Below are 72,089 nucleotides of genomic sequence, written 5' to 3'. Positions count from 1 at the left end.
TAATTTTTAAAATACAAAAGATACACTTACTTTACGGAGTTCGGCTGTTTTCACACAAGGCCTCCAGCCGAGGTAGGACACATCCTCTAACCTTAAGCTCGCATTTCCATTGAACCATTCCACATTTCCGTCTAGATAGCACGAGTTTCTCAAAATACAGCCGGATGCAACTTTACTAAACTGGGTACAGTAAGTGCATATTTTGTATTAGAATAGATTTTTCTCGCTTATAGAAAAATGACAAATGTTTCCAAAACTGTATAGCGTTGCGAGGCATATTTGCGTTTGCGACAGAGTATTTGGTTAGAGTCGTACACCGTCGAGCATTTGCCTCAGGCAGCATATAGCTATGTGGAATGACCCAATGTAATGCAATGGAACTGGAGTCATGATAAGGGGTAGGGAGAGGCCAGAGGGGGAGCAACGTCTGGAGCTAAGAAAATAACGCATATCTCTGCTAAACATAAGATCTGATAATAGCAACACTGAGTAATTTTAAGGCTGTCCAATCACCTGACACGTCTTTCACTTAGTGTGAATAAAATGTTATAATTTCCCAAGGTGTATGCATCAACAACCATTAAAGACAATGAGTGCCAGTCTAAACTAAGCTATGTGAACCGGAGGCTCCGTACAGAAGGTGTGACGCAATTGCGTCACCACCAAAGGGCGAGCTCTGTACCACATTGCCGTGCTCCTCAAATGTTCTAACAATGCGGAGGGCTCCGTACAGCTCCGCATTGACATGATTGGTTGACAGTTGGTGGGGGTGGGAGGCCCTGTATAAACACAAACTCACAACTTCCTTCACAACAGCTCTTCAATGTGAAGCGCAAGAAGTATGAATTCCCTTAATTCCGCATCACAATAAATGCAGACATCAGATTGACAATGCAGTGGCCATACAACCTCTTCTGAATCATGATGTAGCCTGTCTCTGCATTATATTTCTGAACAGCTGAAATAAAAACCCCAAGGCGATTTGAACGAACATTCCAAAATATATATATATATTATTTTTCAGCAACTGCAATATACATGACGACAGACAGACCGAGAAGGTTGTAGCCTTCAGCCTACAACCTTCTCGGTCTGTCTGTCATGTATATTGCAGTTGCTGAAAAATAACACTACTTGACTGCCTGTCCTGCACAGCTTAGCCAATGTTTGCAATGATGATGAAAAAAAATAACATTCAATTGCTAATTGTCTTGCTGCGTTCCAACTCTGCAGCCGAACGTTCTAGGCAGCCGGGCATGTATCCAGATAGATTTAAAAAATAATAATCTGACAATGGGCAAGTTAGTTTTGAGTCAACCGGTGACTTTTTATTTTTATTTTAAAAACATTCCACCAGGTAGGCCAGTTGAGAACAAGTTCTAATTTACAACTGTGACCTGGCCAAGACAAAGCAAAGCAGTGGGACAAAAACCACAGAGTTACACAAACAAACTACAGTCAATAACACAATAGAAGAAAAAAATAGAAAAAACTATGTACAGTGTGTGCAAATGTAGAAGAGTAGGGAGGTAGGCAATAAATATGGTGGTAAGTAATAATATGGGGATGAGGTAGTTGGGTGTGCTTTTAAAGACAGGTGGGTGTTGCTATGGTGACCAGTGAGCTGAGATAAGGCAGGGCTTTACCTAGCAAAGACTTATAGATGACCTGGAGCCAGTGGGTTTGGCAACGAATATGTAGTGAGGGCCAACCAACGAGAGCGTACAGGTCGCAGTGGTGGGTAGTATACGGGGCTTTGGTGACGAAACGGATGGCACTGTGATAGACTACATCTAGTTTGCTGAGTAGAGTGTTGGAGGCTATTTTGTAATTTACATCGGCGAAGTCAAAGATAGGTAGAATAGTCAGTTTTACGAGGGTATACTGATATCGTGGAGAGAGTTAATAGCTGCATATACCTCAGCAGCGAAGAATAACATGAAATCGGCTAGATTACCTGTTTGTGTCCTGCTTATGTTTCAAATACTGACAAAGTTTGTACGATCAAGTTGATAATGCATATTGTGTAAAACATGTAAATAGCTGGATGTAGCCTACTCCGCTCCTGAAAAAAGGACATGAAATCACACTGACAGGCTTTAGATCACATTGCAAAGGCAAAGTGTTCTGTACTTCCTCCGTCCAAACAGATTCTTGTGCGGTTATGAAACAAGCTGGAGAGCACCGAAAGTAACCCGGTGGCCTGACCGGGAGAAGAGAGGAAAGGGGGGGGGGTTATTGGCAGTCCTCTCTCCTCTGTCTCCCCAAACCCCTCTTTCCCTCCCCTCTCAAGCGAACACTGCCAAAGATCCTGAATGTCAGCTTAACGCACACAAACATTCCACCCCAGTCCAGCGGCCATTGCCCCAGTGACTAAGCCTTCTCAACAGCTGTGTTATTGCTGGACCCCTGCCAGGGGTGATTGTAGCCAGGGTAGAGTGGGGTGGGAAGAAAGGGGGCCAATTCTTCTCAGGGACCAGCTTTATAACACCAAGTGGGCAAGGTGCTGTTGGTGGGGCTTCTTTACGCATTCCGCAATAGTCATATGACTGAGGAGTAGAATCCCCTTACCTTTGGCGTGGTACTGTCTAACCCTTTGGCGTGGTACATTCTAAAGAAAGTGGTTCTGGTTGAGTTATAGACAGAGGCCATTTTGTCAGACAGAGCTCTGCTTCTTTGCTTCCCAGTCAGCCAGAGAGATTTAGATGCCGTGAGAAAGTAATAACCTAGAGCGCTGTCAATAGACTGCTGGAACTCCTCAACCTAGAGCGCTGTCAATAGACTGCTGGAACTCTTCAACCTAGAGCTCTGTCAATAGACTGCTAGAACTCCTCAACCTAGAGCGCTGTCAATAGACTGCTAGAACTCCTCAACCTAGAGCGCTGTCAATAGACTGCTGGAACTCTTCAACCTAGAGCGCTGTCAATAGACTGCTGCAACTCCTCAACCTAGAGCGCTGTCAATAGACTGCTGCAACTCCTCAACCTAGAGCTCTGTCAATAGACTGCTGGAACTCCTCAACCTAGAGCTCTGTCAATAGACTGCTGGAACTCCTCAACCTAGAGCTCTGTCAATAGACTGCTGGAACTCCTCAACCTAGAACTCTGTCAATAGACTGCTGGAACTCCTCAACCTAGAGCTCTGTCAATAGACTGCTGGAACTCCTCAACCTAGAACTCTGTCAATAGACTGCTGGAACTCCTCAACCTAGAGCTCTGTCAATAGACTGCTGGAACTCTTCAACCTAGAGCGCTGTCAATAGACTGCTGGAACTCCTCAACCTAGAACTCTGTCAATAGACTGCTGGAACTCTTCAACCTAGAGCGCTGTCAATAGACTGCTGGAACTCCTCAACCTAGAACTCTGTCAATAGACTGCTGGAACTCCTCAACCTAGAGCGCTGTCAATAGACTGCTGGAACTCCTCAACCTAGAGCTCTGTCAATAGACTGCTGGAACTCCTCAACCTAGAGCGCTGTCAATAGACTGCTGGAACTCCTCAACCTAGAGCGCTGTCAATAGACTGCTGAAACTCATTTTCCTTGATCAAATTAGCACTCCACACCTTATTAATGTAACATAGGTTGTTTGCAGAGCTACTGTAACCGATGTGGTGAAATGGCTAGCGGGGTACCCACTAATAGCGTTTCAATCGGTGACGTCACTCGCTCCGAGACCTTGAAGTAGTTGTTTACCTTGCTCTGCAAGGGCCACGGCTTTTGTGGAGTGATGTGTAATGATGCTTCAAGGGTGACTGTTGTCTATGTGTGCAGAGGGTCCCTGGTTCGAGCCCAGGTAGGGGCAAGGAGAGGGACGGAAGCTATACTGTTAACACTACCCTTGCATGAAGAGTATTCCTGGCTGAGACTATCTGACCTCTGTTTAGACCAAAAAGAGACCTAGAGCTCAGTGAGCTAATATGATCTTGAGTTGCAAAGACAACCTGGATTGGATTTGCGATCAGTGACACTACAGCTACACGTTTCAGCACTGAAGTTGAATACGTCGATTGATATGCAGCTGCTTGACATTTCCATGCCGGTTGTCTAGCTCTTCTCTGCAGCTCGGTCATAGACAGCTGTTGACATCAGGGTGATCATTAGGCCCTTGCCTCAGGGCCCGGGGCCAGGCACATTAACACTGCTGGCAGATGATCAGAGGTAGTCTACCCAGCCCCAGTGTCTCAGAGTGGGGTGGATAACAGTCCCATTCCACAGCATCTGGTTGGGTGGAATTGTGGGACGGGGTGGTGAATCAGACTAATCTGGCAGCGCAAGCTGTAAACAACAACAATAATTTCATGCTTGGGACATTAACTTATTTTTATTATGAAGACACATTGATGAGTACACACTGAAACATGACCATAGTTTATATGAGAAAAAAACGGTATAAACCTTACTCAGAATTTAAGTTTTATTGTCGTAAAATGCAGCTTCACTAATCTCCCCATCTGAGATATCTACTGCAGCCCTCATCCTCCACATACAAACACCCGTTCTGCCAGTCACATTCTGTTAAAGGTCCCCAAAGCACACACATCCCTGGGTCGCTCGTCTTTTCAGGTCGCTGCAGCTAGCGACTGGAACAAGCAGCAACAAACACTCAAACTGAACAGTTTTATCTCAATCGCTTTATTCAAAGACTCAATCATGGACACTCTTAATGAGAGTTGTGGCTGCTTCGCGTGATGAATTGTTGTCTCTACCTTCTTTCCCTTTGTGCTGTTGTCTGTGCCCAATCATGTTTATACCATGTTTTGTGCTGTTACCATGTTGTTTTCTTAGGTTTCTCTTTATGTAGTGGTGTCTCTTGTTGTGATGTGTGTTTTGTCCTATATAATCCCAGCCCCCGTCCCCGCAGGAGGCCTTTTGGAAGGCCATCATTATAAATAAGAATGTTCTTAACTGACTTGCCTAGTTTAATAACGGTTAAATAAAATAAAATCAAGCGTACTTTCACAACATATCTTTGGTGAGAGGAGGATGTTACAGAGTGCCTCGTGCCCTGCTGTACAACAGGGTTCCCCAACTGAAGACCCGCAGGCTGAATTTGGCCCGCAGGTGATTTCATTTGGCATCCCCATGTTCTCTGAACAAAAAATATATATTTTTTTTTTTTATTGTTGGACATAACGCCAGCAAATCAGCTCTGTTTGATTTTAATTTTGAAAATCTGTTCCAAAGTATTCGCACGCATAAGAGATATTTGTGATCGTATACAAATGTAAGCAAGGTTTGAAATTATTATGTTTTAGTCAAATATTATATCTGTTTGGGCTTCTTGCAGTCAATAAATGATTTGTAATTATGTTCCAGCCCCCTGACCACCCACTCAAGAAAAATAAAATGGCCCGCGGCTGAACGTAGTTGATGTACAACCGCTGCTAGGCCAGATAGAAATCTGTTACACAACATAATAAGAAGTTGGGCTCTGCCTCCCTCCATCCCAAGGCCTCCTGGAGCTTAAAAGAGTCTGTGTTCTGATCACTTTCCCAGGCCGGCCCGGCCCACCGATCCCCCTTCATTAGTCCTCTTTGTTATCCCTCTAATCCCTTCTTTCACAGCCCCAGACCTGGCACAGTGCCAAGCGCCGATCTGCCCAGTCAGTGTCGCCCCTTCCTTTCCAACCACACACTAAGAGATATAGTGTTAAGAAGTCAAAGGGAGAAGCAAGCCCAAATCCATATTACCTTTCCCTTAATCCCAGGCCAGAAGAGGGTTGCCATGTTTGAATCATTTTCTGAATGTGAGAACTATGCACACTTCCAAATCAAACCCTCATCCCTACACCTAGGATTTTCAGGTAGATCTGTGAGAACAGACTGGATTGATGTAAGAACGATGGTGACCTTTTCCCATGTGTATAGTACCATATTGTAATAGGCATACAGGAAGTGCATTGGGTTCCAGTTGGAATTGGGCACAGATCTGACTGATACCATGTTCGGATAAGGATGTGGTCAAACATTCCTGGTCTGAACGTAAAGGAAGGTTAAGAGGATACAGGAAGGAGCAGGATGTCTGCTATGATGAGTAAAGGGATGGGGAAAAACTAGCCTTCATCAGATCAGGGCGGCGCACAATTGGCCCAGCGTCGGTAGGGGAGGGTTTGGCCGGGGTAGGCCATCATTGTAAAATAAGAATTTGTTGCCTAGTTAAATAAAGGTTAAATAAAAAAATCTAACACCTGCTGCTGAAAATGACTCAATATTTCAGGGCTTTTGTGTTTGTTTTCTAATTTTACATTGACCTCTACAATGGAGAGTGAGACACTCTTCCCCAACCCTCACTGAGGGACGTGCCGTATACTATGTTACAATTCGTCTTGGGGATATCCAGGAGAAAATGTGACAAATTTGCCCAGCAGAGTGTTATTCCACTTCATATTAGGGAATTGCAAAGCTATCAGCTTCCAAATTGAGACAGCCCACCACAGTTTTAGTTTCCCCAACTACCTGTTCTATAGAGACTATAAGCCTCTGACATGGATCCCTGAGGCTTGTATCACTAGGGAGAACCAGCAGCACATCAGTCATTGTCAGGCCTTCCTCTCAGCGTGAGATAAATCCAATCCACTAAGAGGAGAGAAACATTCCTCAGGGGCCTCATGCGTTCAACACAATAGGCAGGACAAAAGCAGCCAACAGCCCGAGGTGACGTAGAGGGACACTAATATCAACAGCATCTATAGACACATGAATACTTTAGAATTGGATCCACAGAGAGTGTAGAAGACAAAGGACACATACTTCAGTGGTCATAGAGCTGCTTGGACTGGTGAGTCCTCATGAGTCATGATACAACAGACAAACCAAACGGAAAGATAGACAACAGACAGACGGACAACAAAAACACACAAGATGGAGACATGACATCACACAAAAAAAGACAGACAAAGATCAACAAGGTAAAAATGTCACAGACTCCTGAAATAACACAATCGACACACAATGAACGGCAGCCATATTGAAATCTAACAAGAAGTGTTGCTCACCTATCTGGTTGTACATCTTGAAGACAATGTCAAACTGTAGGATGACCAGCATAAACTGGAACCAGGGGCTCATCTCTTTGTTGGGCAGGGGGATATGGACGGCAAATACAATGTTGTTGGCCTCGATCTTCTTGGCCATGGCCTCGTCAAAGTCCCGGATCTTGTCACACTGGTTAGGGCCCCAGGGCATGAACCATTTGGTGCTCTGGTGATGTTTGTCCGTGTCCACACATTTGGTAGCCAGGTAGTGGACTGCTGTGGTGGGGCTGGGAGCTACAGGGAGAGGAAAACAGACTTTAGCCTGGGTAACTGCTTGCTAGGTTACTGCCCAGTTACCTTGGTAGATACTCTAGGTACATAAGTAGTCCTATTCATCTGTCACCTTCCGTGTAGAAAAAAAAAAAAATCTATATTTGATGAAATTAGCAGTAAATAGTATTTGGGGGATTTAAATGGTAATTTTTGGTTGCTGACCACATCGTTCCACAATTTTGTTGCGGTTCTTATTTCAATGCTCTATGTGTAACCTTATATTATTATGCTGAATCATGTGGAATTTTCACGTCCATTGGTTCCCGAGTGGCGCAGCGGTCTAAGGCACTGCATCTCAGTGCAATGGGCGTCACTACAGTCCCTGGTTTGAATCCAGACGATCACATCCGGCCATGATCGGGAGTCCCATAGGGCGGCGCACAACTGGCCCAGCGTCGTCCGTCATTGTAAATAAGAATTTGTTCTTAACTGGCTTGCCTATTTAAATAAAGGTTAAATTTAAAAAATATATAACGTGTATGTGACACACAAAGTGTGTATATTTTCAGTGAATTCATAGTTAGGCTAAGTTGAAAACAATCAATTTCCAAACTCATAATCAAAGCTTTGTTCTGGAGTTTAAGATGTGTCAGACAGCTATCAAGCTCAACAAAGTAGACATACATGAAGACATTTTTCTATGGTTTTTGTTTATTGTCAAAAACAGTCAAATAGAATATCACCCAAAAAATGAAGAAGTTGCGTTTTAGATCAAACCTAGCCAAATCCTGCTTTAACAAAGTGCCAATTATTTCTAACCATGTTGACAGAACACCCTGTAGCAAGGCCCAATCGCTTTGAAGCTAGCTGTCGGGAAATGCCCCAGCACACAATACTGTAATGTATTGGTAATATGTAAGAACAAGGTCCATGCCCTCAGGGCTAGAGAAAGACGACAGCCACGGCCAAAAAAGCATGAGTGACTTTTCCCTTCATCAATATATCCTCCTAAATTCAGGGATAATTAACAACTCCCTGCTAGGAATACATCATGCCACTATAATCAATGATTAGCTCAAATGGAAGTCATTTGAGACACCTACAACAATCCAATCTTTCACATTAGTTACTTACGTGCTCAAATATCATACACCTTTAATGATTTGTCCACAGACGAAAACAGCTAAAACAAGGAAACATGTCCCATTGCGAGGCCCTGGTCTGTGCCATTACCAGCTGATGTCGAGCCAATTTATTTACTCTCAATAGAGTAACTGAAAAAACATACCACAGCATAAAAGCACCCTTGAGGCTAGGCCTTTGGCACCCACTTCATAAAACTAATCAGGCCATCAACTATCTCTGTGTGTGTGTGTGTGTGTATGTGTATGTGTGTGTGTGTGTGTGTATGTGTGTCTTCTTAACTAGGTGTGCCAGTGTCACCTCACAAAGGACTACTCACACACACACCAAATTGAATTAAACCAGCTCTACGGAACCCCTCAGAGTTCAATTATCCTGGGACCCTAAGATTCCGGGCACACCACTCCTCCAGTTTCTACCCCAGTGTGTCCGCCTTTCTGCCCAGTGACCTCATGCCGTGTCAGAGACGAACGCCTTTCTACTCAATTACCCTGGCTGGCCCCGGCCACCGAGCAAATACAAAAGCATCAGGCTTCATTAAAACTATCTAAGGCAGGAGCGTCCCAAACAAGCTCATTTTATATCAGTAGCCATCCAGCTCTGGAGAAGAGACTGACTGAATGGAGAAAGTTAGTTTGGGGGGAAACTAGAGATAGGAATCTGTAACAGGCCTCAACTAGTGTGACACTGAGCTTGTGTAGGAGTATCTGTGTGAGTGTGTAGGCACATGGGAAAAAAGCTGACAGCAACTCTGATGTAGTACTTGAGGCAGAACACAGTTTTGACAGCTGTGTGTGTGTCAGTGGGGAGTAGAGCCATGCAAATGGAACCAGCAGGAGAGGAGGAAATATGCAACGCTAAGAGAGGTTTGGGATTTGAGAGGGATGCAAGGGGGGAAAAGAAAGAGATGGTGCCTGCCTGGGGCCACGGAGACAGACTTAAATGAGGGGAAGGAGGAGAGCAAACATTCTGTACTGAATCAAAGTGAAGTTAAAGATACACACCAATTCCTATGGTGTTTTACAGGAATAGAGGTTATTCTTATTGGAAAAACAAACTCATATGCCAATTAAGTGGATTAACTTATTATAAAGTAACGAGTTTTCTGAAATAGGAAAGTTGTGTGTATTAATGGCAAAAGTTTCAAGACCACATTAAACCTTGCAACGTCAATAAAGAGGAAACGATTGAGTTAGAGGCCAATACTTTCTATTTTTCTTAACTTTGAAGAGTTCAAAACTTCGTTAAAGGCTACATTGTTAAAGTTACATAGGCAAAACTTAAAGGCAAGCCCTACAGTCGCCATTCTGTTCCATTTTATAACAAAACATAGCAGTGATTTAAAATATTACCATGTTCTGTAAAATTATATTGTCTAAAGAACTAAGTTGTTTTCATTATTTGATACATAAAATATTCGATCTATAAATCGTGGTTATTCAACCGCGTATATCGCATAACAAAGCCAAAGGTTGCAACATAAAGGAATACAATTGGAAAAACCATGCTTACCAATCAAGCCTCCGACCATAAAAGCAAACGCTTGGAATAAAAGCAGAATCACTCCTACGATCACCAACTTTTTGGTGCTCATGTTTTCAATAATTGCTCCGGCCATCTTAAAAAGTTGAAGAAAAATCACGAGTGAGAAATCGAGAAGAAAGTCACCGCATCTAGCTAGTACTCCAGCAACCAAGATTGAGGAAGGCTAGCCCCGCACTGACTTGCTTGCCTTTCAACTTCGAAGGACTAAAGCAGAATCACATGACGGAACAGCACCCCTGCCTATCGCTGCCGAACACTACACTGAAGGATCTGTGGAGCGCCGCCGCATTGCAATAGAGGTTCATAATACAGGTTACCGAGTCACTAAATGCCCGAATAATTATAGCCCCCATTGTGCCAGGGCTATGCAAAGGAATGTTTTCAGTAAAGCTTGAAAAGTGTTCTGATCTTAACTTGATTCTTCCCTTCTTTGGAAATGTTAAAAACTATATTAGTTCATAAATATCAATAGCCTTAATGTGTGACGTTTAAGCTTATATAAAATGTTTCCTAAATGAAATGTATTAATACATACTGTAGGATGAAGATATTTCATGCAATTTAATTGAATGCAAAGTAAGCCCTTTATGCAAATATTAAAGTCTATGCACACTATACAGTTTTGTAGTGTGATCCCATCTCTGTATGTGCCTAAGACAGTCTATGCATTTTTTATACAGTACTGGAGGGAGACGAGCTGCAGCGCGCGCGCTATGAGTGGGTGTATCTGGCACGGGCGCAGGCGGTAAGGCAGAATAATTTACTGTGTCCCCGTGCCACTTTACTTGGTGAAAAGAGAAGCCTAGTCAAGTAAAAATATAGGCTACAGTGAGAGCCCCGCTCACAGTGACAAGGGTGCACAACCTGGTCTCAGAGCATTTCGTATTATTCTGTACATAAATCCAAGATACTCCTGGGTGCAAGGATAGCAATGTTTTTTTGGTGTGCTATGGAGTTTTGTGAGGTCAGAAGGAGTCCTAGCTACTGTAGTAGGAAACCTAGGATAGATGTCATTCTGATATATTATGGTGACGTACCCAGGGCTTAATTTGATCCTGCCAGAACAGGACTGGCACCTCTCCATTTTGGACTGTTTTGTTCCGGAACCTATTTGGCCGGATCCGGTACCTCTCCTGGCATAAAAAAATATTTTCACCTTTTGCTATGTAAAAATTTTAACAAAAGCGATCAAAGTAACTAACATCAAGGTGGTGACCCGATCCTGTAGGTTCATGCTATACAACATTCGCAGAGTACGTCCCTGCCTTACACAGGAAGCGGCGCAGGTCCTAATCCAGGCACTTGTCATCTCCTGTCTGGATTACTGCAACTCCCTGTTGGTGGGGCTCCCAGCCTGTGCCATTAAACCCCTACAACTCATCCAGAACGCCGCAGCCCGTCTGGTGTTCAACCTTCCCAAGTTCTCTCATGTCACCCCGCTCCTCCGCACACTCCACTGGCTTCCAGTTGAAGCTCGCATCTGCTACAAGACCATGGTGCTTGCCTACGGAGCTGTGAGGGGAACGGCACCTCCGTACCTTCAGGCTCTGATCAGTCCCTACACCCAAACAAGGGCACTGCGTTCATCCACCTCTGGCCTGCTGGCCACCCTACCTCTGCGGAAGCACAATTCCCGCTCAGCCCAGTCAAAACTGTTCGCTGCTCTGGCACCCCAATGGTGGAACAAGCTCCCTCACGACGCCAGGACAACGCGGTCAATCACCACCTTCCGTAGACACCTGAAACCCCACCTCTTTAAGGAATACCTGGGATAGGATAAACACCCCCCCCCCCCCCCAAAAAAAAGATATAGATGTACTATTGTAAAGTGGTTGTTACACTGGATATCACAAGGTGAATGCACCAATTTGTAAGTCTGCTAAATGATGTAAATGTAAAGTTTATTTGAGTTCCCTCTTCGTTCGTTAATTATCCTGCCTACACAAAAAAACGTGAAAAAGTAGATTTTCAACGCGGGCTTAATCACCTCTTTAGGCCCATGCTGAAAATCTACTTTTTCACAAAGGTTTTTTGATTCCGGGTTGGGCCAGCCCGGGTTCATGATTTACAAAACATTGTAACCTATGTTTGAAACCAACATGTGGCCGTCGCTGTGTGAGAAGCGTGCCAGTATCTATCACATAACTAGAATGAAATTACCTTTATATGATCTCTCTCCCTCTCTGCTCTAATAGACATGAGCCTGCAACACTCATCTCTCCAGCGTTGCACTTCATCATTTATTTCCTTCTAGAATCGTGCGAAGGGTTCTGAAGGAACTGCAGCACCACAGATACATTTAAATACATTTGCAAAATGTATATAATTACTGCTGTCTGTTCAGAAATAAATTAAATTATTCAGAATAGCCTACAACACCATAAGGCATATAATTTAGCCACAGAGGATAAATGGCTTATTTTTACAAATAGGCTAGCTGGGGATTGTAGCCCAATAACAAGGAATAGCCCACAGTCTGGGAACGCGAGGCAAATCTGTCAGTGAAAAAACAGCATGCAGACAGACAAAACAGGCCTTTAGCAATATTTCAAATACAATCGAGGGAAAACACAGGTTGGAAAGCAAATGGCTCCTGGTGAAAAGAGAAGATTCTATGCTGTAGGCTACCAAAATATTTGATCAACTTCCAAAAATTGAGATAAGCTTTTGGCATGAGCCCATCAACCATCACCAGTGAGTGAGCTGAGTGTCATTGGGTGAGTCATCGAAACTGGAAAGCTTTATAATTTCCTCCTCATATTGTAGCCTACAATATAATTGTCTCCACACACCTACACCTAGGCTATTGATGGATTCAAGACAAGGTCGTTTTTATTGAACTCAGTGTCAAAGTAGCCTGCCATTGAGATCATTTATTTGTGCGGTATTAAAAAAGATTCTGCCGGTCTCAAATCATGTAAAATTATGTAGAATTGCATGAAATGTATTTAGAAAAAAGTTTCATTTTTCCGGGACCTTAGGATACTAAAAATATTCCCCATGTGTACAACTTCTGTAAGTGCCTCTACTCTATGGCTCTATTCCACTTTTCTCTCATGCGTTCCTGGACCTCAAAACCTCAGAACTCTCCAGGTCACCTGCAGGTCACCTCCTCTCACGGCTCACTTTTTGTTCCGGCACCTCCCGATTTACAAATCAACCACTGGACGTACCTAAGATTAAAAGCCTACAATAACACATACTTTGGTGTAGGTGGCCTAACCAGAAGCTTTCAGCCTATTTAAAGGCCCTCCTGAATGTCTTGCCTACATGGGCCTGCCATGGGTCAATCACTCACATAGGCCTAGTAATCTCCTGCAGAAATACAGAAAGCTTTCATCTCTTGTTTCTCTATAAAAACCTTTCTCAGTTTCTGTTAAAGTCCCTGCGGGCCTGTCCATCGGTGAAAGCTAATGTATAGCCTGAGAAGCTGTCATGACATTTTTTTTGAGCCAAGAGGAAAAAACCACCCAGTTTGACCTCCGAAGATTGGCAGTCAGAAATTCGCTGATGGCAGGACCAGCAAACATTTAAGTGGGCCAAAATTTGGGCACTCAAATCATCATAAAGTTATCATATAAGCATAGCCTACCCTATGCCCTACTGTAATTTATTGCACACAACAAATCATCTAACATATGATTTCACATTACAGACCAAATTGTCTTGTAGGCCTAGGTAAATCCATGACTCTTACATTTAACATGCGACTCACATAGACTTACATATAATAAACCATAGGCCTGTAATTAATAGACTATGAGACTAGAATACAATGCCCTGATATAACAGTAATAATCACAATAGGCTTGGCAACCTCTCACTGGCTCAGTGACCAGGAGATAGTAGGATAGGCTCAGTAACCAGGAGATAGTAGGCTAGGCTCAACGACCAGGAGATAGTAGGCTAGGCTCAGTAACCAGGAGATAGTAGGCTAGGCTCAACGACCAGGAGATAGTAGGCTAGGCTCAGTGACCAGGAGATAGTAGGCTAGGCTCAGTGATCAGGAGATAGTAGGCTAGGCTCAACGACCAGGAGATAGTAAGCTAGGCTCAGTGACCAGGAGATAGTAGGCTAGACAGCCACAAATGTAACCATAGGAGAGCCAAGAGCGTCATATTGAGTTAAAACACATGTACTTTTTAAATTACTCTGCCATTTTAAAAGTTATGTCCCCCCGTCCTTGACTTTTCATAAATAAATCTAACACACTATCATTGTTAGAATCTTAATATCACAAACAGAATGTGTTATAAGCAGTTATTTTCTTTTCTCTACGTCAGGCCTGTGCAGCTAATGGCCCATCTAAACAACACCTAAACTATATCAAAACTCATTTCACACATACATTAGCCTAAAGACAAGATTACCTTGACAATAGTCTGATTAGTAAGAATATTATCAGTTGTGAAATTGTATATGAAGAATCTAATGAACAGTGCAGATTGTCCTGTGTGGCTCAGTTGGTAGAGCATGACACTTGCAATGCCAGAGTTGTGGATTCGATTCCCAAAGGGGACCAGTATGAAAAATGTATGCACTCACTACGGTAAGTTGCTCTGCATAAGAGTGTCTGCTAAAATGTACTGTAATTTACACAGAGGCAAAGAAACAGAGTGGTGTGCATCTTGGAAAGCACAACTTGTTTGTCCTTGTCATCAATGGGCTGTTGCAGCAGATGACTTACACTCCTATCAGTTAAGAAGAATCAGCGCTAGTGCGCAAGCAATCAGCAACACTGGACAATTGAGGAGTGGACAAACATCGCTTGGTCCAACGAATCCCAGTTGCTGATGGCAGAGTCAGGATTTTACATTAGTCCATGGCCCCAACCTGCCTGGTTTCATCGGTACAGGCTGGTGGTGTACCAATGTCCAATCTGCAGAAACTACATGATGCCATTACGTCAGCACGGACCAACATCCAACAACGTTTTCCGACTTGTAAAATCCATGCCCCAAATAATTCAGATTGTTCTGGAGGGAAAGAGGGGTCCGATCCGGAACAAGATGGCTGAACCTAATAAACTGTGTGTATCCCTTTCATTTTCCCACCCCCTCCCTACTGCTTTCTATGAATTATATCTGATGGTGTATGCATGTTTAGACCAGTGCTTGACTTGGACTGAAATAGGTGCCGGTACTCATTTTGGGTGCCGGTACCGTTTATATTTAGGTGCAGGAACTCCTTAATAATACTTTTGTGGTAATAATCTATAGGAGGCGCAGGAACTCAAGCAGAAGAACATTTGAGGTGCCGATAGTCAGTTCCGGTGAACTCCTGCCCAAGTCAAGTACTGTGCTTAGGTAAAAATACAAATAATGTCCCATTTGGAACACTGACAAGTAGAGCATTAAAAAAACTATTTTGGTGGGCCTGGCTCCCCAGTGGGTGGGCCTGCGCCCACCCAGGCCCATCGTGCCCACCCGTGCCTATGCCCCTGGTGGCTGGAAAGAGCTGTCCATCAAAGCTCCCACAAGACTGTCTGATGAGCAGTTTGTTGAAGGGCACATGTCAATCACACCATGCGGCACTGCCATCAATGATTTATATATACACTAGATGACCAACAGAGGGCGCTGTTTTGAAGCCACCGCACCTCCATCTTGGCACTCCCCCATATTTGGAATAATATATTTTGTAAGCTATAAAAATGCATTTAGTAATGTCTAAATTTGTTTTTGCCACATGTATTCTATTATAGACATTTTAATGCATACCATTAAATTATATTACCTGAGCTAAAAATAAATATAATTTTGTTACTGTCCCCCATATTTTTTTGTTTACATGTAATTTTTACCTTGATAAATGTAATTGAAATACTGTAGAATTCCATTCATTCCTATTGAGGCCTGCTTCTTCTGGGGAGTACCAGTATGGCCGACCGATGGCTTCAAAGCCAGCAGCATACCACCCTGCATCCCACTGCTGGCTTTCTTCTGAAGCTAAGCAGGGTTGGTCCTGGTTGGGAGACCAGATGTTGTTGGAAGTGGTGTTGGAGGGCCAGCAGGGATCACCCTTTCTTCTGGTCCCCCCCAAAAAATCCCAATGCTGCAGGGCAGTGATTGGGGACATTGTCCTGTGTAGGGTGCTATCTTTCAGATGGGATGTTAAATGGGTGTCCTGATTCTCTTTGGTCACTAAAGATCCCAAGGCAGTTACTGTAGGGGTGTTAACCCTGATGTCCTGGCTAAATTCCCAATCTGGCCTTCATACCATCACGGCCACCTATCCACCATCCTCAGCTTACAATTGGCTCATTTCTCCCCTGTAACTATTCCCCAGGTTGTTGCTGTAAATGAGAATGTGTTCTCAGTCAACTTACCTGGTAAAATAAGGGTTAAATAAAAAACAATACATAGCATTAGCAATCCAGGGTTTATATTCATCATTGACTGCCACTGTAGATCTAAAGGTGGGAAGAAGGAAGACAACCTAGCCAGGTGGTGTGTAAAAAGATAACATCCTCTTGAGGGAGTCTTCCGTTGTTGAAGTAATACGGCTTTCTGTTCTCAGTTTTTTCCACTATTTGACTAACTTCAGAAGAAAGATAAATGTTACATGGAAGAGGTTGTGCTGATGTTAAAAGTATGATACCTTGGTCTGCTGTCGTTCCTATCCATGTGGCCACCTGTCAACATAGAAAATGTAGGCTACCAACGTGTTGTCATTTCTAGAGTTTCTATAGAAATACTAGGAATTTATTGAAAAAGCCATCCATAATACCATTTCAGAATCATCAAAAGTAATGTAAAAAAAAGAGCAGACATATTTCTCCAGCAGAGATATCCTGTTAAAATGCAGCATGCTTCAAATGAGACCTAAGTCTCACTGGTAATCACATATCATGACTTCACAAAGTATAACAAAATACCCGTTGGATTCAATAGACTACTGGAGTAAACAGGCTCCCAAAGATAAGGTTTTTCTTTGCTCCAACAGCAGATAAAAAAGGCATGCTAGGTAAATGTTTCGTATGAGTCTAAAAGCGACAACATTATGGAATAAAAAAAACTAGAGTAAAATAGCAGTCCAGGGTGTTATACTGGTACTCTGATCCAAAGAGTGGGGCGGGGGAATGACATGCATATGTGTAAGTGCCAGATAGGTAAGGGGGTGGAGTTTGGCATTTAGAAGCGAGCATGGATTGTCTTCAGAGGGTCTGTTTCCCACATTTTTGGGTCCCACGCCTGGAACCAGCCAGTGAAGGTTGGGGGTTCAGCCCCCTGTTTGATGGTGGTGATGGACAGCCCTCTGCGTCCAGAGGGGTCTGAGTCCACATAGTCCTTAGCTAGAGAGGGAGGGAGAGAGAGAATGAGATTTACATTATTCGCTGTATATTGAGAGATCACAAATAGAGAACGGTTACATTGTGTTACCAAAGGCACCCCTACAATATATGGTTTGAACCATAAAATATTTTTCTGAAGGCCACAGAAAGTGGGGCTTAAACCATAGCTGAAACCAATGGTTCAACTGTATATAGTGGTGAGTCTGAGGGAGAATACAACATTCTACCATTCGAAAGTTTTGGGCCACTTCGAAATTTCCTTGTTTTTGAAAGAAAAGCACATTTTTTGTCCACTAAAATAACATCAAATCGATCAGAAATACAGTGCAGACATTGTTAATGTTGTAAATGACTATTGTAGCTGGAAACAGCAGATTTTTTATGAAATATCTACATAGGCGTACAGAGGCCCATTATCAGCAACAATCACTCCTGTCTTCCAATGGCACGTTGTGTTAGCTAATCCAAAAGGCTAATTGATCATTAGAAAACCCTTTTGCAATTATGTTAGTACAGCTGAAAACTGTTGTACTGATTAAAGGAGCTATAAAACTGGCCTTCTTTAGACTAGTTGAGTATCTGGAGCGTCAGCATTTGTGGGTTCTAGGCAGATGCTGGCCTTCTAGTTGCAAAGAAAAAGGGTTTTCTAATCATAAATTAGCCTTTTAAAATGATCAACTTGGATTAGCTAACACAACGTGCCATTGGAACACAGGAGTGATGGTTGCTGATAATAGGCCTCTGTACGCCTATATAGATATTCCATAAAAAATCAGCCGTTTCCAGCTACAATAGTCATTTACAACATTAACAATGTCTACACTGTATTTCTGATCAATTTGATGTTATTTTAATGGATGAAAAACGTGCTTTTCTTTCAAAAACAAGGACATTTCTAATTGACCCCAAACTTTTGAATGGTAGTGTGTATATATATATATATATATATCTGCTCAAAAAAATAAAGGGAACACTTAAACAACACATCCTAGATCTGAATGAAAGAAATAATCTTATTAAATACTTTTTTCTTTACATAGTTGAATGTGCTGACAACAAAATCACACAAAAATAATCAATGGAAATCCAATTTATCAACCCATGGAGGTCTGGATTTGGAGTCACACTCAAAATTAAAGTGGAAAACCACACTACAGGCTCATCCAACTTTGATGTAATGTCCTTAAAACAAGTCAAAATGAGGCTCAGTAGTGTGTGTGGCCTCCACGTGCCTCTATGACCTCCCTACAATGCCTGGGCATGCTCCTGATGAGGTGGCGGATGGTCTCCTGAGGGATCTCCTCCCAGACCTGGACTAAAGCATCCGCCAACTCCTGGACAGTCTGTGGTGCAACGTGGCGTTGGTGAATGGAGCAAGACATGATGTCCCAGATGTGCTCAATTGGATTCAGGTCTGGGGAACGGGCGGGCCAGTCCATAGCATCAATGCCTTCCTCTTGCAGGAACTGCTGACACACTCCAGCCACATGAGGTCTAGCATTGTCTTGCATTAGGAGGAACCCAGGGCCAACCGCACCAGCATATGGTCTCACAAGGGGTCTGAGGATCTCATCTCGGTACCTAATGGCAGTCAGGCTCCCTCTGGCGAGCACATGGAGGGCTGTGCGGCCCCCCAAAGAAATACCACCCCACACCATGACTGACCCACCGCCAAACCGGTCATGCTGGAGGATGTTGCAGGCAGCAGAATGTTCTCCACGGCGTCTCCAGACTCTGTCACGTCTGTCACGTGCTCAGTGTGAACCTGCTTTCATCTGTGAAGAGCACAGGGTGCCAGTGGCGAATTTGCCAATCTTGGTGTTCTCTGGCAAATGCCAAACGTCCTGCACGGTGTTGGGCTGTAAGCACAACCCCCACCTGTGGACGTCGGGCCCTCATACCACCCTCATGGAGTCTGTTTCTGACCATTTGAGCAGACACATGCACATTTGTGGCATGCTGGAGGTCATTTTGCAGGGCTCTGGCAGTGCTTCTCCTGCTCCTCCTTGCACAAAGGCGGAGGTAGCGGTCCTGCAGCTGGGTTGTTGCCCTCCTACGGCCTCCTCCACGTCTCCTGATGTACTGGCCTGTCTCCTGGTAGCGCCTCCATGCTCTGGACACTACGCTGACAGACACAGAAAACCTTCTTGCCACAGCTCGCATTGATGTGCCATCCTGGATGAGCTGCACTACCTGAGCCACTTGTGTGGGTTGTAGACTCCGTCTCATGCTACCACTAGAGTGAAAGCACCGCCAGCATTCAAAAGTGACCAAAACATCAGCCAGGAAGCATAGGAACTGAGAAGTGGTCTGTGGTCACCACCTGCAGGACCACTCCTTTATTGGGGGTGTCTTGCTAATTGCCTATAATTTCCACCTTATCTACATTGTAGAATAATAGTGAAGACATCAAAACTATGAAATTACACATATGGAATCATGCAGTAACCAAAAAAGTGTTAAACAAATCAAAATATATTTTATATTTGAGATTATTCAAAGTAGCCACCCTTTGCCTTGATGACAGCTTTGCACACTCTTGGCATTCTCTCAACCAACTTCGTGAGGTAGTGACCTGGAATGCATTTCAATTAACAGATGTTCCGTGTTAAAAGTTAATTTGTGGAATTACTTTCCTTCTTAATGCGTTTGAACCAATCAGGTGTGTTGTGACAAGGTAGGGGTGGTATACAGAAGATAACCCTATTTGGTAAAAGACCAAGTCCATATTATGGCAAGAGCAGCTCAAATAAGCAAAGAGAAATGACAGTCCATCATTACTTTAAGACATGAAGGTCAGTCAATACGGAACATTTCAAGAACTTCGAAGGTTTCTTCAAGTGCAGTCACAAAAACCATCAAGCGCTATGATGAAACTGGCTCTCATGAGGACCGCCACAGGAAAGGAAGACCCAGAGTTACATCTGCTGCAGATGATAAGTTCATTAGTGTTACCAGCCTCAGAAATTGCAGCCCAAATAAATGCTTCACAGAGTTCAAGTAACAGACATATCTCAACATCAACTGTTCAGAGGAGACTCCATGAATCAGGCCTTCACAGTCGAATTGCTGCAAAGAAATCACTACTAAAGGACACCAATAATAATAAGAGACTTGCTTGGGCCAAGAAACATGAGCAATGGACATTAGACCGGTGGAAATCTGTCCTTTGGTCGGATGAGTCCAAATTTGTGATTTTTGGTTCCAACCGCCGTGTCTTTGTGAGACACAGAGTAGGTGAACGGATGATCTCTGCATGTGTGGTTCCCACTGTGAAGCATGGAGGAGGAGGTGTGATGGTGTGGGGCTGCTTTGCTGGTGACACTGTCAAGTGCTCACCATATGTGGGAACTCCTTCAAGACTGTTGGAAAAGCATTCCAGGTGAAGCTGGTTGAGAGAATGCCAAGAGTGTTCAAAGCTGTCATCAAGGCAAAGGGTGGCAACTTTGAAAAATCTAAAATAGATTTTGATTTGTTTAACACTTTTTTGGTTACTACATGATTCCATATGTGTTATTTCATAGTGTTTATATATTTACTGTTATTCTACAATGTAGAAAACAGTAAAATAAAGAAAAACCCTTGAATGAGTATGTGTGTCCAAACTTTTGACTGGTACTGTATATAAAGGTCCTCGTTTGATTATATAGATAGAGTTAGAGCTCATGTTCAATCAGTTGTGGCCCCAGTCTTGGTCCTGGAATAGGGGCCATTGTGGAAGTTTGTTTCCCTGCGTGTTTGTCCTACCTATTTTGGGTGCTCCAGTTCTCTCTTCCGCATTTGCGTCATTGCCGATCCAGAGGAAGATCTGGCGGGAGTTCAGAAATGCTGTTAGCTTATAGACTTTCAGATTCACTCTGCATTGTTTTTTTTAGAGCAGAAGATGAACACGCTTGTGAATCATGATATGGATGGGGGAGCTTCACTCACTTGGTCCCAGGTGTCCAGCAACATGACATCATCAGTGGCCAGGTCAGTCTGTTGGAAGTCTCCAGGAACCTCTTCCACCTGATGATTGGAGGATTACAACATGTTACAGCACTTTGGAACATGGGCACATTTGACTTTTGCATTGTACTTTGTATTACCTATGCCTTTTTCTCTCCTCCTGAGTGACACTGAATTTCCCATTGGGGATGAATTGAGAATATATCTATCCAAGAGAGTTAGTTACGTTAGACACACTCAACAACAATCCATCACTTACACTGAGGCATCCGGTCTTGTTGGAGCAGCCAAACAGGCGTGGAGGTTTGACCATGTTCTGCAGACTCTTGGAAGTCTGGTACTCCTTCTTCCCTCCCAGGGCAGACCAGAACCCAGCTAGGACAGAAAAGACCAGAATGGATTAGTCTCGTTGGTTATTTGGCACTATATAGAGTTTTGTTGTGATATGTCAGGATGTGTGATGTTTCGCACATTTCAATTGTCTAAAGTTGTTTCCTCTCCATGTAACCTTTCCTTCATCAACACTGATCTGAAAAAAAGTAGATAGGCAATCAAATACATTAAAGGAAGCGACCAACAAGTTGCTTTCCCATATCCTGTGATTTCAGGCTGTAGATGAAGGATAAGACAAGAAGAGGAAGCCACATTGGACTATTGAGATGCACCCCACGTCATACTATTGAGATCCAGCCAAATTAATAATATTAAGATGCACCCCACTTTATACAATAAACCTGTAACACCAGATGGAATCCTTACCTGGCTCCTTGCCCTCGGACACATTACTGCCACTGCCACCCAGGAAACCCACCACGTGCTTGGCGGCGGCCATTTCCTCCTCGCTGGCACCCACCCCCCTCCACACAAACATGGCGGTGGGAGATTTCAGCACAAACACATCATTGGTGTTCAGGAAGGAAGCAGAGGGCTCTACCTGAGAGAGAGAGGAGACAGAGAGGTGCTTCAGTCATTTTGATGGTTTAGGCTAAGAATTGTTAGACACTTAATCTTCCTCAAGCAATCACACACACAGGCACAGTGTGGTCCCACTTTGACACACATACACACACACACACTGAGAACTCACCTCTACAGCTCGTGTAGCGCGGGTGGAGGATTGACGAATGTGGAAGAGGCGGGTGCTGCCAGTACCCGACTGTCCTCCTTTACGGGACGTCCCTCCATTATGGACCATCATGGGCTTGCCCTGGAACAGGCTCATCAGGTGGGGGGGTTCCTGACCCTGGGTCACACGCACCTGGAGGGGGAAATGGACACTCAATGATAACTATGTAGAAGAAAACCCATTCTAAAGTCACAAGTAATTCTTGTGATTTAATACAATTTTTGTAAAAGATTGCTTTCCTTATTATAATATAATATACTGTCATGATGGAACATTATGCGTCAATATGGTAACCATTAAAATTGTACACACACTGGAAGTAAAACAAAGTGTGACTGCCCTCTGCTGGACAGTATAAAAAACTTTCCACAGAATTATTCAGTCTATAAAGACAAAATACACACGTGGTTCAATAATATGACTTGTGAGAGACTGGACACCAATGCAGCAGCTGTCCTTGCCAAAAGATCCTACATCATGCCATCGGCTTTATGAAGCACGATAAATGCAACGGCTTCCGCCTATTAACTTATAGTGCTTAGTCCAGTGACCTTACGAATCTAAATTTCACACCGTCGTACCTATTGCTCAGGTGCTTTCGGACTGTGAGTGTTGGGGACATGGGGAGGAGATGGAGAGGATAGAGACCCACCTGAACAGGGGCTCCTCCCATCGAGTCATCCAGCTTCACCGTGAGGAAGGCAGAGGCTGCCAGCTCATCCTGGGTGCACTTCAGCCCCTGCCTGTCACACACAGATACAGATTAACACATACACACACACACACACACACACACACACACACACACACACACACACACACACACACACACACACACACACACACACACACACACACACACACACACACACACACACACACACACACACACACACACACACACACACACACACACACACACACACGTCAAGCCCATCTTATTGAGACCTTTCTACAGGTATCGAACATGCACTACTACAAGTACTGAGTCAGTTTTGCCATGATAATTTCAGATACATCCTTCTTTATGAACTAAGACTAAGAGAACACATCTAAGGGTTTCAGAATATTCCAGAACAGGTTGGGGTAAAGTAAGATACCCTGTTGGTGTGATTTGTTATTAATGATGGTCTGGTTTTGATGTAATTTGCACTGACTAGGTGGCAGATGCACAGTAGATGATAAGGTGTGGTAGCCTAGTGTTTAGAGCATTGGGCCAGTAACCGCAAGGTTGCTGGATCGAATCCCCAAGCTGACAAGGTAAAAATCTGTCGTTCTGTCCTTGAGCAAGGCAGTCGTTCCCCGGATGCCGAAGACAGGGATGTCAATTATGGCAGCCCCCCCCCGCGCACCTCTCTGATTCAGAGGGGTTGGATTACATGCAGAATATACATTTCAGGTGTATAACTGACTAGGTATCCCCTTTCCTTGTAGAGCATGTCATTTGAACTGTCTAGGTGTAAATAAATGATGTCATGTTTATAGCATAGTTGTGGATGATGTCATATGTACTGACCAGGTGTAAAGTATATGATGTAATTTTAACTGTCTAGGTGTAAATAAATGATGTCATGTTTACAGCATAGTTGTGGATGATGTCATTTTTACTGACCAGGTGTAGATGATGTGCTGCTCCCTGCCTCCCAGCCTGTAGCTGTAGAGGATGAGGTAACAGTCTCCTCCGTAGAACTGGCCGTAAGAGGAGGGATCCACAGCCACCTTATCACCATCCTCAACACGCCAGATCTGAAACCAATAGTATAATTCTCCACGTGTATGTTGCTGCCCTGATTTGTTTGAAAAGTGCCCAGCACGCTTCAAAACCTTGTATTTACCAGGGCCAGTTTTCCCAAAAGCATCTTAAAGGCCCAGTGCAGTCAAAAACGTGATTTTTTTCCTGTGTTTTATATATATTTCCACACAATGAGGTTGGAGTAATACTGTGAAATTTATGATAATGATAATGCCCTTTAAGTGTAAAAGCTGTTTCAAAAGATTGCCTGAAATGTATGCCTGTTTTGGTGGGATGGAGTTTTGGCCTGCCTGGTGACCTATAAGAAAGAGAGTTCCAAACCTCTCTGCCAATAAAAGCTACTGAATCTAACGCCTGCCTCAGACCACTCATAGAACAGCTACTGAATCTAACGCCTGCCTCAGACCACTCATAGAACAGCTACTGAATCTAACGCCTGCCTCAGACCACTCATAGAACAGCTACTGAATCTAACGCCTGCCTCAGACCACTCATAGAACAGCTACTGAATCTAACGCCTGTCTCAGACCACTCATAGAACAGCTACTGAATCTAACGCCTGCCTCAGACCACTCATAGAACAGCTACTGAATCTAACGCCTGTCTCAGACCACTCATAGAACAGCTACTGAATCTAACGCCTGCCTCAGACCACTCATAGAACAGCTACTGAATCTAACGCCTGTCTCAGACCACTCATAGAACAGCTACTGAATCTAACGCCTGTCTCAGACCACTCATAGAACAGCTACTGAATCTAACGCCTGTCTCAGACCACTCATAGAACAGCTACTGAATCTAACGCCTGCCTCAGACCACTCATAGAACAGCTACTGAATCTAACGCCTGCCTCAGACCACTCATAGAACAGCTACTGAATCTAACGCCTGTCTCAGACCACTCATAGAACAGCTACTGAATCTAACGCCTGTCTCAGACCACTCATAGAACAGCTACTGAATCTAACGCCTGCCTCAGACCACTCATAGAACAGCTACTGAATCTAACGCCTGCCTCAGACCACTCATAGAACAGCTACTGAATCTAACGCCTGTCTCAGACCACTCATAGAACAGCTACTGAATCTAACGCCTGTCTCAGACCACTCATAGAACAGCTACTGAATCTAACGCCTGTCTCAGACCACTCATAGAACAGCTACTGAATCTAACGCCTGTCTCAGACCACTCATAGAACAGCTACTGAATCTAACGCCTGTCTCAGACCACTCATAGAACAGCTACTGAATCTAACGCCTGTCTCAGACCACTCATAGAACAGCTACTGAATCTAACGCCTGTCTCAGACCACTCATAGAACAGCTACTGAATCTAACGCCTGTCTCAGACCACTCATAGAACAGCTACTGAATCTAACGCCTGCCTCAGACCACTCATAGAACAGCTACTGAATCTAACGCCTGCCTCAGACCACTCATAGAACAGCTACTGAATCTAACGCCTGCCTCAGACCACTCATAGAACAGCTACTGAATCTAACGCCTGTCTCAGACCACTCATAGAACAGCTACTGAATCTAACGCCTGTCTCAGACCACTCATAGAACAGCTACTGAATCTAACGCCTGCCTCAGACCACTCATAGAACAGCTACTGAATCTAACGCCTGCCTCAGACCACTCATAGAACAGCTACTGAATCTAACGCCTGTCTCAGACCACTCATAGAACAGCTACTGAATCTAACGCCTGTCTCAGACCACTCATAGAACAGCTACTGAATCTAACGCCTGTCTCAGACCACTCATAGAACAGCTACTGAATCTAACGCCTGTCTCAGACCACTCATAGAACAGCTACTGAATCTAACGCCTGTCTCAGACCACTCCTAGAACAGCTACTGAATCTAACGCCTGTCTCAGACCACTCATAGAACAGCTACTGAATCTAACGCCTGTCTCAGACCACTCATAGAACAGCTACTGAATCTAACGCCTGTCTCAGACCACTCATAGAACAGCTACTGAATCTAACTCCGGTCTCAGACCACTCATAGAACAGCTACTGAATCTAACGCCTGTCTCAGACCACTCATAGAACAGCTACTGAATCTAACGCCTGCCTCAGACCACTCATAGAACAGCTACTGAATCTAACGCCTGTCTCAGACCACTCATAGAACAGCTACTGAATCTAACGCCTGTCTCAGACCACTCATAGAACAGCTACTGAATCTAACGCCTGTCTCAGACCACTCATAGAACAGCTACTGAATCTAACGCCTGTCTCAGACCACTCATAGAACAGCTACTGAATCTAACGCCTGTCTCAGACCACTCATAGAACAGCTACTGAATCTAACGCCTGCCTCAGACCACTCATAGAACAGCTACTGAATCTAACGCCTGCCTCAGACCACTCATAGAACAGCTACTGAATCTAACGCCTGTCTCAGACCACTCATAGAACAGCTACTGAATCTAACGCCTGTCTCAGACCACTCATAGAACAGCTACTGAATCTAACGCCTGTCTCAGACCACTCATAGAACAGCTACTGAATCTAACGCCTGCCTCAGACCACTCATAGAACAGCTACTGAATCTAACGCCTGCCTCAGACCACTCATAGAACAGCTACTGAATCTAACGCCTGTCTCAGACCACTCATAGAACAGCTACTGAATCTAACGCCTGTCTCAGACCACTCATAGAACAGCTACTGAATCTAACGCCTGTCTCAGACCACTCATAGAACAGCTACTGAATCTAACGCCTGTCTCAGACCACTCATAGAACAGCTACTGAATCTAACGCCTGTCTCAGACCACTCCTAGAACAGCTACTGAATCTAACGCCTGTCCCAGACCACTCATAGAACAGCTACTGAATCTAACGCCTGTCTCAGACCACTCATAGAACAGCTACTGAATCTAACGCCTGTCTCAGACCACTCATAGAACAGCTACTGAATCTAACGCCTGTCTCAGACCACTCCTAGAACAGCTACTGAATCTAACGCCTGTCTCAGACCACTCATAGAACAGCTACTGAATCTAACGCCTGTCTCAGACCACTCATAGAACAGCTACTGAATCTAACGCCTGTCTCAGACCACTCATAGAACAGCTACTGAATCTAACTCCGGTCTCAGACCACTCATAGAACAGCTACTGAATCTAACGCCTGTCTCAGACCACTCATAGAACAGCTACTGAATCTAACGCCTGCCTCAGACCACTCATAGAACAGCTACTGAATCTAACGCCTGTCTCAGACCACTCATAGAACAGCTACTGAATTTAACGCCTGTCTCAGACCACTCATAGAACAGCTACTGAATCTAACGCCTGTCTCAGACCACTCATAGAACAGCTACTGAATCTAACGCCTGTCTCAGACCACTCATAGAACAGCTACTGAATCTAACGCCTGTCTCAGACCACTCATAGAACAGCTACTGAATCTAACGCCTGCCTCAGACCACTCATAGAACAGCTACTGAATCTAACGCCTGCCTCAGACCACTCATAGAACAGCTACTGAATCTAACGCCTGTCTCAGACCACTCATAGAACAGCTACTGAATCTAACGCCGGTCTCAGACCACTCATAGAACAGCTACTGAATCTAACGCCTGTCTCAGACCACTCATAGAACAGCTACTGAATCTAACGCCTGTCTCAGACCACTCATAGAACAGCTACTGTCTCAGACCACTCATAGAACAGCTACTGAATCTAACGCCTGTCTCAGACCACTCATAGAACAGCAAACTGCGTCGTTAGATTCTTTTTAGCCCTCCCGCGTCACTTTATACAGACTTAGTTCAGCGGTCTGAAACATACGGGCAGTGAGCTACATCTGGTCCCCTAGCCAATTTAGTGTGGCACATGGTTGTCTTTGTAAACATAAACAGACAGACCCTGGGCAAAATGACTATGAGAACCCCGACTAAGTTATTTCCATTGTAGTCCAGTGTTGTGTTTTACCTGGACTTTGCCCTTGCCGTCGTCCACCATGTTGTGCTGGGCGGCCATGTTGTTGTTGGAGTGGAGGGTGGAGGCGTCGAAGGGCACTTGCTCCACCTTGGCGATGCGGCCGATGCTGTAGGCCTTACTGGGGCCCGTGGTCTGATCCTTGTCCTTCCAGTCACTGAAGAACTGCTTGAACAGAGTGGTCTCGCCTCCTGCTGGTAGGACCTGGATCTGCATGGCCAAAGAAAAGTAAGAGTCAGTTGTTCTGTTGTTTACCATGAACCTCGATTTCCTCTCACATGCATTCCAATAGCCAATTGATCATTTCAACTTACAAGTATGCTTATGTGAGACTAGTTCACTAACAATATTTGTTTTCAATTCATTATTGTTCAACATTTTAAGTGACTTTAAAAAAAAAGTGGACATAGCTAACAACATTTTAAAAATAGCCTAGTAGTGCCTGAGCAAGACCTAGCAACGGTCGAAATGTTTTCATCCATGCTCATTTAAAAATGTTACTTCACATTATTCCATCAGCGTACCTGCGTCTTATCGGAGTAGCCCTTCTCTTTGATGAACTGCTGGGCTGCTGACATGGCTGCTTTACGCTCGGCTGCATTGGCCTTGGGTCCTAAGATGGAGATAAGATAGAGTTGATTAATCATCAACACATCTCAACAATACTCTGTGCACAGGGATTTAGTGAACATTTACTTGACTTCTCATTCTGAATCTTGCACAATCCTACACAGTAGAAGTATACTTTTTTTTTAAAAAGTTTTTTATATATGAATCACTTTGAACTGCATTCTATGTAAGAAATGTGTTGCATAGATAACGTTTGATATCCTGGGAAGTATTTAAAAACAGTGGAGAGGACTAGTCTACCTTTCCATACGAAGACGTTCTTGTCCACTCCGTTGTCCAGGATGTAGCACTCCTCAGCGGTCAGCATGGCCTGTTTGAAGGGGCTGGACGAGGCCACCACCGACGACTTCATAGAGCCAGAGGCATCGGAGATCTACAAAATACACCAAGATGAGATATCAATAAATACATCAATTTATACTGTACATATATTGACAGTACTCCCTTGAAAAATCATTTGTTCTTCTCAAATGAATCCTTAAATAATATATGCAAAATGTTATGAACAACTAAACACATAACGTCCTAGATTCCCAATGCATGTGAATGAGCTTGAGAGATCAACAACGTGTGAGCACTGAGATGGACAACACCATTATCAAGAGAAGAGAACAATGAGATAGGAACAACAATTACAAATCATTATACTGATGTTGAACAACAAAGGTGCAGTAACATCAGTTACCATATAGAGGGCCCCCTTCTTCCTGTTGGATGTGTCCACCTTCTCATCATCAGGGGTGCCAGGAGGGATACTGGGTTTGGGCCCCAGAGCCTAGGACAGATCCAAAATGGACGATTAGCTTCATACAGAGACTGAGCAACACCAGTCTCTCCTTTTTATTTTTCTCTCTTACCCTCTTTCACTTTCTCTCACTCTATTTCTTTCTCTCTCTCATTACATTGTTTTCAGAGCCATTGCCACACACTTGTTTGATGGGCCCAGTTTTGCAAAAGGCTATGGCACAGAGCTGGCACAGTAAGGACACAGGGCACAAATCTTTTGTGCCGATATATATTCCCACGGAACCGCTAGTGGGTGAGGGGTATTTCAATTTCCAGGGAACTCCTCATCAATGTATAGCACCATTTTATGATATGGTATCATCGTCACGTCCAACGATGGAATATTTGAATGTTATTTGGATACAGTAGGTGTGTAAGTACGAGTGATTTGCTTGTGTGTGTGTGTGTGTGTGTGTGTGTGTGTGTGTGTGTGTGTGTGTGTGTGTGTGTGTGTGTGTGTGTGTGTGTGTGTGTGTGTGTGTGTGTGTGTGTGTGTGTGTGTGTCACACTTATATCCAATAGTTCTTCACGGCTGTATGTAATAAGACTTAAGATTTCCTGGGGTAACAATGTAAGAAATAATACCTAAAAAAACGAAATACTGCATAGTTTCCTAAGGACTCAAAGTGAGGCGACAATCTCTGTCGGCGCCATCTTGTAGAAATTTGATTTGATTTGGATTTGTGTGTATGAACGTGTTTAACTATACTTGTGGGGACCAGAAGTCCCCACAAGAATAGTAAACAAACAACATTTTGAACAACTGGGGTCAAATGATATTTCTAGGGAGTTTAGGGTTAAGGTTAGAATTAGTGTTAGAATTAGGGTTAGGCAGAGTTGTGGACTCGAGTTACTTGACTTGGACTTGAGTCTGAATCAATTACAAATTTGATGACTCGAATTGATAGAAAATAAAATAACTTGGACTTGGAGCCCCTAGACATGGGACTTGATTTTGAATTGAGACTGATGACTTGAAAGTATCTGGCCAGGTTTTGTAATTTTTTGTCACTCATTTTGTGGCATAGAGTCTCCGTGGATTATTCACGCAGCCAGAGACAGTAACCGCGGCATCACCCTTGTAATACAAAATAACATCCAAATTTGAACAGATTGGCTAGTGAAACACACCCTCGGCACTCTGATTGCACCAGCAAACTGTCAATCAACACAGGTCGGGAGAACTGGCGAACAGACTGCTGATTTTCTGTAGGATCGGTTGCAGCGCAAACATCAAATTGGAGGGAGAGAGGATTGCCATAATGCAAAAAAATATGCAGCTCCAAAACTTGTTTGGTGATGTGGAATTACGATCACGCTGCGTATTGGTCCGATCCTTCCGAAAGCCCTGACAACTAATGGTCTTTTAGCATGTAGGCCTAACAATTTCCGGAAATTGATCATTTACTTATGAAGCTTTGCATTTGGAATTTGTTGTTAAAATGTATTCTTACTATGGCAAAGACTCTCGTCACTCACGCTCTCCAAACTCCTGCCAGTGGAGTGCTTTTTTTCCTCTTGTTGAAATGTTTGCGTTGCTTTCACACGTTTAAATTCACAGGCCCTATGTGAAAAATCTATATTCCATTTAATACAAAAATAATTGTAGAACCAGTTTATTAGTTGTAATTGCCAATTACAATTTTGGTCCTGGGGGCCAAGTGCTTATATTATGTAGTAGGCCTACCTGCTTGAGCTCCTGTTAGACAGATTCCATTTGGCTTTTTAAGGGGAGGCTGAACAGTCTTGCACTCTACCAGTGTCCGTTAAGATAGGACAGGTTAAGCATGATACAGAGGCTATATCTTTTGGGCTATTGCCGTGTATATTTGGTAAATCTACTTGTATATTTGGTATGAAATGGCGCTTTCACCATTGGAAACCTGTAAATTAATCTACACTCTGAGCACGTCAACCTGCCTTGCCTTCTGCTGATGTCATGCCCTTATGACAGCTACAATATCCCTATTTTACATTGACATTGGCTGAAAGAAATCACAAAGAGGGGAGAGAGGGAGGGAGGGAGAAAGAGAGCGAGAGAGAGCGAGTTGTATCGGGAAAAAAATATATATATTCTTCTTAGTTTACCTTTCACTAATGCATCTAATTTAGCCTTTCAACAACCTGACTCAAATGGAACAGTTTGGACTACTGATTTCACCCTAGATCAGCCAGATGCTAGATGCTAGACGTTAGATCAGCCAGATGCTAGACGCTAGACGTTAGATCAGCCAGATGCTAGACGCTAGACGTTAGATCAGCCAGATGCTAGACGCTAGACGTTAGATCAGCCAGATGCTAGACGCTAGACGTTAGATCAGCCAGATGCTAGACGCTAGACTTTAGATCAGCCAGATGCTAGACGCTAGACGTTAGATCAGCCAGATGCTAGACGCTAGACGTTAGATCAGCCAGATGCTAGACGTTAGATCAGCCAGATTCTAGACGCTAGACGTTAGATCAGCCAGATGCTAGACGCTAGACGTTAGATCAGCCAGATGCTAGACGCTAGACGTTAGATCAGCCAGATGCTAGACGCTAGACGTTAGATCAGCCAGATGCTAGACGCTAGACGTTAGATCAGCCAGATGCTAGACGCTAGACGTTAGATCAGCCAGATGCTAGACGCTAGACGTTAGATCAGCCAGATGCTAGACGCTAGACGTTAGATCAGCCAGATGCTAGACGCTAGACGTTAGATCAGCCAGATGCTAGACGCTAGACGTTAGATCAGCCAGATGCTAGACGCTAGACGTTAGATCAGCCAGATGCTAGACGCTAGACGTTAGATCAGCCAGATGCTAGACGTTAGATCAGCCAAATGCTAGAAGCAAAAGTGTGCAGTGAATGTGTCACTGTCTGTCACCTTGATTACTCCAATATGTCTCTCGACCTGTGTACCTACGTTATAAACTTTCATTTGTATGCTAGGTTGTAGCAACCTCATGATGGGTATAGGGAAAATTCCAGTATCATGTAGTAGCCTAAACCTATCGACGTTACATTGAACTGGATGAATGGAATATCAATGAAAGTCACCCAATATGCTGTAATAGAAATAAGGCCATGCTCATAGAAAAAATAAAGTTCCCTCTAAACGGCACCAACCATGTGTATGTGTGTGTGTGTGTGTGTGTGTGTGTGTGTGTGTGTGTGTGTGTGTGTGTGTGTGTGTGTGTGTGTGTGTGTGTGTGTGTGTGTGTGGATGTGTGTGTGTGTAATAATGATTTGGTGGGTGCTTATATTAATCCTATTTCACACAAGTGTGTATTATACACATGTGAATTGGAAGTGTGTTTTTTGCCTAACGCTCCCTGTGACACCGTCGGAGAGTGGGGTCACGGCCAGGGTCAGACATTATAAATGGCGAACCTGGAGTTAAGTGCCTTGCTCAAGGGTACATCGACAGATTTCTCACATTTTCAAACTAGCGACCTTTCGATTACTGGCACAACACTCTAACAACTAGGCTACCTGCTGCCACGGTGTGTGTCTGTACAGAGTTTCTGTGTGTGCTTCTGATTTTGCTTCTCTGTGTGTGTGTGTGTGTGTGTGTGTGTGTGTGTGTGTGTGTGTGTGTGTGTGTGTGTGTGTGTGTGTGTGTGTGTGTGTGTGTGTGTGTGTGTGTGTGTGTGTGTGTGTGTGTGTGTGTGTGTGTGTGTGTGTGTGCGTGTGTGTGCGCGTGCGTGTATGTGTGTGTGTGTGTGTGTGTGTGTGTGTGTGTGTGTGTGTGTGTGTGTGTGTGTGTGTGTGTGTGTGTGTGTGTGTGTGTGTGTGTGTGTGTGTGTGTGTGTGTGCGTGTGTGTGTGCAAGCATGTTTGTGTGTATCCCTATCCCTCACCTCAGTGAGTTCCTGTGGCTCAGCACCATCCTCCACCATGTGGAGCTTGGCCCTGCCATTCCTCTCATTGTCCCTGATGTCAATGGCCACCTGGGAGGCCTTTAGCCTCTCAAAGCGGTTACACTCACTGCCACACCACTGGTAGATATCCTGAAGAAGAGGTAGAAAAGAAATACAAGAAATAAAGGGTTTATGTTTCCAGTGGTAGCACGTACGTACAGATATTACTGTCCGTTCGGTGACTACGGGCTCTAATCGTGTGTTGATATTCCATTCATGTTACTTAGCCAAAAGCCCTTCAGGCTTGTAGGGCAAAATCCTAACTTAAGATGCATAGCTTGACATTTTATTCAAATATTCCATTGGCGTCAATACATGACTAAGATGTGAGATACTGCACCTATAAGTGTTCATGTTACTTAGCTCGTAGCCCTGATTCCAGCTTACAGTTTTCCAATACTGTAGCCTACATATACACAGGCCAGATCTACATTTCACCTGTACTGTAGTGTAGAGGTTTACCTTGCCCAGGTCCACGATGAAGCAGTCTCCCTGGTTGAAGCTGGCCCAGGACAGTACCACCTCCGTGGCCCGGATGGTCCGCCTCCCCTTGATGTGCAACAGACGCTTCACGCTCATGTCATTGGTCACGACGTGCTGGAAGCCTGAAGCCACGCCCCCTTGCTGTGATAGGAGGGGTCAAATAATGTCAAAGAGTAAAGATGAGCTCAGACGCTTGTTCGGTGGTGCGCAATGTTTGAAACCTTGCAGCTTGAAATGTATTACATAAAACTTACATTATTCCCTATTCGACAAGACAGATTTCTACCTTAATGTGCTGTCAGCTGACCCTTCCTGGTAAGCCGCCACACAAAAACATGCATATGGATGTTAGAGGAAAATATTGAATCATGATAAAAAAATTACAAATGGTGATAGCGGCAACATTGCCCGATCTGAATACGAAACCAGATTTCGGTTTTCAAACCATAGATATCACTGTCCAAACTTCAATTTAACTCAAACAATTTGTCCATTGGTTTGGGGAAAAAACGTTGGCAAATCCCGGTTCTGCTTTTCCTCTCAAGGGCATACAAAGTGTGTTCCCACGTTATGTGATTATGAAAATTCCCCAAATGAGAAACAGATCTACTCTGAGGGAGAGAGTTCTCCTGAGAAAGAAGGATAACTTTCCATGGCAGAGAAGCAGCTATGTTTATTCTCATGGAAAGAATGTTTTATGTCTACAGGGTAATGAAGGTTTCAGATAATGAGCCCTAGCTTGGTACCCTGTTCCCCTCTACCTCTTTTCTCACCCCTCCCTCTTTCTCCCTCTTACCCTCTCTCTTACCCTCCCTCTTTCTCTCTCTTACCCTCTCTCTTACCCTCTCCCCTCTCTCTCAATGTCCAGATGCTTTTTTATCAGCGTGTGTGTTTTGAGGTTATCTCATTAAAGTAAGACAAAAGTCTCTCTCTCATCTTACCCTTTCCCCTCTTCGTTCTGCTCCCTCATAATCCACATCTCTTTCTTTCTCCCTCTCGCTCCCTCCCTCTCTCTATTTTTCTCTCTCAAGGACACTGTGTGTAACTCTAAAATAAAAGGAAGACAGTTTCCACAAACCGGACATTTCAAAATGTAAACAGAACTGGGTTAATTACTGCCATCTAAACCAAGGTCTGAGGCTTTTCTGGAAACATAAAACAGATGGTGAGAGAAACAGCAAAGGGAAAAACTCTCAAACCCCACAGTTGTTGTATTTATAAGGATTTCAAAATGGCTGCCGTTGACATGCTGGTTGCAGTGACTATAGTGCCTGTCACACGTTTGGTTGTAAACATGACAAAGGCTAAGGGGAATCTATGCTAATGTCTATGAACTTCAGACTCATTCACTTCATTGCAAAGTTTATGGGATGTTGCTAATGATTAAACCAGTGCTTTAATCATTAGTGACATCCCAGTGATGTCCAAACCGTATCCAGTTTTTCTATCCAGTTTTATCCAGTTTTTCAATATTTTCTATATCTTATTTTTGGATCAGTAATAATGACTTAATCCTTCTGACCTTATACTGATAGAGTACGTCAATGGATGTCCAAAGAGTATTCCTTCCTATTGCCTAACGCATTGCCACAAACAGGAACGATTGTAACAGAGATGTTGCAGATCGCTACGACCAACCCCTCTTGCCCTAACTGTTACCTTTCTAATGCAACACAAACCCGTACATTTCTAATGCACAATAAACCACTTCCTTACCATAAACTAACCCAGGGTTTCCCAAACTCGGTCCTACCCCCTAGGTGCACGTTTAGATTTTTGCCCTAGCACTACACAGCTGATTGAAATAATCACAGCTTGATGATGAGTTGGTTATTTGAATCAGCTGTGTAGTGCTAGGGTAAAAAACAAAATGTGCACCCAGAGGGTGCCCCAGGACCGAGTTTGGGAAACCCTGAACTAACCCACTGTTCTTGTGCAAAGTGTCATTAGTGGATGCTTAATTGGAAGAAAAAATGAATTACTTCCCACTCCACATCTTTCAGCTGTTAGCAGAAGAAGCTGACCTTGTACTTGATGCCAGACTTAAAGTAGCCCAAGAAGGTGATGGACTCGTTGTTCTGGACCTCTCTGAACTGGACCGGCCCTCCGCCCAGGAAGTCATCCAGCTGGGTGGCAAAGATGGCCGCCGCTCCTCTCTCATCCTGAGAACACTCATCCCCTGGAGGAAAGAGAGGAGAGAAAGTTAGAAATCATCCACAGAGAAATTGCTAAAACTTGTTTTGACCAATAGCGGTTAAGTATTGCCTTTCCAAGCCTTTATTCAAACTGTTGAGTATGGTATAGGTGACTGCCTGTTTTGGTTATAGCCAACTTCTTTTGTAATTACAGTACACCAAGCTAACTAGTGAAAGTCTACACGCCGCTTGCACAGTCTTCACATTTTCCTGCCTTAAAATTAAATGGGGAAAAAAGGGACTAAATTTGACTTATTTCGTACTTATCTTCACTGCCTACTCCACATTTTCAAAGTCAAAGCAAAAAATAAAAAACGAACATGTCTTGATTGCATATGTCTTCACACCCCAGAGTTAAAACTTGGGGGAAGCACCTTCGGCAGCCATTACAGCTGTGAATCATTTTGAATCAGATTCAACCAACTTTGCACAACTCTCAGAAAGTATTCACGCCCCTTGATTTTTTCCACATTTTGACGTGTTACAGCCTGAACTTAAAATTGATTAAATGTAGATGTTGTGTTACTGGCCTACACACAATATGGCATCATGTGAAAGTGGAATAATGTTTTTAGAAATGTTTATAAATGAATTACAAATGAAAAGCTGAAATGTCTTGACTCAATAAGTATTCAACCCTTTTGTTATGGCAAGCCTAAATAAGTTCAGGAGTAGAAATGTGCTTAGCAAGTCACATAGTAAGTTGCAGGGACACACTCTGTGCGCATTAATAGTGTTGAACATGATTTTTGAATGACTACCTCATCTATGTACCCCACACATACAATGGTGTGTCAATACACCCAGTCACTACAAAGATAGAGGCATCAGTTGTCGGAGAGGAAGGAAACCGCTCAGGGATTTCACCATTTCACCAGCCAATGGTGACTTTAAAACAGTTACAGAGTTTGATGGCTGTGATAAGAGAAAACTGAGGATGAATCAACAACCTTGTAGTTAATCAACAATACTAACCTAAATGACAGAGTGAAAAGGAAGCCTGTACAGAATAAAAGTATTCCAAAACATGCTTTCTGTTTGCAATAAGGCACTAAAGTAAAACTGCCCTGAAAAAGTCCTGAATACAAAGAGTTCTTTTTGGGCCAAATCCAATACAACACATCACTGAGTACCACTGTTCATATTTTCAAGCATGGTGGTGGCTGCATCATGTTATGGGTATGCTTTTCATCGGCAAGAACTATGGAGTTATTTAGGATAAAAATAAACTAATAGAGCTAAGCGCAGGCAAAATTCTAGAGAAAATCCTGGTTCAGTCTGCTATCCAACAGACACTAAGAGACAAATTCTCCTTTCAGCAGGAAAATAACCTAAAACGCAAGGCCAAATATGTAACCCATTTCAGGAAGCTAGTCACTACACAGGAATCAAATCAAATGTATTTATAAAGCCCTTTTTACATCAGCAGATGTCACAAAGTGCTTATACAGAAACCCAGCCTAAAACCCCAAACAGCAAGCAATGCAGATGTAGAAGCACGCACAGTGGCTAGGAAAAACTCACTAGAAAGGCAGGATCCTAGGAAGAAACCTAAAGAGGAAGCAGGCTCTGAGGGTCCTCTTCTGGCTGTGCCAGAACAGTCCTCTTCTGGCTGTGCCGGGTGGAGATTATAAGAGTACATGGCCATTTAGGCCAGATCGTTCTTCAAGATATTCAAATCTTCACAGATGACCAGCGGGGTCAAAAAATAATCATAGTGGTTGTAAAGGGGGCAACAGGTCAGCACCTCAGGAGTAAATGTCAGTTGACTTTTCATAGCCGAGCATTCAGAGGTCAGGAGAGGCATTTGAACGTTTTGTTCATTCTTTTGCGTTTTTTGATGTTGTTGCAGAAATGCCTTCTTAAACGTGAACATTCAAGTGCCCCAATAACAAACTGCCATCTGTAAATACGAATACAATTGTTAAATTACAAGCCTAGTTGGTTTAGCCACGGAAAAAGACAGGAACCTGTGGTTCCAGTCTGCCGTGAAGCGTTCATCCATGTATATGGGTAAGAGTCTAGCTAGATTTTCAGATATTATGCGTATCTAATTTTGTCAGAAAGTCGTTTTCATTGCAAGTTAAAGAGTATTGTTAGCTAGCTAGCGAACGTTAGCTTGCTGGCTCGCTAGCTAACGTTACTTGTATGATCTGTGTAGTCTGTGTAATATTATTTGTATCTCAGAAAGCCATTTACCATACTAATTATAGCCTAATGTTAGTTAGCTAGATAACATTGAACCTAGTTGGTTAGCTTTAGCTACCTGCAGATTCATATTAATGCATTTCATGCATGGTGGCTAGCTATGACAATCCGTTTGTACTGTATGGGTTGGAATTATTATTATGGTTCATATTTTAGCTAGCTAGCTTTATGTCTAAACAAGATACTCCACTTCGCCAGATGATTACATGACCCATCAAGTTAGGCAGGTGTGTCTGGGGTGATTACGGCCTTCTATTGTATTTCATGAACATGTGTACATGTCTAGACAATAGTGACCCATCCACTTAGCTAGATGTGGCTGGGGTGTGGTTATAACATTTCTTTCACATGACCCATCAATTTAGACGTGTGTCTGGGTAAGCATCATCTAATAATTTAAACACTTTCTATTTTTGATACTGCTACTATGCCAGAAACCATTTCACTGTACCGTTTACACCTTCTGTATCCTGTGCATGTGACAAATAAACTTTGATTTTATTTGATATAGTGTGTGTTTACCAGAGATGGTAATGTGAAGAACAACATGACCTGCACCAAAGTCAGATTAGGATATAGGCCAAAGACTAGATAAAGTGTATTTTTACCTGGAGTTTTTTCCTTATTATAGGTTACTATTTTCACGACTTTTAGTCTTGAAATCTTTGGTTGTTTACTACACTACCTTACTCTGTTTAGCACATGTTCTCACATGTGAATCCTTAAAGAGATGGGTGGGGCTAAGGCTTAAGAGCGTGTGAACGATGCTGAATAGGTATATTCAAGAGACATTCAAAAGTGGGGACATTCAAAAGTGGGGTTACAAGTTTAGAAACTTTCAAAGCAGAATTATTTTCCCATTGTTCCTCAACTGCAGTGTTTGATTTTGTAGCTCTGAGTCTCTACTTTTATCCAATGTAAAAAACACTTTCTTATTTTGCAACATAAAACCAAATCTAGGTAGTCGGTCACATATACAATGAATTTGCTTACCAACGACTTGAATGTTCCTGAGTGGCCTAGTAATGGCAATACTTGAAAATGGCTGTCAACCAATGATCAACAACCAACTTGAAGAATTTAAAAAATAATAATGTGCAAGTATTGTACAATCCAGGTGTGCAAAGCTCTTAGAGACTTACCCAAAAAGACTCACAGGTGTAATCACTGCCAAAGGTGATTCTAACATTTATTGACTCAGTAGTGTGAATACTTATGTAAATGAGATCTTTCTGTATTTCATTTTCAATCAATTTGCTTAAATTTCTAAAAACATATTTTCACTTTTTCATTATTGGCTATTGTGTGTAGATGGGGGCAAAAACATATCAATTTAATCTCTTTTGAATTCAGGCTGTAACACAACAAAATGTTGTTGAAATTTCATTGAAATAACGTGATTCAACCAGTCTGTGCCTAGTTGTAACTCCATCCCAGGGTTAGGTTTTCAGAAGACCGAGGTGGGTTTTCCATTTTACTTGGGCTTTCCTCTATTCATATGTATGTTGATCCTAACAAACTCCCCAGTCCCTGCCAGTGACAAGCATATGTCATGGTTCCTTCGGGCACCAGAGGGCAGTAGACCGCCCTAGAGACTATCTTTGTTACTCAGGTGTTGCTTATCATTTCATTATTATTTTCCTTTTAAAATAGGTGTATTTTCTGTCCTTGTTTGCAGAAGCTTGATTTTGGTTGCCCTGTGTGTTTGTTGCCTGAGTAAGAGGTCTAGTGTTCGTTGGTTGTCAGTGTTACTGCTATCCTTCTGTTACCTTATTTTCAGTCAAGTATTTACAGTTATCCTAAACCATTGATTCCTCGTACGGTCCAGTCTCTGCACCTGGGTCCAACCCCACCACGTCACAGCAAGCTTCTGCCCAACATGGACCCAGCAGAGATCAACCAGATGAAAGAGGTCATAACCCACAGAGGAGCACTGTTGTGAAGACAGCATGAACAACTCTCCCAGATCTCCGAGACCCTCCGGGCAATCACCAATTCCTTCCGTCCACAGCACACCCCCAACCCAGGAGGAGTCAATGCCCAAGTCTCATCGCCCAGTGCTACAGGCGTTGCCGTAGTTCCTCCAGGAACCCAAGATCCCAGCCCCTGAGCAGCATGACGGCCACCCAGGAGGATATAAGGGTTTTCTCACTCAGTGCTCTCTGGTGTTCGAGTTACAGTCCTCCTTGTTTCACACCGATCAGGCCATGATCGTCTACATCATCTCTCTGCTCTCGGGCAGGGCCCTGGTGTGGGCAACGGCCGTGTGGGCCAGCAGCCACCATCCTGCAGCTCCATATTAGCCTTCGCTGCCGAGCTGTGTCGAGTCTTTGACCACCCAGTCGGTAGATGGGAAGCAGCAAGCTGACTGTTCAGACTCCGCCAGGGGGCCAGACCAGTGGCTGACTTCACCATTGAGTTCCATACCCTCGCCACCGAGAGTAGGTGGAATACTGAGGCACTGGTTACCGCTTTCCACCAGGGTCCGTCTAACTCTATCAAGGATGAACTGGCTGCCTGGGAACTGGGAGAGGACCTTGAGTCCCTGATAACGCTGGAAATCAGGCCTTACAACTGCTGACACCACCCCAGTATCCCGGCTATCTGAGCACCCGACCTGAACCCAGCATTGAGGAGCCAATGCAGCTGGGACACACGTCTGAGCCCACAGGAGCATGACAGGCACATGCGTGAAGGCTGCTGCCTCTACTGCGGAGGTTGCGGTCATCACCGTGCTACATGTCCAGAGCTGACGGGAAACACCAGGGCTCGCCAGGACAAGGGGAGACCCTGATGAGCTGTGCAGTTACCTCCCGGCTACCCCGTCACTGTCTGTTACTACCCACAGCCCTCCACTGAGAAAACCGTCAACACCAGATTCAACTCTTCGTGGACTCTGGGTCCACAGATAACTTAATTGATCCCCTGTGTGAAATGTCCCATCCCTCTGCAGATTCAAGCCCTTGATGGACGCCCTATTGGCTCTGGCCAGGTGGAATATCAGACCAAGCCCATTCTACTGCAGGTTGGGGTGAACCACTCAGACTCTTAGTTTTCTTTTGATCACTGCTCCAGAGAACCCACTGGCTAGTGCTACATAACCCACGATTCTCCTGGTCCACGGGACACCTACTAGACTGGGGTAAGTACTGCCAGACTAAATGTCTATGACCCCCACCAAGGGCCTAGCCATGTCCTCCTGCATCCATTGAAGACCAAGACTTCTCCTCTCTCCCTCCCGAATACTTCGACCTCTGGGAGGCCTTCAGTAAGAGGCTACAGGCCACCCTTCTCCCTCATCGTTCATACGACTGTGCCATAACTCCAACCTGGCTCCACACCTCCCCGGGGCCATCTGTACTCTCTCTCTTGACCCTTGAAGCACCAGTCCTGGACAATTACATCCGGCAGTCGCTGGAGGCAGGATTCATTAGACTCTCTACATCCCCAGCTGATGCAGGCTTCTTCTTTGTGGGTAAGGATGGAGGCCTGCGTCCATGCATCGATTAGAGGGCTGAACCGGATTATGATCAAGAATGTCCGCTGCCTTAGAGTTGGCCCAATGGGCCCAATTCTTCACCAACGCTTACAATCTGGTGAGAATCAGGGAAGGAGATTAGTGGAAAACTTCCTTTAACACCCCTAGTGGCCACTATGAGTATTTAGTCATGTCTTTCGACTACAGACTTCCCCAGGACATTGTCTCATATTGGGGCCCATCAGGCAAACTGGCACCGAAGACCACTTTGGCTCCTCCGACCGGGTCAATGGGTGTGGCTGTTCACTCATGATCTTCCCTTAAAGGTGAATTTGTGGGAGCTCGCTCCTCGCTACATAGGATCCTTCAAGATCCTGAGTCGCATCAACCTGGATACCTATCATCTCCAGCTTCCCAGGTCCATAAGGTTCTGTCTGTCCTTCCATGTCTCCGATCTCCAGCCAGTCCCTTCTCTCCCCCTCACCTGCTCCTCCGCCCCCTCAACTTGTGGATGGCCAACCTGGCCTACACTGTCTGACGTCTGTTGGAGGCTCGCTGGGTCTGAGGGACCCTGCAGTACCTGGTGGACTGGGAGAGCTACGGACCCGAGGAGGGGGCGTGGGTGCCGGCCCGGTACATCCTTGATCCGGGTCTGGTAAGAGACTTCAACCGATTACGTGGTGGTCGTCAGGGCTCGCAGCTGGAGCCGCTCTGGGGGTGTACTGTCATGGTTCCTCCAGGCAGCAGATGCCGTCCTAAAGACTTTCTCTGTTACTCAGGTGTTGCTTATCACTTCATTTATGATTTTTCCTTTAAAAAAATGTGTTTTCTGTCCTTGTTTGCAGAAGCTTGATTTCGGTTGCCTCTGTTGCCTGAGTAAGTTTTTTTTTCTCAATATTACTGTGATCCTTATTTTCAGTAAAGTATTTAATTATATAATAAACCATTGATTCCGCGTCTGGTCCATTCTCTGCACCTGGGTCCAACCCCACACATCGCAGCATACCCATAACATGATGCTGCCACCACAATACTTTGTATTTTCAAGGGTTTCATTCTGTGTTGTGTTGTATTGGATTTGACCCAAGCCTGCCATTAAAATATATCTTTGCCATGTTGTCTTCCAGTATGACTTAACGGCCTTGTTGCAAACAGAATGGATGATTTTGATGGGATTTTTAAACACAGGCTTTCTTTTTCTGTCATTCAGGCCATTAATGTGGAGTGAATACAATGTTGATCCTCTATTTTTAAGTATTGCGGTCGCAGCATCCTGTTATGAGTATGCTTGTCACCGGCAGGGACTGGGGAGTTTGTCAGAATAAAAAAACAAAGGAGCCCAGATAAAAAGTTAAAGGAAACCATGCGTCAATCTTCTGAATATCTAACCCTGGGATAGTTTGCTTTTCAGGGGAACAATTACACAAATGTTTATGCCAAAGACAGACTAGAATGGCTTTCCGATAGGTGTTGAGTGTTCCAGAATGAGACGGTCTCAGTCCTGACTTAAATCTGTTTGAAAACAAGATATAAGGTTTGAATATGGCTGTCCAATAATTCCTTGCCAAATTTACTGAGTCTGAGAAATGTTTACATAAACAATGGATATGTTGTGCAAAGTTGGTAGAATCTTTGATTTATGGCTGTAAAAAAACCAAAAGGTGCTTTCACCAAGTATTAACTCTGGGGTGTGAAGACTTACAATCAAGACATGTTTTTGTAAAAAATAATAAAAAAAAATGTAAAACGGTAGGAAAAAACAATCCTATTTTATATAAAAAAATGTGATGACTGTTCAAGGAGTGTGTAGACTTTCACTGGGTACTGTATGTACATAAATGCTTATTTTAGAACTGGTTTGATCAGATTCAACAAGAACTCCACCAAGAGCCGGAAAGTTCTCTTTACTACAGCTAAATATGGTTTGAGTTTTGCCCGGGGGCTCCAACATGTGGTTGAAAAACTGAAACAACGGGGTGGAGTTGTTTGCAACTATGCGTGGATCCCTCTCAGATCTCGAACGGGAATGATAGAGAATGTTAGATCAGTAAGGCCGCCACCACAGCAAAGAACTGAAGCCTCGATCAGAGGGAGAGCTAGGCACCACATAAACCCGTCCAGACCCAGGCCTCTCTAATGTGGCTGGGTAATGACTAACAGGCACTGGTATGCTATGTGTGAGAGCCGGCAGCATGCACACTGTGTTCACTCTGGTTTGTCTGTCCAAAGTCGAACTGACAAACTGCACATAGGAGAGTTGGATGGAAGAAGAGAGAAAGACAGAGAAAGAGAGGAAAGGAAAGAGAGCTAGAGAGAGAGAGGGAGGAAAGGAAAAAGAGACAGAGACAGAAATTACTTGTGGGCTTTCTTTGAAGATGTGCACTTGCATGTACCATGCCCAGAGATCTTTTTGTCAATTGAAGCAAGCTAATAGACAAGACAGGAAAACAAGAGGGGAAATAGAATTACACAAATTAATTTCACACAAGAGTTTCAACACTCCTGTTATCTCAACACTTAGATACAGTGTCAGGGTGATGTGCATTATTGGAAATGCTTTCTCACGTATGTGTGTTGAGAAAGAGGAACATTTCCTGCTAAGCAATATTTGTTATATGCAGATTCAGTGTCTACAATACGTGTATATTTGACCATAGCTACAGTATAGGGTATTTATACACATGCGCACTGACAAAAGTAATGTTTTCTATAAGGGTCTATGTGTAGATTAACCACAGCTACCACAGGTATTTCTACATTATTTATACCATGCAAATTCACACAGCCTTTTGTGGTAGAAACCGTGGAACAAAATAGCATGTATTATTTTGTTTGTTCTATTCCACTGTTCCAACCAGCAAAATACATTTCTGAGCCGGTTCAAAGCCCCCAAAAAGTAGCGGTTTATATCGTTCCTTTCTGTTCTTTTAAAATCTCTGAAATCGTAATTGTTTTACATTTCGTTCAATGTTAAAATACTTAACCAATCATGCAGTACGGATAGAGCAGCTTTCTATGGAGCAGGCAAGCTGTAGCTCAGTGAGTTGTTTACAGGCGAGATGGAAAGATCAGTGTCAGGCGTGAGATGCAACTGAAATTTTGCAGGTTGGGAGAGAGCGAGAGAGGGTGGAGGACGAGGCTTGGCTTGAAACGCTTGGCATCTTGTAATGACATGTAGTATCTGAATTAGGCCTACATAATTATACCTACGGAGGAGCGGTTTCTAGAGAGGAACTTTTAACGTCTTTCAACTTCATAGTTGGCTTAACGTTGGACCAGAAAAGCTAGCTAGCAAACAAGCTTGTGTGTGCAGAGCAGCACCAGAATTAAAAACACATCTTACCTTTTTGTAGTTAATAAATCCAGTGTGAAATGTGATAACTATAGTATCCCTAACTAGCATATAACTATAGTATCCCTATCTATCTATCTGGTAGAGCATGGTGTTTGCAACGCCAGGGTTGTGGGTTCGATTCCCACGGGGGACCAGTACGGAGAAAAAATTTATGAAATGTATGCATTCACTACTGTAAATTGCTCTGGATTAGAGCGTCTGCTAAATGACTAAAATGTAAATGTAAAAAGTTTATCCATTGTTCTCTAATTAAAAATCTCTCTCCCTATCTTCTGAATCACGCTTATAACGTCAGTAGGCTACAGCTAAGCTTCGGAGGGGGCGGCAGGCAGATGTTCAGCTGGCAAGCAGATGTTAAGCTGGCAGACAGATTCTCAGCTGGCAGGCAGAAGCTGGAAGAAGTTTCTGATTGACAGAGGGAGGGCTTTGCATAGGCACTTTGTTGCCCTGATGTAAAATAACGTTATTAAACGGTTTCCATGCTTTTAAAATAATGGTTCTGTTCTGGAACAGTATAGTTCACTTTAGTTCCTGGTTCTGATTCTTTCGCTTGAACATTTTTATTATTTTCCGGTTTTCTGTTCTGTTCCCTGAACCGGTTCCAACACTTTAAAAGTAGCTCTTCTCTCCCTCTCTTTCTCAAAGTAAACATTGATCTAAGATGACTGGACGAAAGTAAGAAATCTACTACATAGATCTTTCAGATCCAGTCCATGTCCAATCAGTGGTTACTTATAGGAGTCTAGTGTAGTCTGTTTGTCTGTAGGTGTGTGTGTGTGTGTGTGTGTGTGTGTGTGTGTGTGTGTGTGTGTGTGTGTGTGTGTGTGTGTGTGTGTGTGTGTGTGTGTGTGTGTGTGTGTGTGTGTGTGTGTGTGTGTGTGTGTGTGTGTGTGTGTGTGTGTGTGTGCAAGTCTTACCCATCCACATGTGTATGTAGTAGGAGGGAGCTGCAGTTGTGTAGAGGAGCAGATAGGCATCTCCTGTGTAGAAGTTGCCATGCAGGGCCTTGGGGACAGGCTTCAGGTCCATGTTCTCTATACGCCACACCTGCAGCCCTTTCTCCTTCCCTGCAGTCACAAACTCCTTGTGTGACACCATGACAGCTCTGAGAGAGACAAAAGAGAGAGAGAGAGAGAGAGAGAGAGAGAGAGAGAGCTGGAGCTTCAAGAGGCAGACATACCATAAAAGTCATAAACTTCTCTTCTTTTACAACTTCTCTTATTAAAGGTTCAATATGCAGAAATCTCTCCATTTCTTGGTTGCTAAAATTCTAATAGTTCACCTACTTTCAGTTCATGTAACATAACAAGCAAGTATAGTGTAGCAAATCATTGTACTAACCGCTGTGAAATATATTTTCCATAACCCAAAATATTGTATTTTCAGCTGTTTGAAGCTTGTTTAAAAAAAACGAAAGTAAAAGACGCAAAAAACTAAATTTAAGAACGAGAAGCATAGAAATAGCGCACATAGAACAGATCTAACGCTTCTTAGACTTGCTTTCAATGAGAATGACAGATCTATAACCCAAATTTCTAAGTGAATTTGGTCACTCCAAAAAGTGCCATATTGCAGCTTTAAATAAACAAACGCAGAACCAATATATAGCATTTTCTCATTCCTGTCCATTCTCTTGACTCAGACACTGTGTGCAAGATGATAAAACGGAAGCGACGCCGGTACAGAGGACAAAGAGCCGGATGCCATGTCAGGAACCGGAGAAGGCGAGTGGGAAAGCTGCTGTTACCATCAATACTACTCGCCAACATGCAATCATTGGACAATAAATTAGACGAGGTACGATCACGAATATCCTACCAACGGGACATCAAAAACTGTAATATCCTATGTTTCACGGAATCGTGGCTGAATGACGACATGGATATTCAGCTGGGGGGGGGGGGTCTGTGCATATTTGTAAACAACAGCTAGTGCACAAAATCTAAGGAAGTCTCTAGATTTTGCTTGCCTGAAGTAGAGTATATTGTAATAAATTGCAGGCCACACTACTTGCCTAGAGAGGTTTCAGCTATACTTTTCATGGCTGTTTATTTACCACCACAGACAGATGCTGGCACTAAGACCGCACTCAGTCAGCTGTATAAGGAAATAAGCAAACAGGAAACCACTCACCCAGAGGCGGCGCACCTAGTGACCGGAGACTTTAATGCAGGGAAACTGAAATCAGTTCTACCAAATTTCCATCAACATGTTAAATGTGCAACCAGAGGGAAAAAAAATCTAGATCACCTGTACTCCACACACAGAGACGCGTACAAAGCTCTCCCTCGCCCTCCATTTGGTAAATCCGACCACAACTCTATCCTCTTTATTCCCGCTTACAAGCAAAAATGAAAGCAGGAAGCACCAGTGACTCGGTCTATAAAAAAGTGGTCAGATGAAGCAGATGCTAAACTCCAGGACTGTTTTGCTATCACAGACTGGAACATGTTCCGGGATTCTTCCGATGGCATTGAGGAGTACACCACATAAGTCACTGGCTTTATCAATAAATGCATCGAGGACGTCGTCCCAACAGTGACTGCACGTACATACCCCAACCAGAAGCCATGGATTACAGGCAACATTCGCACTGAGCTAATGTGGCTCATCTTATGTGGCAGGGCTTGCAAACTATTACAGACTACAAAGGGAAGCACAGCCGCGAGCTGTCCAGTGACACGAGCCTACCAGACGAGCTAAATCACTTCTATGCTCGCTTCGAGGCAAGCAACACTGAGGCATGCATGAGAGCATCAGCTGTTCCGGACGACTGTGTGATCACGCTCTCCGTAGCCGACGTGAGTAAGACCTTTAAACAGGTCAACATACACAAGGCTGCAGGGCCAGACAGATTACCAGGAAGTGTGCTCCAGGCATGTGCTGACCAACTGGCAGGTGTCTTCACTGACATTTTCCACATGTCCCTGATTGAGTCTGTAATACCAACATGTTTCAAGCAGACCACCATAGTCCCTGTGCCCAAGAACACAAAGGCAACCTGCCTAAATGACTACAGACCCGTAGCACTCACGTCCGTAGCCATGAAGTGCTTTGAAAGGTTAGTAATGGCTCAAATCAACACCATTATCCCAGAAACCCTAGACCCACTCTAATTTGCATACCGCCCAAACAGATCCACAGATGATGCAATCTCTATTGCACTCCACACTGCCCTTTCCCACCTGGACAATAGGAACACTTAAGTGAGAATGCTATTCATTGACTACAACTCAGCATTCAACACCATAGTACCCTCAAAGCTCATCACTAAGCTAAGGATCCTGGGACTAAACACCTCCCTCTGCAACTGGATCCTGGACTTCCTGATGGGCCACGACCAGGTGGTGAGGGTAGGCAGCAACACATCTGCCACGCTGATCCTCAACACTGGAGCTCCTCAGGGGTGCGTGCTCAGTCCCCTCCTGTACTCCCTGTTCACCCACGACTGCATGGCCAGGCACAACTCCAACACCATCATTAAGTTTGCAGACAACACAACAGTGGTAGGCCTGATCACCGACAATGACAAGACAGCCTATAGGGAGGAGGTCAGAGACCTGGCCGGGTGGTGCCAGAATAACAACCTATCCCTCAATGTAACCAAGACTAAGGAGATGATTTTGGACTACAGGAAAAGGAGGACCGAGCACGCCCCCATTCTCATCAACTGGGCTGTAGTGGAGCAGGTTGAGAGCTTCAAGTTCCTTGGTGTCCATATCACCAACAAACTAGAATGGTACAAACACACCAAAACAGTCATGAAGAGGGCACGACAAAGCCTATTCCCCCTCAGGAAACTAAAAAGATTTGGCATGAGTCCTGAGATCCTCAAAAGGTTCTACAGCTGCAACATCGAGAGCGTCCTGACTGGTTGCATCACTGCCTGGTACGGCAATTGCTCGGCCTCTGACCGCAAGGCACTAGAGAGGGTAGTGCGTACGGCCCAGTACATCACTGGGGCTAAGCTGCCTGCCATTCAGGACCTCTACACCTGGCGGTGTCAGATGAAGGCCCTAAAAATTGTAAAAGACCCCAGCCACCCCAGTCATAGACTGTTCTCTCTACTACCGCATGGCAAGCGGTACCGGAGTGCCAAGTCTAGGACAAAAAGGCTTCTCAACAGTTTTTACCCCCAAGCCATAAGACTCCTGAACAGGTAATCAAATGGCTACCCGGACGATTTGTATTGTGTGCCCCCCCAACCCTCCCAACCCCTCTTTTTACGCTGCTGCTACTCTCTGTTTATCATATATGCATAGTCACTTTAACTATACATTCATGTACTTACTACCTCAATTGGGCCAACCAACCAGTGCTCCCGCACATTGGCTAACCGGGCTATCTGCATTGTGTCCCGCCACCCGCCACCCATCACCCGCCAACCCCTCTTTCACGCTGCTGCTACTCTCTGTTGATCATATATGCATAGTCACTTTAACTATACATTCATGTACATACTACCTCAATCAGCCTGACTAACCAGTGTCTGTATGTAGCCTCGCTACTTTTATAGCCTCGCTACTGTATATAGCCTGTCTATTTCCTGTTGTTTTATTTCTATACTTACCTATTGTTCACCTAATACCTTTTTTGCACTATTGGTTAGAGCCTGTAAGTAAGTATTTCACTGTAAGGTCTACACCTGTTGTATTCGGCGCACGTGACAAATAAACTTTGATTTGATTTGAAAACACAACCTAACCAGGCCTCCCGAGTGGCGCAGCGGTTTAAGGCACTATATCACATGCAGTGCTAGAGGCTTTGATACAAACCCGTGTTCATTTCCCGGGCTGTGCCGCAACCGGCCGTGGCCGGGATTCCCATAAGACGGAGCACAATTGGCCCAGTGTCGTCTGGGTTAGGGGAGGGTTTGGCCAGTGTGGCTTTACTTGGCTCATCACGCTCTAGCGGCTCCTTGTGGCGGGCTGGGTGCCTGCAGGCTGACACCGGTCGCCAGTTGAACGGTGTTTCCACCAGCACATTGATGAGGCTGGCTTCCGAGTTAAGGAGCGCGGTTAGGCAGGTCATGTTTTGGAGGACGCATGACTCCACCTCCGCCTCTCCCGAGCGCGTTGGGGAGTGGCAGCGATGAGACAAGATCGAAAAAGAGGGTAAAATACAAAAGAAAAAGAAAAACCTAACCTCTCAGTAATTTCATGGTGTGTATTGATAGTATTGGGAGAGGTTGATTACACCCTGAAACAAATCACAGTGCAGTGATAACCCACTGCCCTTAATCTACCCTCAGCACCATAAGGTTTATTGTGCCTCTAATACAGATAACCTCTTATCAAGGGGCATTGCATAATCTTTTTCAGATCAGAAAGTGGTTTGCTAGTGACATGTAGCCTATGGGCTCTATTTTAACAAAACTAACGCAATGATAAATATAAACGCAGGCGATAGCGCTATGGGTTCAGGGATGTGTCAGAAATTATCGGTGCACTTGTCAGAGGCTTGGCCCCTCACTGGCCAATCAGAATGTGCTCCATGGCGAAATATGTGGTTGCTTCAAGTTGTGTATTTCCAACCATTTATGCATGGCCTTGGAATCAACTCCAATTCCAATGTTAGTCCGTTATAGTTTGATAAATAGCTTACAGAAACGAAATAACAAAATGTAGACCTATCTTTGCTAAATAGGTTAACTTGAACCCATTTGCAGTCCACATTGTTCTAGGGGCATCCCCACTGATATAGGGGCTAGGCCTAGTGTAAATTACATTATGGCTGAGAATGGACATGCCAAACATTGTCAATAAGAAAGACTAAATTCATTATAATATGGCCTAAAAAGAGAACGAATAATTCTAATCAAATTCTAAACAAAACAACAACTTGTTTTAAATAGACTATGTCACACTTAATTTCTCCCCGTGGCCATATAATATTAAAACAATGGAGACTATGGAGGGTTTTACGGCACATTCAAACTTTTCACAGAAACTGGACAAAGATCCAACATAAAGAGAAAAGCAGAATGTCCACCCCGTTATGCTGCTCCCCAATAGGCCTGTTTAATGAGCATAATCAGAACCCTTTTACAGATCAGATCGCAGTCACACATCTCCAGAAGTTGCATTGCAAGCGCGCCATGGACGTTGTCACCATAAAACCAGGAAGGTGAATCATTCTAATAAGATTGGTTGAAATGAAATAAAACAAAAAACAAGCAATCTGTTTTTTTTTAAACAACAACAATAAATACATGTAAAATGTAATGATATCATAAAACCACCAGGATAAAAAGACAAGTACTGCTGTTGAACCAGCCTTTGTTATAGTAGGCCTAAGGGAGGTCTTGGGTTTGAACATATGAAACTGAAAACAAGCAATTGTTACAGGTTAGAGATAACTTCTAAATACGAGGTTCACCGGTATTACACAAGGTTCTCATCTCTCATTTCATGATGGGCATGGACACGTAGCCTACATCATGGAGGGGGTTTCACGCACGTCCAAAACGGGTCCTGCATGGCTAAAATAATGTGGACTTGCCTACGATGCATAGATAAAAAGGGAATATCAGCTCACTGTTTTACTCCTCTGAAACTAGATTTTAAGATTTATTGGCGGTCTCAGAAGCCAACCCCTTTATCGACAGTCTTGACTACTTCGCAATTGCATTGGGCAGGACAAAAAAAGACTTAATTGAGAGGAGGGGAGGCTATGCTTGGTTTTTATCCAAATTTATCAAAATGGGAAAAACATTTGTTTTTTATGTTTCTAAATATAAAAAGTATACAGGAACCAAAAGCACATTAGGCTTCTCTTGTTCCATGCGCATTAGGGCAGTGTGTGTCTCGTCTAGATAGGCTGTGTTTCCACTGTAGAAATGAATGCCATAACCAACTGTGTTACCTCTAAAACCAACTTTTGGTTGGTCTTAAATATCCCTATCAGCGCTGCCTGAAATTAGCACTTTGGATCATGTTTTTACCTAAAATATTTCCACCCCTCCCATCTGAACGCAAGCGAGCGGATATAAGACAGTTAAATTGCCGAACCTAGCATTAGGGCTGGAAAATGCCTTTGCGGCTGTTTTTACATAACGAAATTTCAAATTAACATGCGTTTACACTAGCGCCACCTTAATGCCAGCCGAAAATAGAGCTCCATGTGTCATGTAACCTATGACTGTAGCCTATGAAACATTGGTTCAAAACTACTGTACCTTCTGTTTGTGTATAAATTTGACTCGTTTCAGGAAACTAGGTGTATGTCGTGCGTCACTACTTCACAGGAGAGGCATTTGAACGTAAACATTTATTTTTTATCAAAATGTGTTTTTTGGGGGGGAAGAAAAACCTTCTGGAACGTGAACTTTCATGTGCCTTAATAACAAACAAATGTAAATATGAATAAAATTGTTAAATTATGAGCCTAGTTGGTTTAGACACAGAAAAAGAGAGGAACCTTCCCACTAGCCATGATTGGCTGAGATAATGGATGGGCTGGACTTGCCAATAGATGAGTTTGGATAGGTCTGTCATGTAGCACACTTCTGTCTATAACATGACCTGCTCAGTATGTGTAGGTAATCCTTTCTAATTGGGCTTTTTTGAAAGATTCCACGAAGAGCTGCATAAGTGTTGATAATGTTCCACTTTCTGGAGGGCCAAGTTTTGAAATCAGTGGAATGCCAGGTGGAAGCAGAGTATGATAGCTAAGGAGATGGAGAAAAATCTGCCGTTTGATTGCAAATAATGTGAAGGGAGTCAAAAAGAGAACATACAGAAGAAGTCTGTTGTATAACACACCTGTGTCCGGATTAAATCTTCAAACTAAGGGCAACCATGGCATCCGCAACACAGAGGGAGAAGCGTTCATCAATGTATACGGGTAAGAGAGTCTAGCTAGCTACATTTTCAGATATTATACATTTCTAATTGTTTTTTGTTTTTTTACTTTTTACCCCCTTTTTCGTGGTATCCAATTGGTAGTTACAGTCTTGTCTCATCGCTGCAACTCCCGTACGGACTTGGGAGAGGCGAAGGTCGAGAGCCGTGCGTCCTCCGAAACACGACCCAACCAAGCCGCACTGCTTCTTGACACAATGCCCACTTAACCCGGAAGCCAGCCGCACCAATGTGTTGGAGGAAACACTGTGCACCTGGTGACCGTGTCAGCGTGCACTGCGCCCGGCCCGCCACAGGAGTCGCTAGTGTACGATGGGACAAGGATATCCCTGCTGGCCAAACCCTCCCCAAACCCGGACGACGCTGGGCCAATTGTGTGCCACCCCATGGGTCTCCCGGTCGCGGCCGGCTGCGACAGAGCCTAGACTCGAACCCAGAAATTCTAGTGGCACAGCCTTAGACCACTGCACCACTCGGGAGGACCGATATGTTTCTAATTTTGTCAGAAAGTCATTTTCATTACAAGTTAAAGCATACTGTTAGCTAGCTAGCTAACGTTAGCTGGCTGGCTCGCTAGCTAACATTACAGGTATGATCTGTGTAATAATATTATTTATAGTTATAGCCTAACCTAGCTATACTGAACAAAATTATAAACACAACATGTCGGCCCCATGTTTCATGAGCTGAACGTTAGATAGCTAGCTAACAAGCTAGAAACAAACCAAAACATTGTTTAGAAAGTTGCTTTTAGTTGCCTGGTTTGCTAGATTGACATATACTAAATTCATTTTTAAACGGATGGGTTTTAAGTGTCAAAATACACCTGGTAGCTATTTTATGAACCTGTCGTTTTTGTGTTTATACTTTTTCATAACGACAAGTTTGATGTCGGACGACAATAGAATGTTGATGTTGTCACTGCGACAACTGTCTACAGACATGTCAATAGATATAGTATAAACCAGCCTTTAGTCTTGAAATCTATGGTTATTTAGTACACTACTGTACTCACTCTGTATAGCACATGGCATCACGTGAATCCTTAAAGAGATGATTGGGGCTAATGCTTAAGAGGGTGGGAATGATCCTGAATGGGGGTAGACAAAGAGGAGCTCTCCAGTAGGTGTACCAAAACATTCAAGGGCCATTTTCTCAAAAGTGGGGTTACAAGTGTCAAAGCAGAATTACTTTCCCATTGATCCTCAACTGTAGTGTATGATATACCATTTTCTAGTTCTGAGTCTCCACTTTTATCCAATGTAAAAAACCCAAATTCAAATTTTGTTACATAAGATCAAACCGGTCGGCAACAAATGATAATACAAAATAAATATCTTATACATAACTTCAGACTACTGGCACAGATCAAAAATAGTTAAACTAACATTGAACATTAAACTGAAAATAGAAGCAAGGATAACATTTTATGTGCCTAGTAATTCTGAATCAAATCAAATCAAATTTTATTTGTCACATGAGCCAAATACAACAGGTGAAACGCTTACTTACAAGCCCTTAACCAACAACGCAGTTCAAGAAATAGAGTTAATAAAGTATTTACTAAATAAACTAAAGTAAAAAAAATATAATCAATCAAAAAGCAACACAATAAATGTAAATAACAACAACAAGGCTTTATACAGGGTCTACCAGTACTGAGTCAATGTGCAGGGGTACAGGTTAGTCCAGGTCATTTGTAAAGTGACTATACATAGATAATAAACAGCGAGTAGCAGCAGTTTAAAAACAAAGGGCGGGGGGGTCAATGTAAATAGTCTGGGTGGCCATTTGATTAGTTGTTCAGCAGTCTTATGGCCTGGGGGTAGAAGCTGTTAAGGAGCCTTTTGGTCCTAGGCGATCCAGTAGCGCTTACCGTGCGGTAGCAGAGAGAACAGTCTATGACCTGGGTGACTGGAGTCTTTGACAATTTTTTGGGCCTTCCTCTGACACCGCCTAGTATATAGGTCCTGGATGTCAGGAAGCTTGGCCAACTGCTTCTAAAACCACTGCTTCTAATGATGCCTACTACTATAACAAATCAGCAAAAGTGATATTATTGTATGATAACAGCGGGTGACTCATTAGCTTACAAACCTTAGCTAACTGTGCTGCCTGTGAATTAACTAGCTCTCTGGTTCTGCTCTAACTGAGATAGATGAGGATCTATCTTTGCACTCAATCAACAACACACCCTTGGGACGATGTAAATGTGTTAGGTGAGCTAGTTATCATATCTACTGAAGTAAAATGTGGTTGTCACCACACGGCAGCCTAGCGGTTAGCGCGTTGGGCCAGTAACCGAAAGCTCGCTGTTTCGAATACCCGAGCCGACAAGGTGAAAAACCTGTTGATGTGCCCTGAGCAAGACACTTAACCCTAATTTACTCCAGGGGTGCTGTACTACTATGGCTGACCCTGCAGCAAGACACTTAACCCTAATTTACTCCAGGGGTGCTGTAGTACTATGGCTGACCCTGCAACAAGACACTTAACCCTAATTTACTCCAGGGGTGCTGTAGTACTATGGCTGACCCTGCAACAAGACACTTAACCCTAATTTACTCCAGGGGTGCTGTACTACTATGGCTGACCCTGTAACACAACACATTTCGCTGCACCTATCCAGTGTGTGACATTAAAAGATAAACAAATTTATGACCAAATATGAAAATACCTTTCTCTCTCACACAGACAAACACATACGCTTGTCTTTTCATTTCCACATGGGGATAATAATGTACGGTGCATTCGGAAAGTATTCAGACTCCCTTGACTTTTTCCACATTTGTTACGTTACAGCCTTGGATTAAATCGGTTTTTTCACCCTCATCAATCTACATACAATACCCCATAATGACAAAGCAAAAACAGGTTTTTAGATATTTTTGCACTGTATAAAAGCTGGATTGTTGATGCTATATGTATTGGCCAATGAGAGATGTTTCAGACACCAGTTGGTCATATTGACACTCCCCTGAAGGAGCATAGGAATGAATGGAATTCTGTATTTAAAACTGCAATATGTAACTTTTTGGGCAACCCCAACCAGACTCACATAGAAATAGAAATGTTATAGATCTGCCATTCTCATTGAAAGCAAGTCTAAGAAGCAGTAGCTCTGTTCTATTTGTGCTATTTCTATGCTTCCCATTCTTAAATTTCGTTTTTTGCATTTTTTACTTTCAGGTTTTGTACACAGCTTCAATAACTGCAAAGACAATATTTTTGGTTATGGAAAATATACTTCACAGCGGTTTAGATGGTACAATGATTCTCTACACTACACTTGCTTCTTTTGTCACATAAACTGAATTTAAGCAAACTATTATAATTTTTAGCAACCAGGAAATGTCGGAGTGATTTCTGCATAGTGCATCTTTAAGTATTTTTGTTGTTGTAGTGAAAAAAAATGATACTTTAAGGAAAATGTTTTTTATATTTCTTTTCATGTTTTATTTTGATGTTTACCTCACATAATATAACTTAAAAGTATGCATTAAGGTGTCTGTAATAAGGTGTCAGTGTCACGTCCTGACCATAGAAAGCTGTTATTTTCTATGGTAGAGTAGGTCAGGGCATGACATTTTTTTTTTTTCTAGTTTAGTTTTTCTATGTTATGTTCTAGTTTTGTATTTCTATGTTGGGTTTTTGTTTGGGATGATCTCCAATTAGAGGCAGCTGGTCATCGTTGTCTCTAATCGGAGATCATACTTAAGTAGGTGTTTTTCCCACCTGGGTTTGTGGGAGATTGTTTCTGAGTTAGTGTATGTTTCACCTCTGCGTCACGGTTTGTTGTTTTTTGTTCTTTAGTTTATGTATTGCATAGTTTCACAGTGAAAATAAAATGTGGAACGACACACACGCTGCACTTTGGTCCGCTCCTTCCTACGACATCCGTGACAGTCAGTACATTTTTACAACAGTGGGGGAGTGCCAAAATGGAGACGGGAGGCTTTAAAACAGTGCCCCATCTATATTTTATTTATTTATTTATTTTTATTTCACCTTTATTTAACCAGGTAGGCAAGTTGAGAACAAGTTCTCATTTACAATTGCGACCTGGCCAAGATAAAGCAAAGCAGTATGACACATACAACAACACAGAGTTACACATGGAGTAAAACAAACATACAGTCAATAATACAGTAGAAAAATAAGTCTTTATACAATGTGAGCAAATGAGGTGAGATAAGGGAGGTAAAGGCAAAAAAGGCCATGGTGGCGAAGTACATACAATATAGCAAGTAAAACACTGGAATGGTAGATTTGCAGTGGAAGAAAGTGCAAAGTAGAAATAGAAATAATGGGGTGCAAAGGAGCAAAATAAATAAATAAATACAGTAGGAGAAGAGGTAGTTGGACAGCGGAGTCAATCACCACCTTCCGGAGACACCTGAAACCCCACCTCTTCAAGGAATACCTGGGATAGGATAAAGTAATCCTTCTAACCCCCCCTTAAAAGATTTAGATGCACTATTGTAAAGTGGTTGTTCCACTGGATATTATAAGGTGAATGCACCAATTCGTAAGTCGCTCTGGATAAGAGCGTCTGCTAAATGACTTAAATGTAAATGTAAATGTAGTTGTTTGGACTAAATTATAGATGGGCTATGTACAGGTACAGTAATCTGTGAGCTGCTCTGACAGCTGGTGCTTAAAGCTAGTGAGGGAGATAAGTGTTTCCAGTTTCAGAGATTTTTGTAGTTCGTTCCAGTCATTGGCAGCAGAGAACTGGAAGGAGAGGCGACCAAAGGAAGAATTGGCTTTGGGGATGACCAGTGAGATATACCTGCTGGAGCGCGTACTACAGGTGGGTGCTGCTATGGTGACCAGTGAGCTGAGATAAGGCGGGGCTTTACCTAGCAGAGACTTGTAGATGACCTGTAGCCAGTGGGTTTGGCGACGAGTATGAAGCGAGGGCCAACCAACGAGAGCGTACAGGTCGCAATGGTGGGTAGTATATGAGGCTTTGGTGACAAAACAGATGGCACTGTGATAGACTGCATCCAGTTTATTGAGTAGGGTATTGGAGGCTATTTTGTAAATGACATCGCCGAAGTCGAGGATCGGTAGGATGGTCAGTTTTACGAGGGTATGTTTGGCAGCATGAGTGAAGGATGCTTTGTTGCGATATAGGAAGCCAATTCTAGATTTAACTTTGGATTGGAGATGTTTGATGTGAGTCTGGAAGGAGAGTTTACAGTCTAACCAGACATCTAGGTATATATATATATATATATATATATATATATATATAAATAACTCATCTAGTGTACTAGTATAGGTCTATAAAATAAATAATTGACATCATTTGATGCATATAATAATGAATCTGATGCACTTCGAACTCAATGGTGACATTTTTCCATCTTCGCAGGGAATGTTACATAACAGAATAGACTAGTCTGTGCCCCCAAATGGTGCTGGGGAATGTTATCAAGCCGATTAGTATAAATTGTCCCATGCACAACTCTCAATATGATAGGCCTATTTACACTTCATTGATAAAGCTGGTAAAATAAAGGCATTTGTTTGGCTATTAGTCAACTGCGTAAAGAGTTGAAGAGATAATGTTTCAGTCGATCTCTGTTCAAATTTAAAACAGGAATAGACCGAATTCACAGTCGGTCACACACATCTGGATATTAAATAATTTGTAACTTTGCGCAAATTTTGGAATAATTAAATCCTAACTTCAACAGTGTCTACAATTGCGCACGATAATTTAGACAAAGCTCGATAAAAGTTTAGGCGTAATAAAGTTTACATAGAGACCATTGGAGGTTCAAACAAGTCTCGCTACTTTGTAATAAAATGCATTGCAACAAAGAATCAAAGTGCACCAAATTATAATACAAAATTAATTAATATCAAAAAGTAACTCACGGTTTGACAGATGTGTAACGAAAAATGAGAGAATGGGTGCTAAGTGAGCAGAAACAGATGTGGACGCGAATACAGCTTCTTAAAACGCCTGTTCATTGCTTGTGGGGTGTTCAGCCTTATGGGTTTGGCATTGAAGCAACGCATTGATTGGTCGACAATCAAAGAAATGAAAAAAAGAGCTGTATAGAAAATCGAATGAAGTGGAATTCGTCATGTTCGTGAACAACAGGTGTGGCCTAACAGTGAAACGGTTACTTACGGGCTGTTCTCAACAATGCAGAGAGAAAGAAAATAATAGAAAAGTAAAACATAATAATACAAGTAATAATAGATACACAATGAGTGACCATAACTTGGCTATATACACGCGGTACCAGTACCGATTCGATGTACAAGGAGTACGAGGTAAATGAGGTAGACGTGCATATAAGTAGGAATAAAGGGACAGATAGTAAAGTGTAGTAGCAGCATATTTGATGAGTCAAAAAAGTTGGCGAAAAAGCGGTGTCAATGCAGATAGTTAAATAGTTAACCAAATAGCTACCTGAACTAACTATTTAGCAGTCTTATTATGGCTTGGGGGTAGAAGCTGTTCATGGTCCTGTTGGTTCCAGACTTGGTGCATCGGTACCGCTTGCCGTGTGGTAACAGAGAGAACAGGCAATGATTTGGGTGACTGAAGTCTTTGATCATTTTTAGGGCCTTCCCCTGACACATACAGTATAGAGGTCGTGGATGGCAGGGATCTCGGCCCCAGTGATGTACTGGGCAATTCACACTACCCTCTGTAGAGCACTACCCTCTGTAGAGCACTACCCTCTGTAGAGCACTACCCTCTGTTGAGCACTACCCTCTGTAGAGCACTACCCTCTGTAGAGCACTACCCTCTGTAGAGCACTACCCTCTGTTGAGCACTACCCTCTGTTGAGCACTACCCTCTGTAGAGCACTACCCTCTGTAGAGCACTACCCTCTGTAGAGCACTACCCTCTGTAGAGCACTACCCTCTGTTGAGCACTACCCTCTGTAGAGCACTACCCTCTGTAGAGCACTACCCTCTGTAGAGCACTACCCTCTGTAGCGCCGTGTGGTCAGATGACAAGCCGTTAGTTGCCATACCAAGAGGTGATGCAGCCAGTCAAGATGCTCTCAATGGTGCAGCCGTATAACGTTTTGAGGATCTGAGAGCCCATGTCAAATCTTTTCAGCCTCCTGACGGGGAAGGGGCGTTGTCGTGTTCTCTTCACGACTGTGCTTAGGGGGTTTGGACCATGATAGATTCTTAATGATGTGGACACCAAGGAACTTGAAGCTCTCGACCCGTTCCACTACAGCCCCGTCGATGTGAATGAGGGCCATTTCCTGTAGTCCACAACCAGCTCCTTTGTTTTGCTGACATTGAGGGAGAGGTTGTAGAAAACTGTACATCAATGACTATAGACAAATTGGTCTCTTGGGTTCGATCCATAATATAACATAATAAGGCAGTGCATACAGTCGCCTACAGTAGGCTGTGTTCATGTCCTGTAGGATTCATAGTCTACTTACTTTCTTGCACACGCACGCATGCACGCAGGCAGGCACACACACAGAGAGGCTGCAGCTAATCATTTCCATCGATAAATGGTCAGGTAAGGTCAGAAATGAATAAGCAAGTCTCGTTCTGTAACATTTTGACTTGAGTGACTTGCTGGTTACGGCCACCTGAAACATCACCACAAGCTAAACATTCGTATTTTGAGAGAATAAAAGTATGCATGATGTCATGCACTATCTCCAGCTCCTGGTCAAATAAAATAAAATTGTATTGGTTGCTTACACATATTTTGCGAATGTTATCGCCGGTGTAGCGTCATTTTTACAAACATTATTGAGCACAGGGCAAGAAGGTAGAGACAGCAATACATCACACAAAGCAGCCACAACTGTCAGTAAGATTGTCCATGATTTAGTCTTTGAATGATGAGACTGAGATAAAACTGTCTAGTTTGAGTGTTTATTGCAGCTCGTTCCAGTCGCTAGCTGCAGCGACCTGAAAAGAGGAGTGACCTAGGGATGTGTGCGCTTTGGGGACCTTTAACAGAATGTGACTGGCAAAACAGGTGTGGTATGTGGAGGATGAGGGCTGCAATAGATATCTCAGATAGGGGGGAGTGAGGCCTAAGAGAGTTTTATAAATAAGCATCAACCAGTAGGTCTGAGACAGGTATACAGAGATGACCAGTTTACAGAGGAGTATAGAGTGCAGTGATGTGTCCTATAAGGAGCATTGGTAGTAAATCTGATGGCCGAATGGTAAAAAACATCTAGCTGCTTGAGAGCACCCTTACCTGCCGATCTATAAATGATGTCTGTGTAATCTAGCATGGGTAGGATGGTCATCTGAATCAGGGTTCGTTTGGCAGCTGTGGTGAAAGAGAAGTGATTACGATAGAGGATACCAAGTCTAGATTTAACTTTAGCCTGCAGCTTTGATATGTGCTGTGAGAAAGACAGTGTACCATCTAGCCATACTCCCAAGTACTTGTATGAGGTGACTACCTCAAGCTCTAAAACCTCAGAGGTAGTAATAACACCTGTGGGAAGAGGGGCATTCTTCTTACCAAACCACGACCTTTGTTTTGGAGGTGTTCAGAACAAGTTTAAGGGTAGAGAAAGCTTGTTGGACATTAAGAAATCTTTGTTGTAGAGCATTTATCACAAAATCCGGGGAGGTTCCAGCTGAGTATAAGACTGTATCATCTACATATAAACAGATGAGATAGTTTTCTACTGCCTGAGCTATGTTGTTGATGTAAATTGAGAAGAGGGTGGGGCCTAGGATCAAGCCTTGGGGTACTCCCCTGGTGACAGGCAGTGGCTGAGATAGCAGATTTTCTGACTTTATACAGTGTACAGCAGTAGCTACAGTATATACGATGAGCCTTGACTAGAATACAGTATATACATGTGAAGTGGGTAGAACAGTATGTAAATATTAAAGTGACCAGTGTTCAATGACTATGTACATAGGGCAGCAGTTGCTGCAACCTGGTATCAGAGCATTTTGTATTATTCTGTACATAAATCTGAGATACTCAATTTAGTATGATATGTTACGTTTCGTATGGTATGTATTAATTTGTGGATGTCCATCCCCCATTTCGTATGACATGTTAGGAATTACAAAACGTACTATATGTTGTGAATTTGCAAAACGTATGATGTTACAAATTATAGCTAGGTGGCTAACATTAGCTAGGCTAGGAGTTAGGGGTTAAGTTTACAAGTTAGGTTAAAGGGTTAGGGGAAGGGTTAGCTAACATGCTAAGTACATGCAAAGTAGCTAAAAAGTATTAAGTAGATGAAAAGTTGCTATTTAGCTAAAATGTTAAAGTTGTCCGTGATGAGATTCAAACTCGCAATGTTTGGGTTGCTAGACATTCGTGTTTTATGCACACCATCCACCCTACTTTCATTTTTGCCTTAAGTAACAATTTGTCTTATGTAAACATACCAAACGTAATATATCATACTAATTTGAGTGTCCCGGATTTACATTTACTATGTTACGTCTAGTCTATTAGACCAGGCTGCGCTCTAAGGTGCAGGGTAGAGTACCAGGTGGTAGCCGGCTAGTAACAGTGACTAAAGTTCAGCACTGTCTCCGTCTTCTAGATGGTAGCGGGGTGAACAGGCCGTCGCTCGGGTGGCTGAGGTCCTTGATGATCTTCTTGGTATCTGTAGAAGTTTGTGAAGGGTCTTAGGGGCCAAGACACATTTCTTCAGCCTCCTGAGGTTAAAGAGATGCTGCTGCGCCTTCTTCACCACACTGTCTGTGTGGATGGACCATTTCAGCTTGTCAGTAATGTGCACGCCAAGGCTTATCACCCTCTCCACTTTCGGCCCTGTCGATGCACCACTCTGCCATGGCCCTCACCTCCTCCCTGCAGGCTGTCTTGTGGCTGTTTGTAATCAGGCAGGCCTACCACATTGGTGTAGTGTTTAGGCTGTGTTTGACTGTCTAAAGACCTGCAGACTAGGAGTAGCCTAAAACATTAGCTGGGACATTTGGAGAATGCTCCACACAATAACCAGTTCAGTTCATTAAACAAAACTCAGCAACCATTGTCCTAACTAAAGCCCAAAGGTATGTTACCGTTCACACCCACTGACACTCCCTCTCTCACAGTAAAGACATGTTTACACACTCTAAGATTCCATATGTCCACTCTAGAAGTGAGTAATGTGGAATATATGTGCCTTGTGCTGGTTAGAACTACATTGAAGTGCTATATACTTGTGAATGAAGGTATACAACTCACAGGAGAAGCAAACTCATACAAAACCATGTTAAACTAAAACACATGCTATGGGAAAGCAGTTGGTCAATGCCAGTAAAAGTGTTTGGTTTCAGTGCCCTCCCACTGGGCACAGACATCAGTTCAACGTCTAGTTTGGATTTATAGTACATTTGGTTGAGTTGTCAACTAACGTGAATTCAACATGAAATCAACAAAAAATGTCACCGTGTCATTGGATTTAGGTTAAAAGTTGGGTGAAAAAAAAGATGAAATTCCCTTACGTTGATGACTTTTTTCAAATCTAATCAGTTTTCCACAGTTGATTCAACCTCATCACATTTACTTTTTTGATTGAAATGACATGGAAACAATGTTGATTCAAACCATTTTCACCCAACGGGCTGGCTCAACTTAAAGACTTTCCTCTCAAAATGGCCTCTGAAGATCCCAACGACCCAAGGAGCTGAAGGCCTTACTGTTCAATTTCGATTTGATTTCTGAAAACCAACTGTTCCCTTCTTAAAGATCTGATCTGCAGCAATTTACAGTTAGTCTGATAGAAACCCCCTCTGAAGTAAAACATGGACCAGACGATGTGACTTTAGAAATGCTGCAAAATAGTAATATGTTTTTATGGAAGTTTGATAGAATGATAACAGGTAAGTATGCAAATGTGATTGTTTCAATGAAGAAAAACAAAACAGTCCCTTTCCATGACTGAATGACAACATGGTTCAACTACATCATAAAATATGCATATCTGCTATACACATTGATATTTATAGCACTCTATTATTACCATATTATTACCAACCATGCAAGATGTTGGTATGAAACAAGTGGAATAAGACATGAACAACCAGACAATGAAAGAAAGCACTGAGTGTGTTGTAGTCAACACAAACGACACAAAAGCCGGGAAGACTCCACAGTAGGTCAACATGTGACGACATAACATCTCAAAACATGGCCGACCCAGCAGCACACACACACACTTCCGTTCGCTCCTCTAGCAGACAGACACCCAATGTATTTGTGACATCTCTACCAAGACCAATAACACACTCTCAGGCATAGCAAACAGGAACCCTTTATGACGTCACAGCATCTGTTGCCACGGTGCCCACGGAGGACCTTTTCCTTACGATGGTCAGTTTGACCAGGAGTGTTGTTTAAAGACCAGAGGGCTGTAGCTAGGAGACTGGTAAACTGGGGGAGAGATAAGGACCTCTACCATCCTACGTTTCCATTGAGTCCATGTCCCAGACAGTGTGAGAATTTTGTATGGACGTTGTGGGGACATTGTAAGAGCCTCCATTGTGTGAAGGCATTGATAACATTTTCAGACAGGCGGGCACTTGGTCGTAGTCTTAGCTGTCAGATATACACTGTGTACAAAACATTAGGAATACCTTCCTAATATTGAGTTGTACCCCCTTTTGCCCTAAGAACAGTCTCAATTTGTCGGGCATGGGCTCTACAAGGTGTCAAAAGTGTTCGACAGAGATGCTGGCCCATGTTGACTCCAATGTTTCTCACAGCTGTGTCAATTTGGCTGGATATCCTTTGGGTGGTGGACCATACTTGATACACATGGGAAACTGTTGAGCGTGAAACACCCAGCAGCGGTGCAGTTCTTGACACACTTCAAACCGGTGTGCCTGGCACCTACTACCATACCCGGTTCAAAGGCACTTCAATCTGTTGTCTTACCCATTCACCTTCTGAATGGCACACTTTTTATTTTTTTATTTTACCATTATTTTACCAGGTAAATTGACTGAGAACACATTCTCATTTACAGCAACAACCTGGGGAATAGCTTTAGGGGATAAGAGGGGGATGAATTAGCCAATTGTAAGCTGGGGATGATTAGGTGGCCGTGATGGTATGAGGGCCAGATTGGGAATTTAGCCAGGACACCGGGGTTAACACCCCTACTCTTACGATAAGTGCAATGGGATCTTTAATGACCTCAGAGAGTCAGGACACCCGTTTAACGTCCCATCCGAAAGACGGCACCCTACACAGGGCAGTGTCCCCAATCACAGCCCTGGGGCATTGGGATATTTTTTAGACCAGAGGAAAGAGTGCCTCCTACTGGCCCTCCAACACCACTTCCAGCACCATCTGGTCTCCCATCCAGGGACTGACCAGGACCAACCCTGCTTAGCTTCAGAAGCATCCACAATCCATGTCTCACTTGTCTCAAGGCTTCAAAATCCTTCTTTAATCTGTCTCCTCCCCTTCATCTACACTTCTGACCTTTTGAAGAAAACAAAACCTACAGAGTGTTTGGATAGTATGGACATGTCCAGAGCCTAAATGCTCTTTCTATGGCCCCTAAATACGGCTCATCATAGTTCTTATCACTGAAGGGTTCAATACGAGGCTAGTACATTTAGTTTGAAAGGGTATTTCACTTTTGTTATCTATTTCACTTGCTTTGCCAGTTTAAACATAACTTTCCCATGCCAATAAAGCCCTTTGAATTTAATTGAAAGAGAGAGACAGAGAGACAGAGAAAGAGAGACAGAGAAACAGAGAGAGACAGAAAGGGATAGACAGAGAGACAGAGAGACGGAGAAAGAGACAGAAAGAGAACGAGAGAACGAGAGAGACAACAATACAAATACACATCCCTAAACAGCTTGATTAGGGATAGCTTGAAGATAAAAAAAACACTGCATTTATTTTTGAATAACCTTCAGATACAATGGTACAGTCAGACAGTGGGTGGAGTCTGTGCAAACACATACAGGAAGACACACATACTACATATAGCATTCACCTGGATTTATCTGGTTAGTCTAAGTCATAGAAAGAGAAAGAGTCCCTAATGTTTTGTACACTAGCTTGGCTCCTTCACTCATGGCTATGGAGAGCTGTGTGAAATTGGGATGGCGCCATCTTTGACGGCTTGAGTAGTATTTGTCATTGTCAAATAAAAGGGTCAGTCAATTTTTAGTCATTTCTGACCTTTGAGGAAAACAAAACCTACAGAGTGTTTGGATAGTATGGACATGTCCAGAGCCTAAATGCTCTTTCTATGGCCCCTAAATAGGGCTCATCATAGTTCTTATCACTGAAGGGTTCAATACGAGGCTAGTACATTTAGTTTGAAAGGGTATTTTTCTCTTCATGTCACACACATTGTGACATCCATAGTAAGAAGAATAAAGATGTATAAAACAATGGTGTCAACAACTGAAGATGTTCTTCTTGTTTAGAGTTGTTGTTTTCACTGTTGTGTCTCATAACCAGGACAACCGACGCCAGCTGCGGTGAGATGGCGTGTGACACGAAACCATCTCACACTTCACACTCTCTCACTTCTACCTCAAATCACCCTGGGCCCTGCACCCTACATTAACCTAACCACTGTACCCATGCATAATCAACTGACTATACAAGCTCAAACCAATAGGCTAATTTTCTCCTCCAATATATAGCTACGCTGGTTCAAAGTGTCTGAAATGTGACAGTTACAGTACATATTGTCAAAGAATGACAAAAGTAGGAAGGAAGTCAAAAGCAGAAGACAATGACAATGATTTATCTTTTACAAAAAAACAAGTTAACCAGAATGTTTCCCTCATAAAATAATATATTTTAAGTCACTGGGTTTAGAGTAGTAAACATAACAGAGTGAAGTATTCTTTTAGGGATACCTCTGAAACGTGCGATTCAAACAGAGACCTACAGGCTGCATCTGCACCACATGTCAGTACAACCACATCCTCATTACTGATAGCTGCACACGCACATCCTCAACCTCAGTGATTCACCATGGTGTGTGAGAGACAGAGAGACAGAGAACCAACAGCACATTGACACATCACTAAACAGCTTGGTTAGGGATAGCTTGAAGAAAGAAATGTGCGCCAAAAAAAAAAAAACTTTTCTGCACACCATTTTCCAAACTAAGATGCACCAATTGAAATGATTTTACATTACTAACATGCTAGTCACTGGAACACATAGTAAAATGGGCCAGTTCTACTGCTTTTGGAGAAGAGTCAACTCAGTCACTTCTGACCTTTGAGGAAAACAAAACCTACAGAGTGTTTGGATAGTATGGACATGTCCAGAGCCTAAATGCTCTTTCTATGGCCCCTAAATAGGGCTCATCATAGTTCTTATCACTGAAGGGTTCAATACGAGGCTAGTACATTTAGTTTGAAAGGGTATTTTTCTCTTCATGTCACACACATTGTGACATCCATAGTAAGAAGAATAAAGATGTATAAAACAATGGTGTCAACAACTGAAGATGTTCTTCTTGTTTAGAGTTGTTGTTTTCACTGTTGTGTCTCATAACCAGGACAACCGACGCCAGCTGTGGTGAGATGGCGTGTGACACGAAACCATCTCACACTTCACACTCTCTCACTTCTACCTCAAATCACCCTGGGCCCTGCACCCTACATTAACCTAACCTTATTTAAGGTAATATCTTATGTTTTTCTTGTCTATAACTGTTCGGTACTTTGTCATGTATTTGTACTTTTATGTGGATCCTAGGAGGAGTAGCTGCTGCATGTGCAGTAGCTAATGGGGATCCTAATAAACTATACAAGCTCCAATGAAAAGGGCTCATTATTTCCTACAATATATTGCTACATTGGTTCAAACTGTCTCTGAAATGTAACAGATACAGTACATACATAGTCGTCCTTAACCTTAGTGATCCCCGATGGTGATGGGTAGGGGGGAGACAGAGAGAGAAAGAGAGACAGAGAGACAGAGAGAGACAGCAACGCTGCATATATACATAATGACATTTGAAATGTCTTTCTTCTTTTTGAACTTGTGGAATTTATTTCACTTTTGTTTATCTATTTCACTTGCTTTGGCAATGTAAACAAATGCTTCATATGCCAATAAAGCCCCTTAAATTTAAATTGAATTGAGAGAGAGAAAGAAAAAGAGGGGGAGGACAAGAGAGAGAGAGAAAGAACGAGACAGAGACAAAGATAGAGCAATAATATGACATTTGAAATGCCTATGTCAGACATTTCTATACAAATACAGTACAAATACACATCACTAAACAGCTTGATTAGGGATAACTTGAAGAAAAAAAACATAGCACTTATTTTTGTATAACTTTCAGATACAATGGTACAGGCAGACAGTGGGGGGAGTCTGTGCAAACACATACAGGAAGACACACATACACACGCATGCACACACAAACAGTCACACAGGCATGCAGGCAGACCTTCACACACAAAGTGTACGTTTATTGCTCTCAGTAAGCAGCCAACCCTCAGCAGGCCTGTCTGTTCTTTCCAGACAGCTTTGTGTGTAGCCTACTGTCTCCGAACAGCAAACCCACATTTGTACACCAAGTATTGTGTTCCCTGTAGTGGTAGCCTGCTGTGTGTGTGTGTGTGTGTGTGTGTGTGTGTGTGTGTGTGTGTGTGTGTGTGTGTGTGTGTGTGTGTGTGTGTGTGTGTGTGTGTGTGTGTGTGTGTGCGTGCGTTTCAAATAATGTTTGCCTGTCATGTCATGATAAGCTTACTTGATCTGTATTTCATTGTGGTTGTTAACCTAGATTGGGCTTGTAAACCTAGCGTGGGCTTGTAAACCTAGCGTGGGCTTGTAAACCTAGCGTGGGCTTGTAAACCTAGCGTGGGCTTGTAAACCTAGCTTGGGCTTGTAAACCTAGCTTGGGCTTGTAAACCTAGCTTGGGCTTGTTAACCTAGCTTGGGCTTGTTAACCTAGATTGGGCTTGTAAACCTAGCGTGGGCTTGTAAACCTAGCGTGGGCTTGTGGGCTTGTAAACCTAGCGTGGGCTTGTAAACCTAGCGTGGGCTTGTAAACCTAGCGTGGGCTTGTAAACCTAGCTTGGGCTTGTAAACCTAGCTTGGGCTTGTAAACCTAGCTTGGGCTTGTTAACCTAGCTTGGGCTTGTTAACCTAGCTTGGGCTTGTTAACCTTGGGTCATAAATAGCAGGTTTCAACTTTAATTCAGTCAAATCTACCTTTTCCTCAGTAAAAAATAAAGTATGCATATTAATTAAATTAGTGACTATTAGTGACAATCACACAGCTGATGATCTTAGTGAACATATAAAACTTCACTAGTTTTAACTTACCCTCGTTTCTAACTTGAGTACAGAACATTTGTCTTTACCCCACTGCATTTCATCTGAGTACTAAAACGTTACAAATTCTACACTACTTTGTCCTTGTTATGTAAACCCCTTTCCTAGTGCCAATTCCAAATGAGAAAGTTGGGCTGTCGTTTGGACCACAAATTTCTCCCTAGGGCTGGCAATTTACCTTCTTCCCCTGGCAACATGACTGCACAGTTCTGCACACAGATGCCAAAATAATCAAAGTGAAGTTCAGGTCAAAAGTTTTCTACTAAAATTGATTTAATTCATTTGAATTGAAAATATAACATAAATATTAAAAAAACTCAGCAAAAAATAGAAACGGCCTGTCTTTCAAAGATATTTTGTAAAAATCCAAATAACTTTACAGATCTTCACTGTAAAGGGTTTAAACACTGTTTCCCATGCTTGTTCAATGAACCATAAACAATTAATGAACATGCACCTGTGGAACAGTCGTTAAGACACTAACAGCTTACAGATGGTAGGCAATTAAGGTCCCAGTTAAGAAAACTTAGGATGCTAAAGAGGCCTTTCTACTGACTCTGAAAAACACAAAAAGAAAGATGCCCAGGGTCCCTGCTCATCTGCGTGAACGTGCCTTAGGCATGCTGCAAGGAGGCATGAGGACTGCAGATGTGGCCAGGGCAATAAATAATAAATTGCAATGTCCGTACTGTGAGACGCCTAAGACAGCGCTACAGGGAGACAGGACGGACAGCTGATCGTCCTCGCAGTGGCAGATCACGTGTAACAACACCTGCACAGGATCGGTACATCCGAACATCACACCTGCGGGACAGGTACAGGATGGCAACAACAACTGGCCGAGTTCTCAAATCAAATTTCAGTTTGTCCGAGGAACTTAAAAACGTAAAACTCTCCACCCTCTCCACTACTGTCCCGTCAATGTAGATAGGGGGCTGCTCCCTCTGCTGTTTCCTGAAGTCATACCTACTCTACTACCCCCAACATACCTACTATACTACCCCCCAACATACCTACTATACTACCCCCAACATACCTACTATACTACCCCCAACATACCTACTATACTACCCCAACATACCTACTATACTACCCCCAACATACCTACTATACTACCCCCCAACATAACTACTATACTACCCCCAACATACCTACTATACTACCCCCAACATACCTACTATACTACCCCCCAACATAAATACTCTACTACCCCCAACATACCTACTATACTACCCCCAACATACCTACTATACTACCCCCAACATACCTACTATACTACCCCAACATACCTACTATACTACCCCCAACATACCTACTATACTACCCCCAACATACCTACTATACTACCCCCCAACATAACTACAATACTACCCCCCAACATACCTACTATACTACCCCCAACATACCTACTATACTACCCCAACATACCTACTATACTACCCCAACATACCTACTATACTACCCCCAACATACCTACTATACTACCCCAACATACCTACTATACTACACCAACATACCTACTATACTACCCCCAACATACCTACTATACTACCCCAACATACCTACTATACTACCCCCAACATACCTACTATACTGCCCCCCAACATACCTACTATACTACCCCCCAACATACCTACTATACTACCCCCAACATACCTACTATACTACCCCCCAACATAACTACAATACTACCCCCCAACATAACTACAATACTACCCCCAACATAACTACAATACTACCCCCAACATACCTACTATACTACCCCCAACATACCTACTATACTACCCCCAACATACCTACTATACTACCCCCCAACATACCTACTATACTACCCCAACATACCTAATATACTACCCCAACATACCTACTATACTACCCCCAACATAACTACTATACTACCCCCAACATACCTACTATACTACCCCCAACATACCTCCTATACTACCCCCAACATACCTACTATACTACCCCCAACATACCTACTATACTACCCCCCAACATAACTACAATACTACCCCCCAACATACCTACTATACTACCCCAACATACCTACTATACTAACCCAACATACCTACTATACTACCCCCAACATACCTACTATACTACCCCCCAACATAACTACAATACTACCCCCCAACATACCTACAATACTACCCCCCAACATACCTACAATACTACCCCCCAACATACCTACAATACTACCCCCCAACATACCTACTATACTACCCCAACATACCTACAATACTACCCCCCAACATAACTACAATACTGCCCCCCAACATATCTACTATACTACCCCCAACATACCTACTATACTACCCCCAACATACCTAATATACTACCCCCAACATACCTACTATACTACCCCCCAACATACCTACTATACTACCCCAACATACCTACTATACTACCCCCAACATACCTACTATAGTACCCCCAACATACCTCCTATACTACCCCCAACATACCTACTATACTACCCCAACATACCTACTATACTACCCCAACATACCTACTATACTACCCCCCAACATAACTACAATACTACCCCCCAACATACCTACTATACTACCCCAACATACCTACTATACTACCCCCAACATACCTACTATACTACCCCAACATACCTACTATACTACCCCCCAACATAACTACAATACTCCCCCCAACATACCTACTATACTACCCCCAACATACCTACTATACTACCCCCCAACATACCTACTATACTACCCCCAACATACCTACTATACTACCCCCCAACATAACTACAATACTACCCCCCAACATACCTACTATACTACCCCCAACATAACTACAATACTACCCCCCAACATACCTACAATACTACCCCCAACATACCTACTATACTACCCCCCAACATAACTACAATACT

At 43.2% G+C, this 72,089-nt stretch overlaps 2 protein-coding genes across 4 annotated transcripts in view; both read right to left on the bottom strand.

Annotated features, from left to right (window-relative positions):
- The window catches only part of gp177 (Integral membrane protein GPR177), a 24,076-nt gene extending 13,873 nt beyond the window's left edge, over window positions 1-10,203 (bottom strand). The window contains exons 1-2 of one of the 2 annotated variants that reach the window (XM_014189701.2): window positions 9,903-10,203; window positions 6,996-7,268 (exon numbers count right to left, since the gene is read on the bottom strand). In XM_014189701.2, the coding sequence (XP_014045176.1) occupies window positions 6,996-7,268; window positions 9,903-10,008 (379 nt within the window). In that variant the 5' untranslated portion in view covers window positions 10,009-10,203. 2 annotated transcript variants of the gene reach the window in all.
- Window positions 10,204-16,602: 6,399 nt separating this feature from the next.
- Window positions 16,603-59,020, bottom strand: LOC106598932 (gelsolin). 2 transcript variants are annotated; one of them, XM_014189959.2, is made up of 17 exons: window positions 58,798-59,020; window positions 45,964-46,207; window positions 35,835-35,989; window positions 33,790-33,951; window positions 33,268-33,417; window positions 29,326-29,415; window positions 28,881-29,013; window positions 28,535-28,623; window positions 28,005-28,220; window positions 23,916-24,049; window positions 22,956-23,046; window positions 22,265-22,435; window positions 21,937-22,111; window positions 21,437-21,552; window positions 21,160-21,237; window positions 20,977-21,037; window positions 16,603-17,229 (listed from the first exon to the last, which is right to left on the bottom strand). In XM_014189959.2, the coding sequence occupies exons 2-17, from the start codon at window positions 46,142-46,144 to the stop codon at window positions 17,069-17,071; spliced, it is 2,163 nt and encodes a 720-aa protein (XP_014045434.1). In that variant the 5' UTR covers window positions 46,145-46,207; window positions 58,798-59,020; the 3' UTR covers window positions 16,603-17,068. The 2 variants fall into 2 exon arrangements, with proteins under 2 accessions (XP_014045434.1, XP_014045433.1); XM_014189958.2 differs by having other exon boundaries at window positions 45,964-46,151; window positions 58,798-58,992.
- Window positions 59,021-72,089: the final 13,069 nt, after the last annotated feature.

This window comes from Salmo salar, chromosome ssa03 (genome assembly GCF_905237065.1).
Source record: "Salmo salar chromosome ssa03, Ssal_v3.1, whole genome shotgun sequence".
NCBI lineage: Eukaryota > Metazoa > Chordata > Actinopteri > Salmoniformes > Salmonidae > Salmo > Salmo salar.
Note: the sequence above shows the minus strand (reverse complement) of the source record. Positions and strands in the feature narration are given on the sequence as shown.

Coding starts and splice junctions, on each gene's coding strand:
- LOC106598932 (XM_014189959.2), bottom strand. CDS start 46,144: ATGGTGTCACACAAGGAGTTTGTGACTGCAGGGAAGGAGAAAGGGCTG. Junction 35,990..45,963: donor CTACATACACATGTGGATGG/GTAAGACTTGCA, acceptor TCTTTCCTCCAG/GGGATGAGTGTTCTCAGGAT. Junction 17,230..20,976: donor AACTGGAGCACCCAAAATAG/GTAGGACAAACA, acceptor CTCCCTCTCTAG/CTAAGGACTATGTGGACTCA.